This window comes from Parasteatoda tepidariorum, chromosome 8 (genome assembly GCF_982258835.1).
Source record: "Parasteatoda tepidariorum strain Cologne lab strain chromosome 8, Ptep-v5.0, whole genome shotgun sequence".
Taxonomy (NCBI): Eukaryota; Metazoa; Arthropoda; class Arachnida; order Araneae; family Theridiidae; genus Parasteatoda; species Parasteatoda tepidariorum.
In genome coordinates this window covers 51,782,498-51,839,328 of record NC_141762.1, presented here as the reverse complement: position 1 = coordinate 51,839,328, position 56,831 = coordinate 51,782,498, and the positions used below count along the sequence as shown (strand labels likewise).

Here is a 56,831-nt window from a genome sequence, read left to right as displayed (position 1 = left end):
GGCAATAATTAATTTCAAATATAATACCTAAATGCTTTGCCTATATAGAGAGAAGAAAGTATATGTATTATGGACTAAAATTTATATTTTTCAGGGATGAGATTAGCCAAAAGGCAAAAAAGCTGAATTTCCATGATCATAAATTTCACGCAAGCGCAACCCTTTGATAATAAATTCCAGACAGTTTAAGGTAATAAATAATGTGTTGACATACAATTTTGTACTAATCTATTATTATATAAATGATTACATTGCTACTTAACATTTAGTGAAAATAAAAATTACCAATTGAAAAAATAAAGCTGGAAATTATAATTTTCCTCAGTTCACATAAGAGACAATTAATACTTGAAAAACTACCTGGTTTAGCAAATTAAAACTACTGAGAATATACATTAATATTTCATTTCTTTTAATAAATACTGTTATGTGATTTATAGCAAATATATCAGTAATATTACTTTTTAAATTATATTGGGAAAAAAAACTTTAACAATGGACCGAATCATTATGTTAATATTATAGTCTAATCTAACTAGAGCCCTTTGAAACATATCAATAACAGTGAAGTAGAAATATATAGTAACTCCTTAACATACAAAAATTGCTATTTTAGTTTGAAAAATTACATGACAATCAGTAACTATTTAGATAATTGTTTTTTATTTGATAAGAATTTTGCCTTTTATAGCATAAATAACAGCAATTATAAATAAAATTTTGATGATGAGTTAATTAACTCTTTTTCCAAAAAAAAAAAAATTAAATTAAATCCCTTTTTAAGTGATTGCTTTTGTTTGCTATATCTTTTATGTTTGCTATATTTAGTCGTTAGTCCATCTTCAAACATCTTGTGACAAATCCTATTTTTTCTTCTTTGCAAGCACAGAATGTAAGTTTTGAATATATTCCCTTCCAGTTTCTCTGATGTTGTAACACTTACATATACTAATAATCGTCGTTAGAAAAACAGTCACCTTTATAGTAACTAATTTAAAAAAATAATTTACTTCTTACAAGAATCGCGATAGTTGATTTTAAAATAGCGTGAATATGAATAACAATTATGGATTTTGAAATCACATGAATATGAAACTAGATATACGATTTTGAAAATGAGGAAATACAAACTGGGATATAGAATTTTTAAAATGCGTAAATACAAATCACGATTCATTCTTTTTAGATTGCGTAAATACGAATCATGATGCGTAATTTTTAGATTGCATAAATAAGAGTTATGATGCATAATTTTCAGAATGCGTGAATGCGAATCCCAATGCCTTATTTTAAAATCATGTATAAATACGAAAATCAATGTTTGATATTATAAACCGCATGAGCAAATCAAGACATTAATTTTAAACTTGCGTGAATACGAATCGCTATATAGGTTTTTAAAAAGGCGTAAATACGAATCACAATATCGGATTTTTAAATCTCGTAAATAAGAATCGCAACATACAATATTCAAATCGCGTGAATAAGAATCGTAACACGCAAATATGAAAAGCTATGTTTGATATTAAAATCGTGTGAATAAGAATGGAGATATTAGCAGATTCCAGCTTTGGGACCTCTAAAAGGCTTGTCAGAAGCAGCGTCGCTTGTACTACAAAAATCGGATCTATCGGGAGGGCGGGTAAAAAATTCGGAAAATCTTATCAGCTGCTGTAGTAAAAGGGGAGAAAATAGCTATAATAAGTAAAAATGAGAAAGGATTGCTAGCTATGTAGTTTGAATTTTCTGTTTCTCTTTGAAAATCGGTGAATTTTCTGAAAAAGCGGAATACTTATAAAAAAAGTGAAATTTTTAGAAAAATCTGAATTTTTGATAAAAAAAAAACTGAAATTCAAGAGATAAAAGTGAAAAAAGCGGAAATCCGCTAAAAAGCGGAAAAATCTCATCCCTGATTTTTTTAAAAACAACCCTACTGGTTTTACATATTAATTCACAAAATCATTTTCAGCACAATCTATAACTAATGGTAATGAGGTGTTAATGGTGAAATCCTTTAATCCTGTGTATTTCCATGTGAAGGCTGCATGAAAGACAGAGTTAAATCTTAGGTATTCCATATTCCGTGACTATTCCATAACCCCCTCCTCTCCTCTATTAAGCATCGTTTCTGAAATTATTCATCCATAATTTACACAACCTTCTCTAAATGTTATGCAGCAACAATTCTTTCTGAAAATAAAAATTAGAAGGAACATATCCCATTTTCACCATGGTTAAAAGCATTATTCGTTATGTGTGATCCACAACTGCCAATGAATATGAGCTGGTGGGAATATTTCTCTTTTAATTCACACTGAAGCTTCTAATAGAATTTCCAAGTGACATAGGGTCCATCCATGGATAATTGAAGCATTTTAGAGAGCTTTTAACCATCATCCATGCATTTGTAAAGAGAGGACAAAATATTTTCTGCAGTTCCATGACCTATAAATTGGGAGGTAAGATACTTAGTGCAAACTTTATTATCAATTCCTTACCATAATGTCCATCTGCTTAGATTGTAGAGACTGACTTAACGTCTCATCAAAGAGTACAGTGTAGCAATCAACATTCTTCAGCTCATTTATAAGAATCCCTTTGAAGTATAGTGCCAGTCCAAAGGAGCCCAAATAGGCTCACTTTGTGGCACTACAAAAAAATTGTCTCGCTATACAGCTATCAGCAAACATTTTGGAGAACAATTTACTAATCCCTTCACAGGAGTTACATGAATAATTACTAGTGATGCACTTCAGACTCCAGAGAATTTCAGCATCAAGCACATTCCTTTTGACCAGATAAGAAGACAATGTTACCTCGGCCACTAAAGTTTCTGTTTCACATGGGGCACACGATGTCGAAGGAGTATTTACACCAGATGAATTAGATGTTGATGTCTTTGGAAAAAGAGAACTCAGGGCATGAGACTGCTTTTTTGTTTTACCTTTCTTTGATGTGTGATTTCAGAGCAGATTCTTTCATTTTCGCGATATCGATCTCCTTCATGCATAATCGGCACTTGGCTCTGAACTTCTTTTCGGGCATCGATAAAATCCATTCTTTATAAGCTTGATTATCCATCCATTGGGGATTAAAATAGCACTTCCCAGGCATAACTAGTCTAAACTACATAACACAAATACGAAGCCGTGCCTTTGCGAATACGCTTTACAATAAAGTTTTGAAATGACGCAAACGTAAGGACAAGTGCGGATGGTAAAACGGCAAATTTATTGAAAACTACAAGGTACATATTGTTACGAAATTCGAGAGTATTCCAGTTTCGTTAAGAAAAAAGAAGATCTAAGCATATGTGACAGAAGATGAAGTGGAGTGTCGCCCCGAACGCATTGATTGTCTGCTGTGCTCCGCGTGCTTGGCAGACACCAAGACGCTAGGCCCGGTTAGAAACGGTGGCGTTAAAAACCAGGTGAGAGAGTTCGGGAACAAAACAGAAAGAACGAGAAAGATCCGCGGGTGTTTTATAAAAAGGGCCGCCAGCAGTATTGGACAAATTCAAGGACCTATCAAGTTTTTCATGGACCTAAGACGTTTTTCAAGCACCTTCAAGGACCTAAATTTAGCAAAAAAATATTCAAGGACTTTCAAGGACTCTCAAGGACCGTGGGAACCCTGTAAGTAAAGTTGTAATGACAGGGAAAAAAATATTTATTTAGAATAGACTGTGTGCTTTGGAAAAAGAAAAAAATTTGAAAATTGCTGGTCTAATTAATGCATTCGCAAATTTCAGTGGAAGTCGCAGAAGCCTTTCACAAGAAGCATTAAGGTCAGTGGCGTGCCAGCCGGGGGGGGGCAGAGGGGGCAGTCGCCCCCTCTGAAATTTTAGTGAGGGGGCAAACAATATATATCGCCCCTCCTGAAATTTTAACATTCGAAAAAATAAAATCAAGTAAAATTCCGATTAAAAAATAGTCAAAAAGTAAAATTTTAGAAAAAAGTAACTTTTTAATTGAACTTTGTAGCTATTTTCCTAGTAAAAAACCTAATTTTGCTCTGAAATTAAAGTAAGAGGTTATAATAAATATAAAGGCAAGAAATAAAGCCAGGTAAAATTGGTAATTTTAGGAAAAAACAATCTTTTTTCTTTTCAATTTTGAAGCTATTTTTCAAACAGAAAACCGTATTGTCTTCTGAAATTTAATAAAACGGCCTATATTGCGTTTCGCCCCTTCTGAAATTTAGACATTCACAAAAATAAAGTCAATTTAAATTAGTAAACTTAAAAGAAGAAAAAAAACTTTTTTCAACTTTGAAGCGATTTTCTAAGAAAAAAACTTTATTTTATTCTGAAATTTAAATGAAGAGTGAATAATGTACTTCGCCCCTCTTGAAATTTTGAAATTCGTGATAATAATGTCAAGTTAAATTGATAACTTTAGAAAAAAATAACCATTTCTTTTTCAACTTTAAGGTTATTTTCGAAATCAAAAACTTTATTTTACTGTGAATTTAAATTGAGGGGGCGAATAACGTGCTTCGCCCCTTCTGAAATTTAGCCATTCTTGAAAACATAGTTAAGTTAAATTGGTAATTTTAGAAGAAAAAAAAGAACTTTTTCTCAGCTTTGAAGTTTTTATAAAAAAAAATGTAAGAAAAAAAAATTTTTTTCTTCTGAAATTCAATTGAGGGGGCGAATAGTGTGCTTCGCCCCTTCTAAAATTTAGCCATTCGTGAAAATAAAATTAAGTTGGTAATTTGTAAAAAAAAAAAAACTTTTTTTCAACTTTAAAGTTTTTTTTTTTAATAAAAAAAAAACATTATTTTTGTCTTAAATTTAATTGAAGAGGCGAATAGTGTACTTAGCCCGTTATAAAATTTAGATATTCGTGAGAATGAAGTCAAGTTCAATTGGTAACTTTAGAAAAAAATAGCCATTTCTTTTCCTACTTTAAAAATATTTTCAAAATCAAAAACTTTATTTTACTGTGAATTTAAGTTGAGGGGGCAAATAATGTGCTTTACCCCTTCTGAAGTTTAGCCATTCGTGAAAATAGAGTTAAGTTAAATTAGTAGTTTGAGAAAAAAAGAACTCTTTTTCATCTTTAAAGTTTCTTTTTTCTTTTTAAAAAAACATTATTTTCTTCTGAAATTCAATTGAGGGGGCGAATAATGTGCTTAGCCCCTTCTGATATTTAGACATTCATGAGAATGAAGCCAAGTTAAATTCGTAATTTTAGAAAAAACACACATTTTTTTCTACTTTAAAGCTATTTTCGAAATTAAGAACTTTATTAACCTCTGAAATTTAATTGAAGGGTGAAAAATGTGCTTCGCCCCTTCTGAAATTTAGAAATTCGTGAAAATAATGTCAAGTTAAATTGATAACTTTAGAAAAAAAGCCCTATTTTTTTCTACTTTAAAGTTATTTTCGAAATCAAAAACTTTATTTTACTGGGAATTTAAATTGAGGGAGTGAAAAATGTGCTTCGCCCCTTCTGAAGTTTAGCCACTCGTGAAAATAAAGCTAAATTGGTAATTTTAGAAGAAAAAAAAATGTCAACGTTAAAGTTTTTTTTTAAATTTCTTTTCTTCTGAAATTTAATTGAGGGGGCGAATAGTGTTCTCAGCCACTTCTGAAATTCGGAAATTCGAGAGAATGAAGTCAAGTTAAATTGGTAACGTTTGAAAAAAAGTACTGTTTTTTTTCTACTTTAAAGCTATTTTTGAAATTAAAACTTTTATTTTCCTCTGAAATTTAATTGAAAGGCGAATAATTTGCTTTGCCCTTATTGAAATTTAAACATTCGTGAAAATAAAATTAAGTTAAATTGGTAATTTTAGAAGAAAAAAAAACTGTCTAAAAAATTTTCGTAAGACAAAGACTTTTCTTTTACATATAACTTTCTATATAATTAAAAGAAAATCTCATCCCAACGTCATCTCTTTTACCTTTCCCTGGTGGAAAGAGTAATAAAATGCAACCTTCACTGATAAAAATTGGTTTCAAAGCCACCCCTGACCTTCAAAAATTTCCTTTCCACCCACTTTGGCATATAATTCTGGTGGCCAAGCCACCCACAAAGACAGTTATTTGACTCCTCAAAAACAGCCACCTCATGTTACACACTATGGGTAAAAGTACTTTTGCTTCTTAAATTTTCATTTTTATGGCCTTTTACTCCTTTGTCCTCTTTTTAAAATGTCTGATATCCACAGAAACATATCTTATTTGGATATCTCTTCGTAAATCGTCTCAAACAAGCAATTATCTAGATTTTCTGAGAAAACAGGTGTTTTAAGCTTTTAAGGGATCTAAACTGGGGAGGACTTGTTGACATTTTCTCTGGTCTAGTCTTTTTGTGATGAGACATTTCTTAGACTAACATAAATAAACGCTCTCTGTTAAATTTTCTTTTTAGCTCTTTTAATTACATAATTTAAGTTATCAATTTCAAAAGAAAGCATATTTTTTTATTTTGTTTAATTGTTTTAAATTACTTGGTTTTTTTTTTTTGTCGTTATTTTTTTTACATCAGTTTGATAAATTAAATAACAAGGAAACGTAAAATAGATATCGAAGGAGGTAAGCAAATGTTTTCATTTCATTAAATTATTTAATGATTTAATAATTATGCATTTATGTACTATTTCAATTGTTTTAGATAGTTGTTCGTATAATAAATGTTTTTATTATGCTCGTATATCAAATACATTTAAATAGTACATTAGTTCATGATTTTACCGTTTGTTGTTGGTGTATGGATTAGTTTATATTACGAATTTAATTTTTTTTAATTGTAAAATAATATTTTGAATTCTTTTTGTTTTTAAACAACTTTGTTTTTATACAAAAATGAAATTCAACCTTTAATTTTTTAAGAAAATCCTAGTCAATAAAAAAATAGTAAATGAAGTACGTCGTTGAAATAAATTTTTTTTTTTCGTATTTTCGATTATTCTTTCGACTTTTAGGAGGTACATTTTAATATCGGTTCTTTAAGATCATCAATGTCTTTATTTTATTGAAATTAATTTTCTTTTGCTCTTTTGGCACAAAAGTGATATTTATTGTAGTTTAATATACTAAAAATAAATAAATAAAAATGACCGAAAAACTATTGATTCTAAAAACAGGAAAATAACACGATTGAGAATGCATCATATCAGCTCTGAAAGGTGTTTTTCTTTTTCCTTTTTCTGATTTTTTAAATTTACCATTTTATTTTTATCTTATATGATAACTATTATTATATTATGTATATTATATGATTACGTAGAGCAGAACTCTAACACCAAATCTGTTACACATTTACTCTCTCTCTCTCTCATGTGAAATAAACCATTTAAAAAAAAAACATTATACACCAACAATAATTTGTATAAATAATGATGATTCGTTTAAATAATGATAATTTTTTTTTTAATACAAACAAATTAACTCCCATTTTTATTTTCAGCAAATTATTTATTTAACAATTCAACAATTTATTTATTTAAAAAATTATTCTTAAAAAAAGGTTCACTGAAAATTTCCATAATATTTTATTATTCTCAGTAATAAAAACCTTAATTAAACAAGAAACTTATTTTTAAGAATGGGGCAATATTGGAGGGAAAAACACATTCCGTAACATTGGAGGGAAAAAATTTTCTGCATAATTTTTGTAGTCTTTTTTTTTTAATCATAATTTCATAGGATGCTAAAAGTGTGTTAATTAACTTTGTGAAAGCTTTTTTCATGAATATTTTTCTGAATTTAAAGTATTAATTTTCAAAAATTTTAATGCTGAAATTATAAATGTTGTTGATAGAGATTAAAAAATTAATGCGATCAATACTATTGTAATTCATCATTTCTTAAAAATTTGAATATTTCTTTTTATCAATTGAATATTTTTATTTCCCCGTTTTAAACATGACAATTACGACTAAAATCCAGATCAATTAATTAAACTGGAACAAGATGAGAAAAATACTACACATAAAACTACTTAAATTTTATTTATTTTTCCGCATTTTGTATTTTATTTTATTTTTCTTTTTAAAAATCAGAAGCAAATAAAATTCATTGTCAAGACAAGCCATTAAAAAGAATTTTTTATTTAGGAAAAAAACTGTATAACCTTTTTCTTTGGTATTATATTTGCTTTGGAATTTCAAATAAATAAATAGTCCCCCGTCATGATTGTTTACTCATATATGACGTCGCGAATATATATATATTTACATGCCATTCTGATCAGAAGTTTCAATAGGCAAATTATTCAAAAAAGAATCTTCTTTAAAATATAGCCATATTTTTAGGTCCCTGTACACACTGGAGTAACGTAACTTTATTTTTAGCTCGATGTTAATTATATAACTGATGATTTTTTTTTTTATAGTGGCTTTTTAAAAGAAGAGCATATGTGATACATAAAATCGTAAAATTCCATCCAATTTCTATAACACGTGTTGAAAATTTTCAATTCTAAACATATAAGTGATTTCATTTTTTATAACTATATATTAAACAGATTCAAGAAGTTTTATAAAATTGACACTTCATGACTTGCATTATAATTAGCTTGTTGACTAGTGATACTTTATTTAAGACTTTTTATGATTACTTTAATTATTTAATTTTAAGTTAGACGCTTCCATTGCCAATAAGTGATACATGCGCCAGTTTTATGAACTTTAAAATCAATACAACAATGCAGATATTTACTAAAATTGTCTGAAAAATTAAGTTTAAAAATAATAATAAAGTGATAACTTAATGAATTAAATTAGCTCCAAATGTTATTATTCTTTTTTTTAATTTTACAATATCATTTAATTTAATACGTCATATTTTAACCATATTATATATAGACAGAGCTATACTTTCATCAAAGTTTACATATTATATTAAATCCATTTTTTGATTTTATAAAACCTTCCAAATACAATTTTCAGTGTCTGACCTGATAATTCCATCATACCTGTCTTTCTGTATACTGGATAATAATAATAATCTGAATCAAAATATTTTGGTTTTATTTGATGGCCTGTAGCCTTAATAGCTTCGTTTAAAAAAATTTTTCTTTGATAGACAATATCAATTAAACTTTGGTGTTAAAATTGTTGTTTCATCAATTAATATAAATAACGCACGTCGCATGTCGTTTTTATCATCAGTTCTCAAATTCATTACATCCAATTTTAAAAGTTCTATAACTAATTTGTTTTTCTTTTAGTTTGCGTAACATAGTAAAACTATAACTTATAGTTCAATTAAAAATTAATTTCAGAAAATTTCTTAGAATTTTAAAATTCATGTATAAAAAAAAAGTTTTTTCTTATAAAATAATTTCAGAAAGCTAAAAATATGCAAAAATGAATATAGAAGTATGCATCAAAGAAAAAAATGGGATAATTTATTTTAAGATTTCGTCTGAAAGAGAAAAAAGAAGTCCCTGGGCAAAGTAGAAATCGGGAGCCAACACCGATTTTATAGTTAATACATTCAATGTCAATTTCTCTTCTACTAATCAATTTTCAGGATCTCTTAAAACGAAAATCCTCGCTTTAAGTTCCAATTGTTCATGCGATTTCCTGACAATTTTGAGGAATCTCAACTAAAATTATAAATTGTAGCATTTAGAAGAAGCAAACAAATATTCAACTTCGACATTGACACCCAAATCTTAAAAAAAAGTTTAAAACATTGCTCAATTTTATAAAGAATTATTAAAATAATAGAATATCCAATTAGTAGTAAATTATATTTCGTTTTTTTTTTGCATCACATTATTTTTACTAGTAGAAAAGCGATAAAAACAAAGATAAAAGAAAGCTATTGCCTTTTCGTATTCTAATTGGCCAGTTAAATGTGAAAATTTACGGAACACGTACAGAAACGGCTAAACCGTGCAAACGCAAACTATTATTTTGTTCAAATTTAAAAATTATTTCGTTACTCGAGTGGTGAGGTTTAGCACTTTCTTGTAATATCTCGCATGCTCACGCACTTTTAATTTGTGATTTTGCGCAGTGCAGGTACTTCAAATAATAATTATTTATGTACTACGTGTAATAATTATTTATGTACGTGAACTAGCAAGAGGCTAAAGCTTTCTATTTTGTAGCAAAATCAAACAATGTATTGAGCGTAAATGAATAAATAAACAAAGCGAGCATTCTTAGATCAAACAATCGCATTTTCATAGGACTCAATTCGGATAGTTCGGGAGCCTGACTTTAAATATGCGAAATAATTAGTGTAAGTGTAGACGATTTTAAGAGTCAAGAAATTTCCCCCACGAAAACGTATTTGCTTTGAATAAACTTTTTCATTCAACGTATGCAGATTCTTGACCCATAAAATAATGGGATAGCCGTAATGTGGAAAAAAAAAAAAAAAACAGTCCGACAATTTAGTCAGAGCAGTTAGAGCTTTCTTATGTTTGCGATTTGAATATTTTTGTTATACACAGGACTGTCGATTCTAAGGTTGTTCAGTGATGATCAGTAATCTTTTAATTTATTCCTTTTTTTTTTTTTTTGTGCGTCAGACAGAGTTTAATGCATTTTTTGCCAGTATACCTGGCTCAGTAATTACGATTTTTGTCTGACTTTATTTACTTTCTATATTTGGTCATGTATTATTGAAATGCTTTTTACGAACATTTTAATTTTCTAACTTCGTAGTTTACTTTGATTATTTGTTAGTTATTTTTCAAAATATTTTTTTTTTTCGGATTTTTATTTTCTCTATAATAATTTCTATTCCTCTGTCCTTGTTATTTTTCAAACATTTTTATGCTAAATGAGAATTTTTGTGATTAATTTTGTAACCAGTAACTCTTAATTCTCATTATTAAAATAATAAATATTAATGAAAACTATGTTATAATACAGCAAATTTTTAATAAGTACAGCAAATTTTTCAGATTTAATTTTTGTTTAGTTGTAATAATTTTTTTTAGATTTCATTTTTATCGGATTTTTGATTTTACGTTTATGTTAATGATATTTTTGTTAATTGTTTTCTCTATATTTTGTTAGAATATTTTAAATTCTTTAAATATATTTCATTCAATTTATACTTCAAAATTTTTAAATATTTTAAAAGTATATAACATAATTTCCTAATATCATTTGGTTGATTCTTTTAAATTTCCATTAGAGTTTTTCGCTATCCAATTTTGTTTCGAATAACTATAATTCAAAAGATAATATTACATCGTTAAGTTAAAAAAGCATGTAGCCTCCAATATACAATAAAATTTTGGTTATAATTTTGCAAGTAATAATGTGTTTAGATTATACTTCTGTAAATAAGAAACATATTTAAATATGACGCGTTGGAAATTAATTCCTTCATTTGTTTTAATTTCTTCATCATGAAAACTTAATATGATAAAGTTAATTCTACTTCATTGAATTACTGCATATTTATATGCTTAAAATTGTATTTTTTTTCTTTGTTTATATTTTAAGCTTTACCTTGGAATAAACCAGACAAATCAGAAGACTTGTTAAAATTCAAAGTTATTTTAAAATAAGATTTAATTTTAGAAATCAATCTCTTTTACTCCTTCATTTATTTTAAGGTTTTTATACCTTGTGCTTATCATTAAAATTAAGATATAGTTAATTTTCCATTTTTTTGTAAACTGAAAATTTATATTCATAATTAAATTCAAATCAATGCTAGAATCAAAATGTAAATAACAAGTTATTTTTAATTCAATATGTTTTTGAGGAGCGAAAAACCATTCTATGTCATTATGATTAAAATGTATCTATAAAATGTATTGCTCAGCATTAACAAATTTAAAGGAGTAAAATTACAAAATTCATTAATTAAATTTTTTAAATTTTAATACACTTTTTTTCTTTTTAATTAGTTTCGGATTGATAAATAATTTTTTGTTAACTAAATTGGTGTGGATGTAATAGTTAAATCATCGTCGTCATAAACAACGGAAATAGTTTAGATAATTACAATTAGACAAATTACAATATTAAAATAACACAACTAACTTTAAAATATTAAATCAAGCAAAGCTTATGACTTTGCATTGGCTCGCCCCCCCCAGTGAAAAAAAAGTTGGCACGCCACTGATTAAGGTTGAATCCTCTACCCACAATAAAGCTACATTGTTAATAAAGCTAAATGTTATTTAATGCACAATTTTTTTTAAAAACTTTCTAGAACTTTTCTAAAATTTAAATAAGATTTCTGAATTTTTTACAGGAGTTTAGCATAAGTACAGACATTATTTAAATGCATAAAATTTTGCGCAATAATGCTAAGAACTTTAATAAATTCTGTCTACAGCAAAAATTTGAAGAGAAAAATAAGATACTATGATGTCTTGTACATACAATAGAGGTTATCGACATATAATGAATTTAAGCAACATGCTATATTTAAACCAATTACAAATTTTTAAGTTCATGGGTTTGTGAGAAGTTAAGTAATCTTGCAAAGCCAGATGAGAATTCAGAAAAACATACCTAAGATTAAGATAATTTCAAACAAAATACCTTAAATAATGAATACAATTGTTTTGTAATTATACATTTTTCAAAAAATATCAGCTAAAAATTACTATGTTAATAAAAAGAGACAATTTTATATTTTCATAAATTGCTTGTGCCAGATATTTAAAAAAATGACAAGCATATTGTTATTTTTCAAAGATTAAGCAAAAAAAGTTCACAAAAAAGCTAATGTACTTTGTAGCAATAATTCTTCTTGCAAAAGACTCTGACTGCTTCTGAAGTGAATCCCAATATTAACTCCCGAGAAAAAAAAACCTAGCAATTTTCAAACTTTCCTTTTCAGAAAGCTGAGTATATTCCTAGGAATAAACAAGTTTTTTTCATAACCCATTCCATTGTAACTGAAATGATTCCCTAATCTTCCGGGAGATTTTCCGCATTTGAGTTTTCAAGCAACTATTGCAACATTGGAAACGTCTGAAGCATATTTCTGAGGCTCTAGATTCTATGACACTGACCCCACATTACCTTCACACTCAACTGTACAGCAGGATATGAAATTAAACACCCCCAATAAAAGGGTAATAATGAGTATTTACCTGAAAAAAATTAGCATAAGCTAAATTTTCACCCAGAATTTACTGAAAGGACTTTCAAAACAAAAATTGCAGATTATTGACTGTATATCCCAATCATACACTTTATATCGTTCTCCCTTTTAGTCAGAGACTCAAATTATAAATGTCCCGCAGTGGACTGATCGTTAAGACACGGTTTCCAGCAGATCACCGAAGTCAAGCATCACTGGCTGCTGTCAGTGTGCGGGTGGGTGACCACTTGGATCAGTCTGCGTAGGGACCGAGGGTGTGCGGTATTGGTCCTCGCTAAACTGTGCTACCGTAAAGTGCTCGACTTCGCGCGCAGGTCGTCGGGCTACCGAAGCGGGGGTGCCATCCCCTCTGCAGAGGATCAAAATTGAGATGGCATGTCTTCGGATCATCCTCCGGGATGTTTCCCAGACCGTCGCCAATAGCCCATTGTGCAGCTCTAGTGCGACGTAAATTAACAACAACAAATTATAAATAACTTCAATGCATATAAAATGTGGAAATTTGTCCACTACAGACATAAGAGAGAGAAAGAACAAAATCATGACGAATAACTCAAATCAGGAAAAATAAATATATAAAAAACATGAGAAACTATTTTGCACAAAAAGAAAACATTTTAATTGCTTTTATACTTAAAGTTCATGTATATGTTATATATAAGTCTGTGTGTGTGTACGTTCGCTGTCCAACAAAGTTGTAAACTTTGCATGTAAATTAACTTCAAATTTAACTCTAGCCTTAGAATCTTATAGCCAATTTATTAACTTTCACTTTCTGTTTTGAAAACTATTTTTTAACTTTACACTTTTATCAACTTAATTTTTACTTTGTGACAGCAAAGTTTTAGGATTATATTTAACTGTACAATTCTTACTCTGAACATTTTCACTTATATAAAAAAATAAATGCTTTATATGTGGATAAACAGTTTCATTTTGAGACAATTTATTTAAACTTCTAGTCAATCGATCTAACCTGTTTTCCTCTGTAATCAGCATACATGGCAACGTTACTTTTAAAAAGTAACGAGTAAAAGTACAAGTATTTTTAAAAAAAGTAACGAGTAAAAAGTAAAAAGTTCTTATTTTAAAAAGTAACGAGTAAAAAGTAGAAGTAAAAGTACAAGTACTGAACAAAAAAAGTAACGATTTAAAAGTACATTTCCAGGAAATGGAAAATTCAAAGTAACCTAAACTGTTATTGAATAATATTATGTTCTTTAATGTTTTTCCAAAATTGTTGCTATTTATTTATTTATTTTTAATTTTGAAAGTTATGGATATTAATTTATTTTTAAATTCGGAAGAATATTATAATATAATTTTATAATATAATCGTATAATATAATTTTATATTCAAATATAATTTTAATATCAAACTTTTTATGGATTTGCACGAAAAAGAAATTTTATCTATTGATTTTAATTTTTAGTTTATTATTTTTATTTATTTAAATTACCATTGATTTAAAATTTGTTTTACTTTTTAGAAACACGTTTTAAAAACACAAACGTAAACAAAGCAAACACGGGGTTTCAGATAGCTTTGTGATCTTTGAGCTAGTAAAAAATAATTTAATGTGCAGTATAAGTTGAAACAGAAGGTATTTAAACACGAAATTAGCCGTGAATGCATATATATTGCACATTAATTTTATAAATTAAAAAAAAAAACATAAGTATTTTTTTTTAATTGATTTTGTTTTTTAAAGCTTACCGAGTTTTAGAAAAAAGTAACGATTTCTTTCGATATTTCCGTTACAAATACTTGTACTTTTTCCCTAAAAAAGTAACGAAAGTACAAGTAAAAGTACTAAACTTAAAAAGTAACGAAGTACAAGTAAAAGTACGTACTTTTTACTTGTACCGGCGGTACAAGTAACGAAAGTAAAAGTACTGCCATATATGGTAATCAGTTCCTTTTCAATCTTGTCCAGGGTAAAATCACAATCTGGCTATCTTTAGATTATTTATACTACACCAAGGTATTCTTATAGAAAAGATCTAATACCTTGGAAATTATCTTGTCTTTTAATAAGATCTGTCTTTTAGTGAATGTTAAGCATCTTTCAATTGAGCAAAGTCATTATTTTAGCGATAAATGCAGATATTGCATCTAGTCCCGAGACAAAATTTAAGATGAAAAATTTATCAAATAATAAAATGATACTATGAATGATTTAGGGTCAAATATATTTTAAAAACTTTTAACACTGTAGACCATGTTCATGACTTCACGATATTACCGCTCCTCACTTTGTAAATAACAAAGTAAAAATAGGATATATCTTTTCTTGCTATAAAATAGTTTTTTTTAAAAATTTATTGCTATTATTTAAAAGGTGAGCCGAAATGACTCAGTGGTTAAGACACAAAACGTCAGTGTGAAGAACTGAGGTTCTATCCCCAGTGGTGGCTTGAAGTTCACCCAGCATCGATTGGTATCAGCTTATCTTAACCTCCATGAGCTCCTGGCCCACAATGAGCTATTGTGAGAATGCTTTAATTTTAGCTGAAAAAAGTATTTCTTGTATGTCCACTAGTTGCATTATGACTTTTGATGTTGTTGTTGTTACTTTAAGTCGCACTAGAGCTGCACAATGGGCTATTGGCGACGGTCTGGGAAACATCCCGGAGGATGATCCGAAGACATGCCATCACAATTTTGATCCTCTGCGGAAGGGATGGCACCCCCGCTTCGGTAGCCCGACGACCTGCGCGAAGTCGAGCACTTTACGATAGCACAGTTTAACGAGGACCAATACAGCACACCCTCGGTCCCTACGCAGACTGATCCAAGTGGTCACCCACCCGCACACTGACCGTAGCCAGTGATGCTTGACTTCGGTGATCTGCTGGGAACCGTGTCTTAACGATCAGTCCACTGCGGGACTGACTTTTGATGTAAAAACTTTATTTTACTCAGATTTCATATTTTACGTTTTTCATTCTGAAAAAAATAAATGAATCGAATTCAAGAAAAAAATAAATGAATCGAATTCAAGAAAAAAATAAATATCTTTTATTCAACTATTTACAAAACAAGGAAATCTTTACAAACTGAACAAAAACATTTACAAACTAATATATTTAAGATAATATTAGAAAATATATAATGTTAAATTAAAGTTAATATTATAGAAGGAGAAAGTGAAATAACATCTTAAAAAAAGTATCTTTTCCATCGTTTATAATAAGACTGGGAGTCAATTTATGTATCTAATGCATGCAAGATCTCTGATTTCGAAGTAAACAAATGAGGATTTACTTTTACGCTTGTTCAATTTTTAAATCTAAAATATGATACTGAAAAATATCTTTAGGAATTATTTCTCATAATAATAAATAACATGATTAGCAATTGTAAGCTTATGGAAAAATTAATTTCTGTTACTTCTTATTCTTCTGAGGATTATTAACACAAATTGTGTGTAGGGTGTTTTAACAAATGCTTGATAAAATCAAGTTGAATTATCTTAAAACTCAATTACTACTTGTTCAGTTTTGAAGAATAAATATTTTTAAACAGTTTAAACAATTCATAAATGAGAATAACTAAGGGAAAAAAAGAACTTGAAAAACTTGCTAGGAATTACTAGGTATGTATTCTACATAATTCAAGCTCGAATATCCCTTAAGATATTTGTTAATTGTAAAATATCAGAAAAGAACATTAGAATCTTATAAATGAAAACATATAAATGTAACCATTATTAATCTGTCAAAATTTCACTAACATTAACACATATTATTGACAAAGAAATATATTAAGGCCAAATAAGGATATGATAAAGTTATTTTGCATGAATAAGCATTGGTTGAGTAAATACAAACCATTTTTATTAAGAAAGAAGTATTTTTATATTCTAAGAATGGGAATTTATTTTATTTTCCCTACTTTTGAGCCCTAATATCTATTATGGAAAAACTTTCAGGGACGTTTAACCTTATGGTTGGTATAACAAGTGTACCAGAATGACAGGCTTCATAATGCTACGTGCCGTACATAATAAGTTAATCGATATTTTTGATTTACATGCCGCCTGGGCAGCACAGAATATAGCTAGACGAATTATAGGAAAGAAATTTGAATATTCAAGGTTCTATGGTACATTTTAATTTGCAGATATTGTGATAATTAAGACACATTTACAATTTCAATTTATAATGTGTACGGAATGACCCAAGTCAAAAATAAAAATAAATTTGAAATCAAAATGTAACATGTTGTACTTTTAAGCAAATATTTAATAAATATTACATAATAAATTGCTTTGATTTGGAAAGAGAATCATAAAACTGACAGAACCTGACAGCATCAAATCAAAATCTAACTCATGCTACAACCAAGAAATTACATTGTGCATTCCAATCAAATAATTTGTTTTTTACTTCGCAGCAAAAGCTTTTCCTCCTGATTTTAGAAACTTCTTAAATAATTCTTATAGAATTACTTTATACATGATATATATTTATCTTAGTAATTGATTGGATTATTACACCTTAAAAGATCAAAAAAGAGGAGTTATACAGAAATTTAACACAATTCTTGAAGATCTCGATTTTGCTGCAGACATAGTACTTTTAGCATCCAAATATACAAACCTTCAGCATAAAACTGACATTTTCAAGAGATTTTCTCATAGCGTAGGTTTATATATAAACAAAAAGAAAACTAAAGAAATAAGAATAAGTCAAAAGAAAAATTTAAAATCAAGAGATAAACAAAGTAGAATTGTCTAACTATTTAAGTTCAGTAGTTGATAAAAAAAAAAAAAAGGCGGCAATGGTGAAGATATAAGGCAGAGAATAATTAAAGCAAGAACTTGCCTTAAAAAACTGCATACATTTTTCAGAGAACCAAATATTGAAATAAAAGCAAAAATAGTTGTTTCCAAAGCAATTGTCAGAACAGTTTTACTTTATGGTACAGAAACATGGAAACACAAAAAAAAAAAAAAAAAAATAGAAATCTTTCAGAACAAATGTTTGAGATTTATTTTTAAACTTTTCTGCCCATACAAGATAACAAAGGCAAATCTTTTGAAAAAAGCCAAAAGAAAGAGAATAGCAGAGGAAATTTTTTCAAGGAGATGGAACTGGCTGAGTCATGTACTTAGACCACTTTACAATGTATGATATTAAATGAGTTTAAGATCTTAGACATTTCTGGATTAGGAACAGGCGAGGTTTATTGCTGAGAACAGGATTAGATGGAGAGATATGCTAACAGCCTTATGTGCTCTAAGAGGATAAGTAAAGTTACAATGCATGGTTCCATGCTGGTCAATTTGTATAAGCCATAAGTAAAAGGTCAAAAAAGTTTCTATCTGTTTTGCTACAGTAGAAATAAAGATTGAAAAGGATAATTTTAATAATTTAAGAGCACTTATTACAAAAAACCTATAACAATAGTGATGCGCTACTTTGGTAGCAAATTCTTCTGATTTCTGTACAATAATAGTAAAAAATAAACTGCAATTAAAAACAGAGAGTAAGATAGAAACTATAACCCATATAAAATATTAGATATATGCATCATAAAAATATACTTATAAATTTTGATAAATATTGAACATTGAATGAAACATTGAAATTCAAAATTTTTAAACAAAACAAAGATTTATACTTATAGCACTATTTAATTTAATTTGTCTCAGTTATTCAACTACCTAATTATGTTATATTATAATATTTAGAAATTTTGTTAACTCTAATATTATAAATTATTTATATTTTTTTCAAAGAAAATTAGCAAATTACAAGCAAGCAAAATTACATTATACATAATTATTTTTTACAAAAATTTTAAGATATCGTTTAAACAGACAAAAAATTTTTCAAACTATCAAAACAGACAGTTATATTAAAGACAATCTATTCATAAATTTATATTTAGACTCAAATGAGTACCAGTTGAAATAAATTGACAAATAACAAAAATAATATAAGCAGGTTGCTTAAAAACTGTATTAATTGCCTATTTAGAATTTTGTAATTTTTTTATAAGATCCATTAACTTTTTCTGCGATTCAGTATTTTTTATACCAATTTCATACAGGTCAGATGGTGTAAGATGAAGAAAAGTTTCCATATCAATCTATAAAAAACAAAATTAAACATACATTAGCAATTCTGCATATTAAAATGATATCAGAACTGGAATAATAAATAAAACAATATAACCAACAATTATTGCTAATATTAGGAGGATCCAATATTTAAATCCCAATCAGCAGTTTAAAAATAAAATACAGTAAAACTTTGATAACTTGAAGCAGCATGGATAGCCAAAAAATAAGAGTTTAAGTGATCCAATTCAACTAATTGAATTAATAATTTTTTTATTATGCAATAATAGGTACATTATTGATGTTTGCATGGTTTACAGTTAAAAGATACCCCTCAGTTCCCAAATAAATATAATTTTTGATAACTCAAATTTCCAATACTTAAAATTTTTTCTTCCCTCCTTCAAGTCTGAGACAAAGAGGTTTGATTATTTTCACTAACAGAAGTAATGTTTTAAAAATGTTTTCTAAAATACAAATTTCATAAATATTTAAAAATAAAATAAGTCACAATGTTAGTTTTGGACTGAGTACTTTTGAAATGACAACATATGAATGATAACAATGATCAATTAGTAATTCAACTCCTGTAAATGAAAAAAAAATTTAAGACTCTTGCATATAAGCAATTATTAATCCCATACAATTATTATTAGTACATAATTATCATTAGTTATCCTAATTATCATTAGTACAAAACTGGCAGAATGATGATGAATTAAGGTTAAGTAACATAGTTAAAGTAACAAGAGTTCTCTATAACTTAATTTTGAAGAAAACTTTCCTGAATTTTTTTTCAATCATTCAGATGTAGAAAATTATATGGTGAAGGGCTCTAACTTGTATCATGTAAACATCAAAATAGTAAACTTTTTAACATTTTTTATGTTAAAATAGCTTTCTATTATTCTCATACTTTCAATTATTCTGCATGGTATTTCATAAATTGCAAAATTGTAATTTCTAAATATTACAAAAAGATATACACATAGTTTTTTACTATTTATAAAAAAATATTTTTTGAAAGTTAAATTCAATAGCAAAAAAAAATTAGTGAGCAAAATCAAGATTAATTTTAAAGAAATATTTAGTTTTTAAAAAAGGGGAAAGGTAATGCAAGGACTAAAAGTAATAATTCAATGTCAATTTTTTTAAAAACTTTTTTTCTTATTTAAAATTGTTTTGTTACTTTAGTTTCAAGCAAGTAAAACAACTCAAATATTATAGATAATTTTTTTAAAAAATATTCTACTCACTTCTTGATTTCTAAATGTTTCTGTATATTTCTGTAGAGATTCTTCATTTAGAAACAGTGCTAAATCCCCTAAAAATAACAGATTTATGATATTTAGTAAATACTGTGGAGTCCCGCAATAAAGAAACTGGGATATAGTAAACCTTAAGTTGCAGTGAAGTTTTTTTTTTTATTCCTTCTGAACTTCCATTTAACTAACATTATTTCATATTTTATAGTTTACTCTAATTTCATTTCTTCAGTTTTCTTTCTTCTGTCATGTCTTTAATTTTAAATTTGAGAGAGTTTTAATTCCAAATTGAGGCAATTCTTTACACTATGTCAAATTTTACTATAACATGTTCTTCAAAAAAGTTGTGAAGCAACACATCCCTCTTCTTACCCCCCTCCCTCCTTCATATTGAGGAAGAACAAGAAAATTTGCCAATTTACCTCTGAAGTGAAGAAAAAAAATTATAACAGAAATAGGGACTAGAACACACTGGATTCTTTAGTAATTATCGATACAAAAATTGGTAAATTCTGCTTAAAATCGAATTGTAGTCAATCGAAAATCATTTTTCCACGGAATGTAAAATTTTTTTTATTATTCTTAATCTTTAATTAATCAGATGAAAATTTATTTAAAAAAATTATGAGCTATTGTAATTACTATTTTTATCACTACTATTTTTATGTGCTAAAAAACAATTTTTCAAAACTTTGGAAATAATGATCTACTGATTATAGTGAACTTATAACTGAGTTCATGGACAGCTCACTATGATCAAATTCGGCTGTAAATAATTTTTATTTTATTTTCCCAACATGATTATATTTATACAAATATAGTAAAATCTCTATTTTCAGATGAAATTAGGCTTGAACCTACTACCCAAAATTGAAATATTCATATTTTAATGGCGTTACATAGTATTTAAATTAAATATTTTTTTCATATAGGTATTGAGATACAATGAAATCTCTCAGGTCTGACCATTCTCAATTCCACTGTGAAGTGGTCGATAATGGAGGTCGGTCATTCTTAGGGGATACCTCCATTGACTTAAAAATGTTATCAAAGGTGCATGATTTTTAGCAAATGACTTTAATTTCAGTCAGTGTCATTTTCTTGGTGTGGAAATGCCACTTCTTTTGGCGTCATGAAAACCGTATTGATAAATGAAATTTAGCATCAATAAAAATGATCCCTACTGATATATTTATGAGTGATAGAATTATTTTAAATAAATAAAAAAAATTGTTTTGTGTTTAAGTTTGCATTTAGTTTTATATCGTAAAAACTAGTTAGCTTTAAGAAATGAGAAGCGGTTTGTTTGTTTTAGATGCTTAGTTTTTTTAAAGTAACATTTTTTTCTAATTTAACTTTTAACTCTAAAAATAAATCATTGAATAACATCATCTTTAGTGCACTCTGACTGCAACATGAGGTTGTAGACCTCTTTTAGAGATCGTCAGACAGAGCTCTCTAAATAAGAACTTCGCACAAATATCTTAATTACATTTTAATCAGCTATTTGTTTTGTTAATATTTCTTCATGTTTCCTTATTTTCTCTTTTTCACATTTGGAGTAGAAGTCAGCTTTGTCATTGGGAGCGATTTTGACGATCCATCTTCAACAGAACTCTATGAAAAAAAATTCTTTGATTCCAAAAAGTGGTTGTAAATAGAGGAGGTAGCTACATAGATAAGGTTCCTCACTGTATTTTATTATAAAGATATTCAAAATTAAAGTTCTGTTTTTATTTGACTTGCATTATTTAAAAAATTTCAAATAACTACTTAAGATTTTGCAATGGTACAGGGAAGACAGGATTTAAAATGAGAGAAATTTATAAAGTGAACATTTTTTAAAAAGTATTTGGATAACAAAACTAAATCGAATTTTATAATATCGTCATAATATAGCATTTGGAATAGTATTATAGTGAACAAGATGATATAACAAAAACTTTTTTTTAGAATAACAAAAGCATAATTCTTTCAGTTACCTGCACTAAGTTTATTATCAATCAATAAAGTTTCAGTTTGCTGAAAAATAAAAAGAGATATAAAAGACAACAAAATATTCCATAAAAAAACATAGTTTAAATTGAAATTAGGTAAAAGTACTTTGCAATACCTCAACTACAGTGTTTGAAGATAAAGTCAGATTTTCACATTGACTATTTAGACTAGAACATGTTTCATTTTCTTTTGTTAATGACCTAAAATATAATAGCAGATACAAAAATTGCTAAATTGTATAAAAATAACTTGCAATTCTAAAATTTAAAGTGAAAGAAGATTAAGACTCCAAGATGAGCAAAAATGTCATCATAAGCATTAAAAAGTTAAAGAATAAGAAAAGTAAACTGTGTATAAATATAGTTCACCCATGCAAACATAGTACACTTATAAAACTACTATAGTAGGAAGTAAGAATACAATGATTTGGACCAGTGTAACCATAATACATTCATTAAAAAAATTAAAGCAATAACAATAATAAAAAAAAATAAGACATAGATCACTGGATGCCAATTTTTTACAGACTTTATTTAAAACACATAATGTTACTAATTGATGTTTAAAAGTTTTCAAGGTAAGAAATAATGGCACAATTAACCTAGATGTCAGGTTGATATTATGCCCAAGAAATTTTATTTATTTATTGCTGCCTCAGACACTTAATCAGAAATTTCGAAACGTGGAAAAATATCAGTATTTTGAAGAATAATAATGATTCTCATATTTTTCTTTAATTTGACATTTTAAATATGCTAAATTAATTGGTTTCTACACATTTTAAAAAAAAGATTAATGAATGTAAAAAAAATCTTTTGTTTTAAATAATGATATTTTTTTAAAACACATAATGTTACTAATTGATGTTTAAAAGTTTTCAAGGTAAGAAATAATGGCACAATTAACCTAGATGTCAGGTTGATATTATGCCCAAGAAATTTTATTTATTTATTGCTGCCTCAGACACTTAATCAGAAATTTCGAAACGTGGAAAAATATCAGTATTTTGAAGAATAATAATGATTCTCATATTTTTCTTTAATTTGACATTTTAAATATGCTAAATTAATTGGTTTCTACACATTTTAAAAAAAAGATTAATGAATGTAAAAAAAATCTTTTGTTTTAAATAATGATATTTTTAACTTTAACTGTTATTATAGCATTCAATAATAGTTAAAAATTCTCATAATTTAAATCACTGACATTAAGTATTATTTACGATTCATTATTACAGTATTTACACTGATAAAACTGTATTAATGGAACATTTTATATTGAAATGAAATATATTATTCATTCTTAAATTATAACTTTGATTTTCTTAAAATTTAACTTTAAGGTTGATACAAAATTTTGTTTATGAAATACATTTATAATAATATGCAAATCAATTTTTTAAAGAAATAATGATGCTTATGTCTTTGATAAAATAAAGCTTTAAAAAATATATGCTTTAATAAAATGCACACCAACTCTTTTTTTAATATATATACATATACATAAATGAATAATAATTTTTTCCCTAAGTGATTGATTATTGATCACGTGTACTTCCTTAGCTGAAAAATTTAAGTATAATAATAAAAAATAACTTGTGTATTGATGTTTCTTCAAACTCCACCAACAAACTTAAGTTTCAGATTTCCAGTTAACTTTTGTTTATATTTTTGTCCAACCTAGGTTTAATGAGCAAATTGTCTCAGCCCTTATTCAGAACAATTTTACTTGTACTAGTCTTTTCTCCACTTTAAAATCTTCAAAAAATATGAGAAACAAAAAAATAATAAATAAATAAAAGGAAATTACTTCTCATGTGGAGTAATGACTTTTTCATTTGTTTCTACATTGCAACCAACTAAAAAATAAAATTATGTTAAGCAGAAAAAATTATTTAACACTCCAACATACATTAATGTAAGAATTACAATTGAATGTTATTTTTATTAATAAAAATTTTAAGCAAACAACAAAGTGCCAATGGTAGAAAAAAAATAGAATTATTCATAAATTTACAGTTTTGATAGCATGTACAGTGCAAAAATGAAAAGTGAACATCCTAAATAATGTTTGATTAGATTTTCAGGTACTAAGACTCTATTCTGCACATTTTGTGTTTTCTAAAAAATAAAATTTTGAAACATGTGTGGGAGGGTTTGTGTCTTCATCCAATCATGGGCGAAAGGTGTTACTTACAGAGACAAAATTTAGCAAGAAGATTAGATGTTGAATCGAATTTTATTGCGTTTAATTGTTGAATGTTATCGTTTAACACATGAAAACCTTAATGTTTTTATTCATTACTATCATCCTTAGTGTCTAAACATCAAAATGTTAATTTGCTGTTTAGATATTGAGGAGAGTTCTTGTTTAGAGAACAAAATCTATAGCTTGTCCATTTCTGTACTCTATTTACAATGTTTTTCACTTTATTCAATATTTTGATGCTTTTCCCATTTTGGCATTTTTTTAAATCTTATTTTAAAACTTATCTAAAAATTATTTCATCTTAGTCATGCATTTATTTACTGTTCTGCTACTTTACACTGTTATAAGTTAAGCCCAAATACAGTCAAATTTGCATGAAAATAGAGTGAAAATTAAAGAAATTATAGTGATGTGAGTATTAAAGACATTACTTTAAGAAAAAAACTTTTAAAATGTGCAAAATACACTTTATCCATACACATGTTAATTTCCAACAATATATATTTAATTAAGCATTTTTTTTTTTTTGATTATATAAAATTATAACTCTTACTGTATTTTTCCCTTTTTTCCTGTCTGCTAAAAGGTTAAAAAATAGAAAAAAAAATTTCAATATATAAACAGTTTAAAAATAGAACAACAAAATAAATCACAAGGATTCAGAAATGATGACAGCAAATGTTAGCTAATTTTATATTTTGTGTCAAAAATCTCATATTTAAAATTAAAATAATTTAATAAACAGTTTGACATACCTTTTTAAACTTTCAGAGTTATGCAAATTATCAGGTAAAAAACATTTGCAAATATAAGTATTTATTACAATTTAAATTACAAACTTAAAATAGTTGACTAAGCTCATAGCATAAATTTTTTGTGATCTGAGTTAGTGCCTTGAAAAATTATGGTTAATTCTATCAAATTTTTGTAACTTTAATTCTTGTTCATACATAAACAAATGACTGGCCCATAAAAAAACCCACTTAAGTAAATTAAGAATGTTAAAAATAAGGATGTAGAAAAAAATTTATTTACAAAATTTTTCATTAAATAACTATCTAAATATCTGTAATATATCAGAACCAATGAATACTAAATATAATTAATCTACTTTAATATACATATATCTATAAAAAGATATTAAAGTAGCAATTTAATTATTTACAATAGAACACGGAAAAAATAATCTTTTTAATGATGACATATGAAATGAAATAAAATCAATATATACACAAACGAACAATTTTTTTCTCAAATTATATTGATTTATACATTACTAATTGAATAGAAAATATATATTTGTCAGTATACTTATATTAATAGCAGCATATATTTACTTTTCAGCTAAAATATATTAAAATAAATAGCTTAACTATAAGTATAAAATTAGATGTGTTAAACTTTTTAAATTTTTTATAATTGATGAAACAATACATAAATAATAATATACAATGTAACAATTCATACCAGATTGTTTCTTTCGATAATAACTTTTCAAAAGGTTAGGGACTCGAAGGGAATTTTTTTGATGCTGAAAGTAAAAATTTTATTATTTTATTACATTTAAAATACAAATGGATGAAATTAAACAATTTATCTAATTGACATTAAGCTAAGGTTAATATTTATACATTATAATTATGCATAAAAAATTTAAAAGCTATTTTTAGTTTAAAATTACTGAATACACACTCATAGTAATGAGTAACTTTTCTTTAACTGTAGGCATATCTTGATTGTAAAGATGCAACGAATTATGTTTTGAATAGTCTTTTGAACTTAATTAATGTTTGGGCAGTTGAGTGTAAGCTTTTCTTATAATTCAATTATTGCATTCTCTCATTACTATTTAACAGTTGTTAGAAAAAAGTGGTATTAATACACTGTGCCAGAAATATTTAGCTTACAACTCTCACATATAATTTTGCAATACTGCATATGATTGAAAAAATTTGCTAGTACATAATTAAATGCTAAAATCTAAAAAGAAGCTGTAACTGCCATACTTTTTTGTTATAGTTTTTACAACAAAAAAGTGTGATACAAAATTTTTAACCAGTGCAAAGAAATAAGACTAAAGGCTTACTGACAAGGTTTCTATGGTTTTTACAAATTGCACTTACATTATCTTTAGCATTATTCTAACAAATTTTAATTTTATTTTTCTTTGAAATTCAAAGTTTGATACTTACAGCTTCCTATCTAGCTTTGAATGATAAATAAAACTAGTTTATTTTATTCGCATAAATTTTTTTTTTAATTGTCTCGAAGTAAAATATTATTTGGATTGCTTTTTCATTAATATTCTCTTAACATTCAAGAAAGAATAGTTTAAGTTTATTTTTCATAACTATGCCAACTGGATCGCTCTCTGTTATATTTGAGGATTGTGGAGTTTTGGCAAATTAAAAAAGTGAAAAATTTGTTCTTGCAAGTTGTTACACAGAGAAGATATATCATACTGTGAAAAAACCCGTCCTTTTCGCACAAATTTTTTTTTCACGAATCAGCTTTTATGGACATAAAAAGTTCTTCTCCTGCAATCTTTAATAACAAAATGTTAATTCAATTTGGATTCTATCTGGTGCCATGTAATTTAATAGTCGGTCATAAGATACAATTATATCTTATTCATTATGCTGCAAAAAAAAATTTTTAAAAAGAGATAGTTTTGCATCTAAATTGCTAAAACTAATTTTTTCTAAAAATTGCTAAAACTAATTTTTTCTAAAAATTGCTAAAACTAATTTTTTCTAAAAATTGCTAAAACTTCACTTTTTAACAAAACTTTACCATTTTTTACAAAAGTATTTTACAATGAAGAAAATAAAAGAATTTATCAAAGGATACATATGCAAAGACCCAAAAAGTTTTGAGAAATTCTATAAAAAAAAGACCACAAATATTTTTGAAATATCACCATAAAGACCACAAATATTTTTCTACATTTATAACATATTACATACATCTCTATATGTTAGCGCTCACACCACATAATTTGCCTAATGAAAAAGTGTTCAGAATAGAAAAAGTTTAAGAAGAAGATCAAGATGATGAATTTAGATTGATTAGATTCATCAAATGATTTATTCGTATAATAAGGTCTAATCTGATAGTATTAGTTCAAGCAACAATAAAATGGGTTAGTTCTATAAACCAAAACTAGGAAAGCATTTTTTCAATAACTTTTTCAAAATGTACAAATTTAACTCACAATTTCCACATGACATGATAATTCGTTAATTGGTGCTAATTTAGTTTTCAAACGTTAAAATAAATCTATAACCAAAGAAACAATCATCAGTCAAGATCAAAAACTTTACATCATTTTTAGAAACATAAGGATCTTGCACCTGATTCAACTGGACTGATCAAATAGTACCATCAGATTCTCAATTTTTTATAGCATATTTCAAATGAATTTAATTTTGAATTAAAATAAATATTTTTCATAAAAAATATTTGTTATTAAAACATTTGTTAACTCTAAATTAATTATTTACACAAAGAGAATAATGTGTAAACACTCATTTGTGTTTAAACCAATTTAACTTCTTATATGCAGCAGCGGCTTTGAGAATTCTGAGCTTGTTCCACTATCTCAGAGTTGTAGAACCCAACATTCTTTCAAAAATTATGTGCTATTTACGTGTCATAATACAGAACATTATTAATTTAACATGCATAAGTATTAGTAACTAACATAAATCAAAATTAGAACAACTGAAATATTACTTGAGTTTCGATAGTGAAAGCTTTAGAATACAAACAACACAATGCATTTTAGAATATTAATGGTGAATAGTTCAAAACTTACTTTTTTATTTTTATCTGACGATCTTTTATAGCTTTCTTTCATTGACATAACAAAATCAGTTGATATAGGCGGAAAAGGAGGGATGATTGCTTCAACTTTGTGCTCTTTTAAAACATCTGCTAAATACTAAAAAATATTTGCAAAAGTAATATAAAACGGTTTTAAATTTCCTCATTACTTCAATAGTTTTTAAATAATAAGTTCTCTTAAACAAACCAAAAATTTGTAAAAAAATCAAGATAGAAATTTAAAATAAATAAACAACTCCACATAGAAAATATACTTAACAGACCACAAACACTTAATAGCTTCTCAAAGCTTTAAACTTCCAATTATTTAATATTACTACAATTCCTAACTTATTTAAAGCATAAAAAAATAATTAATTAAAAATAATAATAAATTGATCAATAATAATGCAATAATATCTCCCAAAAAAAGGGGGAAATGAAAAAAAAAAAAAAAACAGAATTATTCTTAAGTCATAAAAAGTTTTTCCAGCAATTTAATACATTAATAAACAGTTTGACTTGTTATTCACCAAAAAAAAGTATTTTTGTGACATTTTGTTTAAAGTATTTTGTATAAAACTGAAATAAAAATCTTTTGTTAAAAATCTTCTACGAATTATAATAAAAATATTTCAAGCCAGATACAGAGAATTGACTTTTACCACATCAGGAGATAGTATAATTGAAGAATTCGAAGTTTCTTTATCCAATTCTTCAGGTTGAGAAGTTTGTTCAAGAAAGACTTCATTTGAGGATTCATCACTGGTAGTTATATTTGTACTTGATGCATTCTCGGAATATTTAGGAGAGCGTAAAGTAAGCATTTTGTTTTGCAAATGCTGGGCCATGCCTCCAATCCATTCCTAAAACAAATATGAATTTAAAAAAGTGTAGGAATGAACATTACACGAATACAAAGGAGAGATTTTCAGCTTTTATGTTACTAGCTATCCAGAAAAAAAGGGAACATTACATAAGTTTAAATATTTTTTGTATTAAAAAAAATCATATAAACAAAAGAAATTTTTTTATTACAATTTAAATTATATAGGTGTTTAATTTTAATATCAAGATGTATAGATTTAATTAAATGACAGTCCTCTATTGATATTTCTTGGAGGCAGCCAACAGTGCATTAATAGTATCACAGTGAAGGTTTCGATACTGCTATAAAATTTGAGGGGAGCGGAAAAAATCAAACTGCTTTGGTGCTGTAACTTCCAGCCACTAAAGGACCCTTAGGTTCTCTAGTGGGGTTAAGAAATACAAAGTTTGTACAAAGTGCAATGCTACTCCACACCATCTACTCAGTTGTGTAGCATTGACACACAACTAACCCATGTACTTTTCAACTCCTGTATATAATGATCTATCCTAGAAGAATATTTATTGTAGCAAATAAATTTGTATTTTTACCAATTCAGCATATAAAAATAAACCAAGCAAATAATGAATTTTAGAAAAAAGTTTTAGAAAAAAGTTTAAGAAACAAAGATACAAACCTTCATTCGAGTTTGAGAGAGATTTCGTTTCGATGATGATCTATAAAAGTTTAGAGTGAGAGTAAATTTATCAAATGGCAAGTCTTGTAATTAATTTTTTTTTATTTCATAAAATTTTAAACAGATATTAAAAATTTAGAAGCATAATTACCTTTCTGAAGCAGATGATCTCCCTCTTTTAGTAATTTCTGGAGTTAGCAATGTACTTTTCATCTCGAGCATATATTTAGCTGACAACATGTCAATAATAGTGGAAGGACAACTAACTGAAAGCAACTGCTTTTTGAAAAAGGTTTAAAAAAAAGTATACACGTTTAAAAGTAAAAATCACTTACATTCCTATTCAATACAATCAGAAAAAGTTGACATGAAAAAGGAGATTAAATTAGCTAGACTTTAATTTAAAAGAAACAAAGTTTTAAAAATTTGAAAACAGGAGCATTTAAGAAGCTTCCTTGTTAGCTATATATCAGTACTGTAAAGACCAAAATAATTATGGAACTAAAGATATCTCACACTCAGTTAACTCCTATTGCACATAATCTCACACTGGTTTTGATTTCATTTCAGAAAAAGTTAATTCATTTTACATAGTCAGAATCTCTAAATAAAAAGAAACACCGAGCTATGCAATTCTGAATGACTTCATTGTAATTATAATATAGTATTTTTTAAAGTTATTGCAGAGTTTAGAAGCATATTTGATTTTTTAAATGATAGTTTCTTTTGAGTGTAATCTTAGGATAAAAAAAAAACAATAGGTTAAATAAAAACAAACCATTCTGTTTAGCCAAATCTAATGCAGTACAGCCATTTGTTGCACATATATTAACATTTGCTCCAGCATCTAATAACAATTTCACAATTTCGAAATGCCTGAAAATGAAGATATTTCCATAACTACACTTCTTTCTGTCTTTTAAAGTATAGTAAATTATATTGCATAGTAAATGGTATAGCAAAGTATAATAAATACTAATAATAAACATTAAAAGAACAATTAGATAAAAAGGAAGATTTTCTGATAAATATGTACAAAACAATCAAAAGTAAAAAACACATTAAAACTCAAAAACATATTATATTAAAACAGTTAAAATAGCAAACAAATTGAAATGCTACACATGAGCATCATCATCAGTGCACTATATTATAAAGAAAAAAAGTGGCTTGAAATATTACAAATATAATAGTAATAAATAAATAAAACTGATTTAGACAGTAAGAAATTGTAAATTAAAAGACATAAATTACACCAGTGATTCCACTTTTTGACCAAAAAAAAAAAAAAAAAAAAAACAGTGTAACAGAAGTAGGAAAGATGCCTTAGTATTTCAAAACCTTAACTAAGCAGAAAGCAGAGGTATCTACATCTGTCGGAGTAGTAAAAACATTAAAATGCTTCCATATGCTTGAAAAAATGGTTTGGCAGAAGGGTTGTTTACCAAAAAATATTGTTTTTGATTGAATGAGAGATCTCCCTTAAATCAAAGTCTATGGAAGAAAAACCTTTTTAAATAATGGTAAACACATAACTATTGTATCTCAAATGCACTGTTTCTGAAAATATGATGAACCTTCCAAAAATCTAAGTCAGTGAAAGAAACCTATTTCTGAATAATAGAAACACAGTTGATTAAAAAACTTTATAGGCTTCAAAGAATATGAAAATGGCAATAAGAATCCACAGCTTTCAAGTGTTAAAAATAGGCTTTAGATTTCCTCATTCAAGTCTGGAAAGTTTGTATTTCACTTTTTCTTTATTGTATTATGCACTTAAGATGATAACGAAAGTGTAGCATTGTAACTAATAAGATACTTTAACTATTCTAATATACTAATACATTTTTCAGTTTTATTATTGTTTCTATCTTTTACTATTGTCATCAGAAACTGTTTATTTTTTATAATCATGCATAGAAATTTACCCATTGAAAACAGCATGCGTCAAAGCAGTCCAACCTTTTTCAGTATCTTGGATATGTAGGGAAGCTCCATGAGATATTAAAATGTTAGCTACATCATATAAACCAAGCACTGAAGCTACCATCAAGGGAGTAATTCCAGATGGTGACTGAGAAGAATTTACTAAAGGTGGATCCCGTTCCAAGACAGATTTAATTTTTAAAACATCTCCTAAAAATTATAGCTCAAAATAAACAGTAATTTAAAATAAATAAACAAATATAAGATTCCAATTTTCGTCTTTAGAAAAATAAGTTCATAAGACAAAATGGTTATTCAAATCAGTATCCAGATATAAAAAATTTAGGAAGAAATAATAATAAATTTACATTTTATGTTAAAAACACATAAAAAAAAACTACGTTGATTATAATCAATATCTTATTCAGCTGAATTAAAAGAAAACAGTTATCAGCATCTTTATTACATAAAAAATAAATAAGTCAATTCTTACAATCTGAAATACATATTTTCTAAGTAGAATATGCATAATGAGTACTTAAATGAAATTATATTAAAACAACATACCATCTTTTATAACTTTAAACACATCAATTTTATTCGAAAAGCCTAAATAGGAAATAAGAAGATGATAATTAAACAAAATTCAATCCTTATAACAAGACAGTAAGCATAAAAAATAATTAAGACGGTTCTTACTGCTAGGTTTAGAAGTTATTTGATTCTCTAAACTTATTCTAATTTCTAATTGATTAAAAATGTGGGCATAATCTAAGGCAGTTCTTCCACAGATATCCATAGCATTAAAATCTGCACCATTTTCAACCAGAAAGTGTGCAATTTTATTATGACCAGCACAAACAGCTAGCATCAAGGGAGTTAGACCTAAATATGCAGAATACATGATTAATGCACTTTATCATACAATTATGTAAACATTGTTTGAAAGTTAACAGTAAATTAAAAGGAAGGTTAAAAACTCAACTCAAAAAGCTATACACAAATAGCAGAAGGAATATTAAAGCTTACAATTTTATCACTAAGCATATTATTATAACAGCTTGTAAAAAACACTTATTTGAATTAAAGTTAGTTAAATTTTAAACAAACATATATCAAGAAAATAAGTCGATGTAGTCTTCTTTTTTTTTTTTTTTTCTATATGACTCTTAGACACATTTACTTAATTATTTAATAGAGAAAGCAATAAAAAATGTGAGTTGCCAGAGCCTTCATCACTAAATCCAAAAATGATGCAAAATGTCAATATGAAAAAAAAAGCAGAAAAAGTTTTGTGAAAATGAAAAGTTTCTATCTTTTAAAAACTGTGATCGATTTTTCAAGTTTTTTAAAAAATAGCTTCAATTCTGCATCGCCTGAGCCATAATAACAAAATATGAAATTAACAGTAAAGAAATAGTAAAAGAAATGGAAAAACAGAATGAACTATGATTGAGGTATACCTGTAACAGGAGAAGAATGATGAATGATTCCCCCATTTTGTACTAAATACTTTAAAACAGGACTATACCCAAAAAATGAAACTGCCATCACTGTTGATAAATCACTCTCATTTGTCTCATTCCCAGCAGACATGTGTTGGACCATAGCACCAGCTTCAATAAGCAATTTCACGGTAGCTAGATTTCCACTGTATGCAGCTGCAAGGACAGCACTGATGCCTAAAAACCAATGCAATATTTGATTAATAAATAATTTTCATCATTAAAAATTATTAATGCATGTAAAACTCAGGAAAATCATATTTAATGAAATTTAATAACTTCACTTCCTATTTATGCATTTCAAGGCAAAAATTAGAAGGGAAAAGATAACTCTCACTTTAAAATAATAAACATTTTTTTAAACATAAAAATATCCATATTATTACCTATAAAATTCTATAAAAAAAAAGGGATGGTTAAAAATTTAATGCTTTTAAATAATGGGTAATATGATGAGCATAATCCAAAACACCACGTAAAAAAAAATTGGAGATGTAAATGACTTGAATTAAATAAATAGAATTACATGACATCCGTTCAGCCTTATGTGTAGAGTGCAAAAAAAAAAAAGACCATTCTGAATAACTTTTAATCTAATAATCAGATCTTCACGTTCTAGGACTTAATCTTAATGGCTCGAGCAAGTGATCTCAAATATGCTAATTAATAAATGTAGACAATATTTTAAGTTACAAGAATTCAACATTTTTTTACCATTATTAAATAAAATAATAAATATTTACTAAAATTTATTTTTTACATGGAGTTATCTTTAGATAAATTAATTTTATAATTGTGGGCATAATTTTTTTCAATTTGAGGCTTAAGATTGATTCATAGAATGTGAAGATATGATCATTAGATCAAAAGTTATTCAGGGTGGTCCTTTTTTTGAGCAGCATAGATAAATTTGTTCTAGTATGTTCCTATTTGTGATTCGTTTTTATATTTTACTTGAATTTTTGTGATTTTTACCTGATAAAACTTTATTTCCAAATCGGTTTTTTCCTCCTTTGGTGTTCTTCACACTATATTGATATATATTGCTAGAATATTAATACAGTATATGAAAGCATTATTATTTTTCCTAATTTTGGTTGATTTTTAATTTTTTTTTTTACTTTTTTATTTATTTCCCTGTTGCTTTCACATTTTTATCAGCTATATATATTATTATATTACATTTGCACTCTTTAGTATTGAATGAATTTTGATATCGAAAAGTATTTAATTTTAATTTTATGCAAATGTATTACTAAGATGACTGATAAAAAGCATTTAAAGTCTAGTTAATTTACCATAGTTGCTGTCTACAAGTTTATAAATTTAGGCTTGCAGCACTTCATTAGTCAACCTGCTAAGTGGTCTTATTCTTAGACAAGGTCATATGTTTATATATGGTAATGCATATTTAACTAAAAAGATAACCATTCTAAGAATATAGATTTATAGCACTATGAGACAAAGATAAAATGGTGAGAGAGCCTAAAACAGACTTTAATGTGCAATAAGAAGAAATAACTTATGTATAGATAAAAAGTGTCTTTAAATACTGCATAACTTCAATCTTACATTTCTAAGCATGTCTATACATTTTCATACATCTATACACATGTTGTTTATTGTTATTCTTATATAAACAGGTAGAAATGTTATTGAAGGAGACATTTTTGTTTGAGGCAAATTAACAATATATGATTAGTAAGAAGAATATGGAAAGGGAAAAGAGAAAATTTGGTTAAATAATACAATTGCAAATATCAATTTTCCAATTGACTAAAATTTTATTACTTTTAGCAATTAAATATTAAAAATGTTTGATACAATTACATGTAATAAATATTTAGTGAACAGTTTATGAAATCTTATAAGTAAAAATTACACATTTGGTAAAAATGAATTCTTCATACTCGCCAAATTCATTAATGCCATTGAAACTGTGTTTTAATCAACATTCAAGCCAATTTAATTAGTTACAAAGTTAATCGTCATAAAAAATTACTACTGATATTTACAGCAACCAAATTAAAAACAATGAATTAAGATAGAATTTAAAATCAACTGGATTGTCAGATAAAAATAAAATAAAAGTTCAAAAGTAGAATAGGATTGAATCCTAGAGCTCAAACTTTAAACTGAGATAATTTAAAAAAGGAAAAGTATACAACAAGTACTTAAACAACTAATTTAATACTATAAGCATAGTCTATCTTTACCTAATTTGTTAGTAATGTTAACCTTAGCTTTTGATTTAATCAAATGAGCTACAACTGATGTATGACCATATTTAGCAGCATGCATTAAAGGTGTCCACCCATAGTTGTTAGGAAGATCAACAGATGCTCCAGAGTTAAGAAGTAAAGTCACCAAATCCAAGTATCCATTTGCTGCAGCCACTTGCAATGGTGATTCTCCCTCATTGTTTTGGAAATTCGAGTTTACACCTATAAAAGAATTATATGATTAATAATGAAAAAATTGAAGAAATTATAGGAGAGAGGAAGTTAAGAGGCTATTGTCAATGCTCATATACCTTCATCTAAACATTTCTTGACTGCAATCAAGTTTCCTTTTTCACAAAATTCCAAGAAATTAACTTCCATTTAGATTGTAAAACAATGTTTCTCTAAATACGGTTGCATCAAACAAAGACTTGAGCTGTAAATTTACTTTATTGAAACGGGGTTTAATTTATTAAATTGTTTTTTGAATTATTTACTAACATACGACATTTGACAGACACAATGTTTATTTTGAAATGCTTGCAGTGTGACAAAAAATGAATATTCAGATTATTCCAGTTATACCGATTGAACTGCTGATATGGATTGAATTTTATCAATCACACTGAAATAAATGATAGTGCTAGTGTTTACGAACAAAAACGTTTTATCTGAATCCTTTCAGATAGTTTAAGAATTTTGAGGATCAAATAAGAGTTTTGCAGTGCAGCTCGTCGCTTTGCTTAACTCAATTATAAATAAAAACAGAAATCATTTGTTTTGGGTGTTGATGAGGACAAATTCAATTTTTTAGTTTGTCTTATAAAAGCTTCTGTTTTATTCTCTATGTATTCATACTTTTATTGAAAATTCAGTTTTCATATTCAAAAGGAAATTTTCAAAAAAAATTTAATTATTACTTTGTTTTAGAAATTATTTATTCTATATGGCTGTTGCAGTTGCTGTGATCAGTAAAGAGGTAACTTTTTATGCTGAGTACACTTAATTTATGAAAAAATAAAAAAAGAACAGTCCTTGCAAAGTTTTTTTAAAAAATCAAGTGGGGAGATTTTCATATAGTAGTATGTACCGCCAACTGCGATCGACAATGCGACGAATGGATTTTAAGCTCTCAAATTTTTTTTAAGGAAAAAAAAAAACATGTAGAGGCTGCTACGAACTATACCCTTCGAGTTGGTCCCCTTCTGTGATATTTTTTGGCATGGATCACGAGAGACTGAAATCTTCCCATGCTTAACCATTTTTTACTGCCAAAGTGTAAATATAGCATCTTAAAGTTCAATTGATTCCTATTCAAAGTCTAATATTATCTCACTAAAAATTTGAGATATGTTAAAAAGTAAGAATATAAAAGTAATAGCACTGTATTTATGTAATTTCATTTCACTGATATACATGTTACTCTAGAACACATAACTTCACTTGTTTCTTAAGAAAACATAATCCTTGATTTACTTTTATTCATTTCATTTCTTTATTCCATTTCAATTTTGATAATAGATAGGTTAACTCCTTTTTGTTATTTAATTGAAACAATGTCAATTGGAATGTTTGGTTGTACTGTTCATTTCTATATATGTATTAAAATTTCCTTTCTTTATTTTTCAATTCCCCAAGAGTATAACTTTAAAAACAGATGTTGAATATTTTTGCTCTTTAATATTAAAATGCTCCCATTTTAATGCAATTGGTCATCAGCAAAGAAAGAAAAGATTTCTGTACCGGTAGCAGCATCAAAAATTTACTTTGTGCTCCCAAGAAATTAAAAAATATTACAAAAAAGGACACAACTCATAGGACATAACTTAAAGTCACCCTTAGGCAAACCACTGCATAGCTTTTTCTTAAAACTTTGAGCGCACAGAAATTTTTTGGTGATGGTAGTTGGCACAAACAGGTACAGGTATGAAAGTACAGTTAAACCTCTTGTTACGGACACTCTCCTTATTAGGAATGCCTATCATTAGAAAAGCCTCTCAGTAGCAATGCCTCTCATTACGAATATTTTAAACTATGCCTGAAATTTCTATGAAAAAACCCAATATGTACCTTCACTTTAAAGTGGACACTCTTGTAACTGTATACAGACAGTCATTTATGTTCTTAAAACATTATTTTCTATCTCTTTAAACCAAACACCAATTTATCTAATTTTGTAAAAAAGGATCTTTTACCTATTTTCTAAGACATGTAAATTTTTTGCTGCACACTACTATAGAATCAATCATTCTCCTGTCACCTTTTATCTTAGTAAAGAAAGGAGAGAAAATATACTGCTCATATGAAATATAAAAATGATACTGCATATATGAACATCATCTCTTGATAATTTCATCTGAATGACGCAGCTTGTGAGATCCCAGATGTTGAAATGATGCACTAAATGCTTATGATTCGCCTTTGCTACTGAAAATTTATTTCTTCTTCTGATTAATTTGACCCCTATTCTTAATCCTTGTCCTGATAGTTATAAGAAGATATTGCTTCATAGTGTTGGAATAAACATGAAGTCTCGTTATGCATTCATTGAGTTTTAAAAGATTTAATCCTAATGTTAAATTTATTTGGTAGTTTTCAAATTAAAAGGTATGGTTTTCACATTCTTTTGAATCTTTATTAGAATTCTCGGTTTTTTATCACATTATTAAAATGAAAGTGTAATCTCATGGCCAATTATTTTTCACATTTAATTTATTATTATAAATGGTATTCGAATTTATATTTACTTAAAAAAAAACATGTTGCTTTATCCTCAATTCTGCAGTTTCACAATTCTTTCTGCCATGTAGCTAGTTTTGTATAGTAGTCTGGTGTTTGTTAGTTATGAAAATGTACTTTGAATATTATATTTGGTGCTTACAATAAAGCATGTCATAATATAATGTCCAATTTTGATAATATGATAAGGGTTGCTTTATTCAGTGATTACTACATTGCAGGTTTAAACGAATCTTGAATGTTGGGTCATTATCATGCCCAAAAAAATTCTCACGTTAGATTTTGTTTTTAATGACCTTCATATACTCCATTAGTTACTGACTTAAAATTTAAAAAATGCTTCGATTCTTGTCTACTTTTATTGCATAGAAATAACTGTAGTTTTAATTTTTCTTTTTTTAAATTTTAAAGTTAAATATTGTTTTATATGGATCAAAACATCTTTTTTAAAAGATAAATGTTTTTGATTAATAGGTACACTTATTATTTTTTTCATAATTCAAATTTGTAAAAAAAAAATTCATGTTGAAAAGTTAGCAACTTTATTACAAAATTCACTGATTTGTTTTTTCATCTTAGAGCTTTACTTTTCTTTTAGTATTTTATTAATATGGGTTTATTAAAACAAATCAGTTGCAACTTTCAGATGAAAAAATCTTTATTCTGAGATATAATTCATTTATTCCTAGAAAAGCAGTGAGAGAAAGGTAGCATTACTGAACTGAGATCTGGCTGATTTATCTCAAAATTTCTTACTAATAATTATATGTGTTTTGATGAAAAATAAAAAATAACATTAATTTTTTCAATTTCAGAACTACCCTCTTTATGTAAAGACAGCTTCGCCGGGAAATGATTTGAAGTTTCTCTACACAATACATACTTCCCTTGATGTGATTGAAGAAAAAGTGCTATCTGGCAATAAGGCTCTTTCTGATTTGAGAGAGTTATATTTAGGATTACTTTATCCGACAGAAGACTATAAAGTGTAAAGTTAAATTTTTATTTTATTCTAAAAATTCATTTAGCATAAAATAAACTAATTACTTTAATCAAATTCAACCATACCAATAAATTTTTTTTTACCATAATTACCATCAATAACCATACATTTTTTTTTTTACATTATGAAATATCTAAGACTATCGGGTATTTGTGACAGTGGTGCATGGGTAGTGTTGTTCACCTCCATGACCCAGGGTTCACAGGTGCCCATTGGATATCATTAAATGAGCAACATTTCTGACATCTTCCCTGGTGAGGAACGAAAAGTTCAGTACCTGCCATTAGAGAAAAAAAAATTTCTTTTAGTTTTCAATTTAGATGAAAGCTGTGTAATTTTCAGCCCGAGGGTCAGATTCCACCCACGAATTGTCAATGAGAAGCCAAGAAATTTTTTTTGAAGAAATTGCATAGTTTTAGACTAATTAGAATGTATTAAAATAATAATAATAAGCTAAAATACACTAGTAGCTAAAATCAAATATTTTTCCCTTGGACTAAGGTCTACTTTTAAAAATTGTATTCCTAAATAAATTAGTAAATGTGAGTAAGTATTCCTTCATTATATTCCATCCTTATTAGCATTTCTTCATTATAGCTTAATATAAGTTTTAATGAATTTTATTCTAAAATGTTGGAGTTTTATAATGCTATTTTTCATTTATTGGCATTTCACTTTTGAATGCATTGCAATTTTTCAAAAAAGTATAGAAAAAAATTCTTTAAAAAAAGGGGGAAAAATAAAATATTTCAAATATTAATTAATATTAAAAATTGCAAATGCAACTGGTATGAAAACAAAAATCGAGGTTCAAGTTATAATTTTTTGTTAGTAAAATGAACTGTGGATAACTTGTTACTGTAAAACTTATATTGTGTGATATATAAATCAATAAACAATACATAATGCTTTCATTATAACAGAGCTTTTATTATTTTTTTAATAGATATGGATATGTAACGAACACGAAGATTAAATTTGTTGTGGTTGTGGAGTCATCTCACACTACATTAAGAGACAATGAAATCCGTCAGGTAAAGCGATCAAAGTATTTTGTTCTAGTTTTGTTAAAAAATATAAAATGTTTCACTATGAATCCAGTTTACATAGAATGCAAGCTAGAAAATGATTTGTATTAAATTGATTCATGAATATTCTATAGTAAAAGAAAAGCTAAATTAATAATAATTATTGTTCATTATTATTAAACTAAATTATAATTTTTTGTCAATATTTTTTATTTATTACAAATTTAATTTTTTTTCTTTGACCCTACAACTAGTTGTTATGAAATAATCTTACAAATTCGGATTCAATACCTTTACTTCAATTGTTTGCAAAGTTAGATGAAAGTAGTAGTTAATAACTACTACTTGATGATGAAATAAAACATACAATGATGAAATAAAACATAACTACTAGTTATGTTTTATTTCATCGTTGTTTTCAACTCTCTTTAATTTTGTAGATCCCTTATATCTGTTCCATCTCCTGAAAACCTTCATATTTCTTTTTTTCCTGTATGAAATCTATAGATTTTTCAAAAAACGAATTAAAGTGGGAAAGAAAAACTATAAAATAAAGCAATTTTAGTAAAGTTTGTGCATATGTTATTAATTTTAAAAAAGTGAATTCCGTAATGATATAATCCCCTTATTTATAAGCAGTTTTCTCTTTAAAAAGAATTTAAGATTTTTTAAAAGGATTTTACACCATTACATTTAGAAATTATATTAAAAAACAAAAACTTTTCTTATAAAATTAAACAATTTCTTAAAAATATTTTGATAATTTGCATACATTTTATTTCAAAATATAAACTGAAAAGATTTTTGTTTCATTTTTAATCCTTTGTTTAGTTCATTTTTTCCCTATAATATTAAGTATTAATTTGAAATGTTAATGACTATATTCTTTAGTTTTTTAGTTTAACGACCTAACTCAATCATTTTAAATTGAAGCATTGTGCTTCTGTAAAGGTGTTAACGAACTTTATTATGCTTGTTTTGCAGTGACTTTTTTTCCTAAGGATGTTATACGAAAGACTCTTTTCTTATATGAAATGACGCCCTTTAACGAATAATAAGCTAATTTTCTACCTGTAGATGGTAATTGTTATTTATAGCTTGTCAATTATGCTTTATGCATGTATAGCCAAAACCTTCATTATTGATTATGAAAGTGGCACAAAACGTAGGATCTGTAGTTGTCTCAATATTCCCGATGAAAAGTATTTTGTCCTCATTTTTAACTTTCTATCCTAATTTTTCTAAGTGATCAGAACATCCAATTTTCAAATTTTAAAAAATCGATTTGAAGAATCAAAATATTTACATTTTTGATCTAACATCTTCTTTATTTTAATTATTTAACTTTATTTAAATTGCGACAGTTTGATTGTTCAAACTGTGTTCACTTTCAATAAATTATGCAAATTTTCTTAACATCATTTATTCAAGCATTTCCTAACATCGATTCTCCTGTATGAAAAGAAAATCCAAAAAATGTTTGTAAATTATAATATCTTTTATTTTTATTTTTGCATGCAAGTATTTGTGACGATTTTCACAAAATAAAAGGAATTCGTGTCCATTACAAATTTTGTCCATCTTTAATGTGTCTTATTATATCTTAAAATTTCTACCTTAATATTCGAAATCATTCTGAATAAAAAATTTAATTTCAATTATTATCACTAATATTTTTTATTTAAATTGTCGGTTAAAAAATGTATATGGTTTCACATAAAAGTAACTAAGTATATCTCTAAATATTCTTTTTAAGATTTTATTAACAAAATTTTGAATTAAAATCAAAATATATTTTATAGATGTTTCGTAGAATTCATTCCGCATATGCTGATATGGTATGCAACCCATTTTATTTACCAGGAGAAACTATTTCTTCCAAGTAAGCATAATAATCTGTTTTTGAATTTAAGAATTATTAATATCAAATAATTATTAGAATGTAAAATGTAGCAACATTTTAAAGCAAATCGTCTTTTTGTTGCTAAAATATTAATTATTACCATTAATTATTAATAAATAATATTAAGAATGAGTAAATGATGAATTGTTTTTAATTATTAAATATATAGTATAGCCCTTATATATAGTATAACCTGGTGTATAAGTCGACCCCCTACTTTTGATTTGTCTGATGCATTAGCCAACTGCTGGAAAAAAAACAAGTATGAGCAATTCTATTTTGTGTAAAAATTTTTAAAAAGTTTGGAATTTTAAATTCTTTGGATGAGGGTAAAGACAGTTTTTTGTGGGACTTAACATGTTGGGATAAAGTAGAATCCAATGCACCCTTTTTGCAGTTAAATCCAATGCAGCTTGTAGCTTTATGGTATGTTTTAAAAGTTTTCATTGCATTGTTTTTTTAAATATCTTAAATAAACTATGTTAATTTTTCTTATTCTTAACTTTTATTAAGTATTATTTCTATAAAAAAACCTTACACATGTAAAGAAAATATCAGAGAAAATGCAAAATTAAATGTACATAAGTAGTAATTGAAAATTTGAAAGGGATCAACTGATACACAGTTTACATCAAAATGCACCAATATCTCATGATCAACAAAAATATCGGACTTTATTACCAGTGTATAAGTCTACCCTCTGACTTTCAGAACATTTTGGGAGTTTGTTAAGTCAACCTATACACAAATATATATGTTAGTAATTAAATAAAAAAATATGTCTCCAGTTTTTTTTCTTTTTTTGTTTTCTTAGTGTGACTATCTTATATTATAATTTACATTTTAATTTTAGGTCTTTTGAAGCTGTAATAAAAAGTATAATGTCTCCAGAATAAATGTTAGCTGTTACAATAATGTAAGAAAAAAATGTGTAATTTAATGTTTTGTACATTCTTTGTTAATAAAATATTTGTAGCTTAAGAGATGGTACTTTAAAAAGAGAAGGCTTTACTAAGGAAATCTACATCAACTAAATCAGAATTACATGCTGTTTTGTACAAATGGTTCACCTCCCCCCCCCCAAAAAAAAAAGTGAGTAAATAGTATCACAGGGCTGCGACGATAGTATCACAGGACTCCAAAAAGAAAAGGGGGGAAAATCACTTTAGTTGCTGCAGGCACGAAACATAGTTTCCCACCTCTAACATATTCTTACAATATTTATACTTTAAAAAATATAAAGTAATCCAAGTAATGTATTTTCTTTTAGACATTATATATACAATAATAATAATTAAATTTTAAATTCATAAAATATAAAAGTCTTAAACTCAATCTGTTGAAGATGCTTAGATATCATGTTATGTAGATGTTTTCAGAAATTCTCAAGGAAATATACACAAAGGAAAAATTTCCACAATATATGCTTTGCTATATTAAGAACCCTCCAATTATTTAATTGGAAATTAGTGTTTTAACTAAACTCAATGTTTAAAAAATGCACGGACACTATACTAATATTTTATAAACTCAGTTTAATGCACAAATGAAAAATAAATAATAAAATATTGAATCAGAATTTTGTCAAGCATTATCATTTAAAAAAAATCTAAATTTTCAGAGTTTACTGATGGAAATAGATTTTTTTAAAAATTACCCCTTTAATACAAGCTGGTCCGAATCCTAAATAAAATAGATAAGGGAATTCCACAGCTGAATTTTAATAATTTTACAATATTGGACTCAAGGGTAGGAATAAATGTATTAATTGGTATTTTAAATTATTTAATATTTCTATAATTTTTAGCTATATTTTTTTAATAATGCAGATACAAAACATATCATTATACACCTGAATTAGAATTTGTACACATCTAATAATGTAATCAATCATAATATAAGTTTCAAAATTTTTTATTAGGAAACACTTTTGAAAACACAAATACATAGTTTATACAGAAGATATGTATCAAATAGTATCACAACATAGTAAAATAATCATGATTAAACAAATAAATTTTTGTCAAAATATTTAGTCACACATGCAAGCTCTAAGACAAATTTATATTGTCCTCTAATTCATTTAAAAAAAAAAGCTAAGAAATGTTTCGAATAATTATATTACGCTACAGTTTTTAAATTAATATTTCTCTTTAAGAACAACCAATCACAAAATAATACATTAAAATCAACAATAATTTACTTTACCAAGGGATACATAGGAAAGCTTTGTTTCGAGATCATGCCAACCAATAGGCCCAATTTCACAATCAGCGCAAATAAGATATTTAACACCTTCAACAGTCTTACTAAAACCAACATTTTCAAAGGCATACATATTATCAACACACCAATATTTGTATTTGTTTGTAGAGGCATCAACTTCCTTTGTTTCATCTTCCTTAGTTGGTGCTTCAGGTAATTTGAACTGTAATTACAAAGACAACTGTTAAATTTCTAAATACGAAAAAATCTCTTCAAAATCAAGCAAAATTGAACGAAAATGAGAAAATAATTAGAATGTAATAAATTACTTAAATTGAGAGAAATATTAATTAAATTAAATTAATTAATATAATAACAAAGTATTAATTGAAAAACTATTTTTTGACAATTTTTTTTTGGGGGGGGGGGGGATTTAATAAAGAATAATCCAAAATATTATTTTTTACAATACATTTATTAGAAATACTTATATTTGTTAATTCAAGTTCTGGAAAATACTTGAAAAGTGAAATCTGAAGAACTGAAATTAGATTACTTTGTACTGAACTATAACTTTTGTAATGCTGTTTTTCTTCTTCTTTTTTTTTTTTTTTTTAATTAGGCAATTTTACATTCAGGCAAGTCAATTTCATCGTTTTTCCAACATTTTATGTTTTGAAAATTAAGAATTTTTTTTCTCTTCACTTTTGCTTGTTTTTCTGTTTTAACTAAAGCGAAGCATGTTAACGGAGCATTTCAAATAGACTCAATTCTTTTAAAAAAATTTTACCTTTACACCAGAACAATAACACAGCTAAGTTTTCATTATTGATCAATAATGACTAAACTTAATTCAATATTTAATAGTTAATTTACTAATCTGTTTCAAAATTAATTATTAATAATTAATTCTTAAATTAAGTTTGTCATATCTTCTTTCCAAGGTATAAAAGTTACTTATCGAAAAAAACTAATTGAGAATTTTGACTCCTTTAGAAGAAATAAACAAATTAATCTATGAAAAACTTTGCTTCATTAAAAATTTCTGGTTTCAATAATTAGTTGACTACTAATCTGTTTTAAAATTACTTATAATTGCTAACTGTTAATTAAAATGAAAGAGTATAATTTACTTTTAATAGGATTAACACAAGAGTAGATGCACTCTTAATTGAAAAATTATTGTTACAGAAAAATAGATATGTTATTTAAGATATTAGATAATTACTATTATTTTCCAAAATTTCACACAAATATAAACATTAACTCTGCATTGTGACTCATTTATACATTGAAATTTTACCTCATGCTCAACTAAAGTTGCTGTCCCAGGAATTAAAATTGTAGATGGGCATCGCTGACATTTAATTTGCTTTCCATTTTTGCCATTTTCAATAATTTCATTTTCTAAATTAGATTTTTCATCAGAATTTTTGCTTCCCTCCTTTGATGACACCAATTCAGCTGAGTTTTGTGTCCTGTCAGCCATTACTGCAACAAAATCAATATTTTAGACATTTGATTTTAAGCTGCCCTTTATATTAATCTACAATTCAATTTTTACAAAAATAGACAGTAGTACATCACCTAATCATAACCAAGTATTTAGTTCTGTTTTCCAAGGCTTATCTTTTAACAGCCTTAGAAGGAATTTAAATACTACATAATACACTGCTGTTAGACAATATGAACAGTGTCTAAGCTTGTACCTTTCTCTTCAAACTTAGAGAACATACAAGTTAATGGTTTTCAGTCGCAGCAAATTTAACACATACCTACCTTGTCGCATGCATTTTTTTTTTTTTTAAATTATCTTGTTATATGTTTTGTTTCTTTCATTCATGCTTTTGTTAGCTAGATATTTTTTAATATTTTTAGACTTTATAATGTAGATAAAATTATTAAAATAAAGAAATGGCAATGAGTTTTGTTAAACATTTTTAGTGACAGTAATAAAAGTATAATTTTTAGTGTGCATAATCTATAAGTAAATCACTTGATGCATAAAAATAAAGAATTTATAATTTTGTCAAAAGTGAGACAATTCTTAATTATTTAATTACAGTCTACACATGATAACTCGAATTTAATAGGTAAGAAGGGAAATTATGACTATCAGTAGTTTGAATTAACAACAGTTTCATTCTTCAAAGAAAAATTATCAGAAAAAACACAAATTTCCCTCTTTAAACTGCCAGTTGATTTGTATCATTTTAAGATTTTTCTTTATTACCTGCTAACAATAAAAGGCTGTTTAATGAATGCTATTCATTAAATGCTTTATCAAAATTTCCCCAATGTTGAATTTCTTTGCACATTGCTAAAAGGAGCAAAAGAAGATTTTTAAGTTGTACTTAGGCACCCTTAGGCAGAATCTAAGTGACACGGTGACATTGTCCAGAACGTTACAGAATTTTTGCAGAAAGATTTTTCTCCTAAAAAATGAAAAAAAAACTTTTCTTTTCTACAGAAATTTACATGCAATATTTGATCTGTGCATTTAGATAATCACTTTTAAACACGCTTAATTTACACTGATAATATCATAAATTGATGTTGTTTCAATTGTATTTTCAGCAGTTATTGATATTGATTTTCACATGGATTTTAAATATCCTGATATATTTCAAACAATATGTAAAATTCTAATCCTGCATTTGAGTTTTTACTTTTTAAGGCAATAATTCTATCAAATTTTTGGCAGTTATTGCTATTGATACCTGCATAGTTTTTAAATTCAATATCTTTTATACAATATTATTTATAACAATAATATAATTTCGAGATGAAACACGCAGTTGAGGTGCCTGATTTGCGCAATTTCACTGTCGATCTTCTTATCGGCAATTACTACTACGGATTTTATGATATTTAATTATTTTTTTATTGTGATGATTATTTACAAAATGTGATGAAGGAAATAATTTGTGCCCCCCCCCCAACGAAATGCAAGAATATCACCCATAACATTAGAATAAAAATACATTATATGTTCAACTAAATAATATATATGGGTCATTCTCACGAAAACTGTCATTTTTCAGTTCATAAAATCCCAAAAAAGTAAAGTGAATATAGAGCTCTGAAACTTTTTATATTAATAGGAATATGTAATGGCATTATAAAGAAAGTATATATCCTATAAATTATACTTAATATTTAAATTAATTAATTTTTTAAATAATTAATTTATAATTAATTAATTTATAATAATTAATAATTAATTAATTAATTTAATAAATGAATAAATTAATTTAATAAATTAATTTATTAATTTTTCAATTTATTTTTCAAATTAATTAATAAGTAAATTAATTATTTTCACTATTTAAAAAGTGAGGGCATGACACTAATAGTGAGGGAATGATATTTTATTTTAATACATGTTTTTATCTAAGTTACATCTACCTAAAGTTTGAAAATGATAACATACTAAGTATATCTAATACTTATTATAATTTAGTCTTATATATTTAATACTTTTTACAGGTTTGGGAAATAAAATTGGCTGGCACGATTGAACAAAAAAAAATTTGATAATAACTCATCTTGAATCATTCCCTCACTTTATACACTAGTGAGGGAATGACGAATTCAATGAAATTTAAAAATAACAGTTAGGCCTAATTAATTTCTGAAGTCAATCACATACAATTATATTCATACAAGAAAGCAACATATAATTATCCACTTTCTCGATGAAGTTGTATTTTATTTTACTCTAAAAAATGACATGAGGGAATGACAAATGTAAAAAATTTTACCTGGTTTGATTCCTTCAAATTTATTCCACAGCAAAGCTTCTTTAAGTTGAAGATGGAAACATACTGCAATTTTGTTCTATGATGCCAGTTGTTAACTTCTGAAGTTTTTATTAAAATATTTTTATTCTAAGAAGATTGCAGGTGATAAGAACATTGTTGTGAGGGAATGACGCGAAACACTGGGGACAAAGTTTAAAATAGTGCTGTGTTAATATTTTTATCAGAAATTAATTATAAAATTGATTTTCTGAATTCTATATTTCAGTATTCTGAAATAAAAAACACGAATTTGTAAAAAAAAAAATTTTATTTCAGAAACAATTTTTTTCTTTTTTTAAATCAGCAGTGGGGACAAGTGAGGGAATGACATATTGGTATATTTTAATTACCTAAAATAAATAAAAAATAAAAATTGATAATTTTATTTTTATTCTTTTGTTAGCTTGCATTCCGAAGGACACTTTCCCTGAAATTTTTTTTTTCGTAAGCTGTAAAACAAACATAAAATATACTGGGGACATGAAAATGACTGTTTTTGTGAGAATGACCCATATATAGTTTTTTTGTAAACTATATATATATTATTTAGTTATTATTTTAAATCCCTTTGTCCTTTTTTAAAATCTCTTTATCCCTTTGTTATTTTAAATTAGTAACATATATTTTTGTAACTATTATATTAAAAGTATCCGGCAGAAAAATATTAGTGCAAGAGTCGCAGATAGCTCGAAAATATTCTGACACAGGGCTTAGACATTTTTAATGATAATTCATGGATCATTTGAGGAGAAATCAAAGACTCTTCATAAAATACTTTATGTTAACTGATCTTTGGCTAAATATTTTATCATGCAAACTACATCTGTACGCAAAATTTTTCTTTTGAAAAGAAGTTTATGAAAGTTATATATTTATCATTTTACAACTACTATTCCTTGAAAGACAAAATCATATGGAAAAATAAAACTGGAATAACTGGTAAACGTACAGCATCATACATTTCAAAATTTTAATATAATGCATTTTAGTACTTATAATAAAAATGCATTCTAGAAATTAAATACAAACCAATTATTAGATAGCTTTAGGTGCATTTCATGTTTAACTTTGAAAACTTATCTATCTATAAAAATCCTAATACCTTGTTAAGTGCTATGAACCAAAAGTCTAAATAATTATAAATGACAAAATGCTTTAAATTTAATTTACAAAAAACTTTAAAGTATATTAGAGTTTAAAAAATTAATAAACTAAGTTATAACGCTAAGCATTATTTAATAGTTATTGGAAATTTTAAATAATTTGTTTCTTCTTTTTAATGGAAGTGTTGCATTGCTGTGCTTGAGTAATTCCAGTTTTATTATATTTGTTAGTCTAGTTAATATTTGAATATAGAAAGAGTAAAATAGAATTGTGATTAGCGTTAAAATACAAAACAAGAGAATCTAACTCATTAAATTTTTTAATGCAAATTCAGTGCAGAAGAATTCTAAAAATCTTCTTATAGTACACAATACAGCTTAAAACAAGACTTGTGTATTCTACTACCTACATAACTAACGAAATACAATTCGCAAATTTAAGTAATTTCGGGTTATGTTAAGAAAATTTTATGATAAATATGACATCTTTACACAGAGTATTCATAAACTGAGTATGCTTAATTTTACTAAATAAGGATGTATATATATCTTGAAAGTGCAATATGGTTTGGTTTTAAATTAGAACGAAAGAATTATAAATTATGTCATATTTTACATTTTCGAAAAATTTATTAAATAACACACATTGTTTAATATAAATAATTTATAATTAACTTACTTAATTACAGCTAATTTCTGATGAAGTTAAATAATTGAAGTATATTTATAGACTCAAAAAAGTTCACTGATCGTCTTCATAATCAGAATTCACTGATGCGTTAGCTACTTTACGATTCACTGATATCGTTGTTCGAAGAAATCATTTCTTGCTTCACGGATAATACTACTGTTAAAAATAAAAGACAACAGAAACTAACCCACAAAATCAAAACAAAGCTAAGGCTAGTGAGTCGTCACAGACACAGTTATAACTTATTGTATCGATATAGTTATGGAATTCTTATATTGAAGTCCTTGAACTTTGCAGAAATAAGCAGATCGACTCTTGTTCAAAAATTTAATTTAACTTACTGTTGTGTGAACACGTTTTGAAGAATTTAATAAAGATTTATTAAGAAATATATAGTATTTTTATTTCTTGAAATCATGCTGCTAATGTATTACTTGAATGAAAGTGGAGAAAGAGTTTATACTCTTAATGTAAGTGTCCTTTTTGAATATGTTTGGAGTTCGCATGTGCTCTCTTCTGTTTATTTTAAAATCTTCAGTTTTACGTTTTGCTAATTATTTATTGTATGTCACTCTTGTATGATTTTTTTGAGTAGATTTCCGTATCTGTGGTAGAATAATTGCCAACTTCCGAGCAGCGGCCCGCAAAAAACTAAAAAAAAAAAATCTTCCCAGAAGATTATAATTCGTAGTTTAGAAAATATTTCTGCTCTCTGCGCCAGCTACAATCTCCGAAATTCCAAATAAGTTTTAATTTTGCAATTTTGTTTTAAAAAAAACCTGTAGAAGTTTGATCACTTGTCACTTCGAGTTGGTCACCTTCTATAAATTTTTCTTTTAAATTCGTTAGGCGGCTTGACGATTGTCGTTTTGGGAACATTTGCATATCTTGATCTTTCGCGTCAATTGCAATCTCCAAGTAGATTTTAAACTTGGAATTTGTAGATGTTTGCCCTGGGGTGGCACCGGGTTATACCTTTGGAGATGATCCCTTCCTGTGATTTTTTTTTTTTTTTCTTTTCTAATAGGCCGCTACGCGGGAATGCCCAAGTCTTGGCGATTATTCTGCCACAGATCACAATACAGGAATGTTCCCATATTAGCATATCAGACACTCCAAGAATAGCTAATACCCCTCCTTCAAGTTCAGCCAAGCGCATGTTTTTTTTTTTTTTATTATTATTAAGATTCTCGCGGAAAAAAATGAGGCCAGACAGGTTTGTCATAGAAAAAATTCTGACTTAGGGTAAAGCTATATTACTAAGGAATCGAAAAAGTCAACTCAGATTGTTCATGTGAGATTTATTGTTAAAAGCTTAAATTAATTATATTTATATACATTTTAATAAGACAGGATTTGGGGCTATTTTATAGTCCAACAATCCACAAAATCCAGCTGCTAGAGATTGGCTCTTTAACAAAATTCAAATTAATAATAATGGCAACTTCACTGAGTTTCTCTTCATAAACATGCAGTTTTTGGGAACTAAGAACAGGTTTGAGTGTGAACTTGCACTTCCCCAGATTTAATGAAATCAAATATCGTTGTTCATATTGAGATTTAATATTGCTGAATTTAATTTCATGTAGATTTAAAATTCCAATATCAAGAGGCAATCACAAATTTCAAAATCACACATCACATTTTGTATCTGTGTATGTCTTTGCATCTTGATTTCTGTTCAGACCATTTAAAAATCCGTCTTCTATCAACTATTTTAAGTTACTGCATTTTAAGTTTACCAAATTCAGTATCTGAAAATGTAAGTACTTGTGTTAGTACATTTGTTTGCTATTCATACATGAAAATCTGGTTAAACAAAATAATAGGTCAATAGAATGTATAACTTGCAAATGCGCTGTTTTCTAGTCTGTTCAATTTTGTTTTTAGATCATGCTGTTTGTTTTTCAATGTTTTTGCAATTTATCTCCTTTTTTTTGTATTTGGCTAATTTACTGAATTGGAATCCTTAGCACGGGCCCTGCATTATGTAAATAAAATAGTAATATGTGTATTTTGTAGTATCTTGTTTTAACCTTTCTTTTTTCTTCACTTTCTAGAAAGTGGACCCTAATGGAAAGCCTACCCTATCTGCTCATCCAGGTATAGGATTCTTTATTTATGTTTATCTTTATATTTGTATTTATCATTTTATATATTATGTTTATCATTATCATCTTTTCTGTTTATCAATAGTTATCTGAAGTACATAATAACTAAAATATGACAGTGAAAAAATTGGCCTTGTTAACCTTTTGGCTTAAGGTACCATGCATGTTGATAAGATCTGTTTTTCTAGCTCAGCAGTACTAGACGTAAAAAAATTGTTAAAATGCTAGAGTTAAAAAAAAATTTAATAAATTAGGTAGTATTCATACGTTCATTTAATAAATTGTTCTTTTCAGTAAACGTGATTTTAATGCCTTAATAAAAATAAACATGAATACTTTACTTCTGGAAGGGTCAAAAATGTTTCTCAAATTCTTAAATATAAGGAAAATATAAGCAATCTACACTTTCTTAATCACTTTCCGATGGTGGGCCACAAGATCTAAAAGAAATCATGCTGAAGACCAGCATTAAAATAACAATGTAATTTTTAAAGAATCATAAATGACTTTTTCCTTTGTGTGCAGACAATAACAGTATTTAATAGAAAAACTTCAACCCAAATTAGTGTGCGAAATTTATAGGTATACAAAAGAATTTACGATTTTTATTTAACAATAATGCTTACTTTAAGAGTCAAAACATAACATTGGTCACTGAAGCGGTGTCAGATTAATGTGATAATAGTCATAGAACTGAGTTATCAGTTCTTTTTTTTTTATAGTTATAGCAAAATTTTCTTTTATAGTTTATTTGTACAAGCTTAAAACTAATTACTAGATCAACCTACTTTCTTTTGGCTTGAATCTCTGACTTTTGTTCTCAAGACACTAAAGTATTTTTTCATAATTATCAGCAGAACCATTGTGCACTTTAGCACACAGCATGAAACCATTTTCTCCAAATTAACAATTTTGCATATCAAGATTTTCTTTATTTGTAATTCCTTTTTAAAACCTAGTTGTGAAGTGTCTGATGAAGCAAAAAATATAAATGACTCGGACGCTACTTTTAACCATGTATTAAGTTGATTTTAAAAATTCTTTGGCAGAAAATTTGAGATCAGAAAGAAAGAAAAATTGCAAAATGCTAAAATAATGTGAAGTCATTAGCTTCACTACTTAGTCACGAGGTTTCTTGAAACTATCAAAATTCAATATTTTTACCCTTAATTTTATCATTTTTAGTGAAATGTTTATGATCGATTTCTCTTTCCAAAGTGATATTTCAATTGTTTATTTTTCCGTTGTTTATTTTTCAAAATGTTTTGTAAATTGTTTGTGTTTTTTAAATTTAATGCAAGTTTTTTTTTTCTTAATATTTTGGAGAAAATGATGCTTTTTGAGACAAATCTATAGTCCATTCCACCTTAAGTTGGCACTGGAGAGAAAGGTAGGTAGACCGGATTACAAGGAAACTGGGTTACTCTTTAAGTCAGTACGGGGATGAGGTAGCAACAAAGGGAGAGAAAGTGGCCAGTATTGGCGTTTAAGAAAGCAAAACGCCGATTTTTATTTTTTTAAAACCAAGAATCGTATTAAAATTTTGTACAGAATACGGAAAAGAGCACGATTTTTTAGAGCATTTCTCATAATTATTATTTTAAGATACTAGTTGTAAGCTGATTTCTTAATTAGTATTTAAAGAGCAGATTTTCTTATTATGATTTTTTAACTAAACGAAACTAATTTTAAACAGAAAAAAAAATATATATTTAAAAATATTCTTTTTTGCTGAAATCTAAGTAAAAAAAAAGAAATACATAGATGCGCAAAAATACTTTGTTTTAAATATTTATTTTTATATTCTTATTCTTATTTTTTGTAGATTAATGTACATTAATTTATCCCACATTGGTGATTTGTTGGGGAAGGAAAAGTCAGCATAGGCTGGAAATTATTGATCATGAGAAAGATCATACTTATGTTTTATAATACTTACTGTTTTTTTTTTCTTATTATAATTTTTTAATTAAACGAAACTAATTTTAATTAAAGAAAAATATATTTAAAAAGATTCTTTTTTGATGAAATCTAAGTAAAAAAAAAAAAAAAACGAAATGCATAGATGCGCATAAATACTTTGTTTTAAATATTTATTTTTATATACTTATTTTTTGCAGATTAATGTACATTAATTTATCCCTCATTGGTATTTTGTTGGGGAAGAAAAAGTCAACATAGGCAGGAAATCATTGATCATGAAAAATATCATACCTATGTTTTTTTAATATTTACTGTTCTTTTTTTTTTTTATAAATAAAAAATTAAAAAAAAAATTTCAGAAAAGTTTTTTTTTTTACTACAAAAATTTTTTTTTCTGAAATATATTTTTGCTTCTAAGAGACAAAAGAACTTACCTGAAAAAAAAAATTAGTATTATCCATATGGGGGGCGTACTGTTTGTTCGCCCCCCCCCCATGTTTTCAGCTGCCATATCCCACCCTCTTAGACTCAACAGGAACTCTTTGAATAACATGATAACCACCTATCCTGGTGGTTATCATGTTATTCGTTTAATATTTTAACAGTTGACAGTTCCTTCTGCAAACTCTTTGTGGGGTAGCCCTGAATTGAATTCAATCCACAATTTCTCATCAGACGAAATTCTACTTGGATGGGTAGGCGCATTTCTTCAAAAGAAAATACATATTTTGAAATATCAGAACTTTCCTTTACTTTTCAGGATCTTTGCAGGTGAAAGGAGGCTTAAGAGAAAAATCCCCATAATTTGTTATTTAAGTACAGTAGAATTAGTTAGTCTCGAAATATTTTGTCAGATGCTGAAATATCTTAATATTTTCTACATAAGAGAAAGGATTTCTCAGCTTTTTGGGCTTTGTATTTCAAAAGTAATTATTAAAATATTGATTGGTTTAAATTAACCTTTCGTTGTTTAAAAAAAATTAATGATTCAAATTTTGCGTCTTTTTTGAAATTATTTCAATTCCTATACATTTTATTAGTTTATAACTAACGGATTAACACTTCTATTATGGAAATTGTATTTCAGATAACATTTAAAAGTCCCTTTAATTGAACAAACTAAAAATCTTAAATTTTTACATTATTTAAGTTCCTATAAAAAGCGAATTGTACTTCAGAACTAAACATGGCGCAAAAGACGCAAGATTTGAATCTTTACAGAGATCGAATAAAGCGAAAACAATTTTTTCTTTTGTCGTAAAAAAATAATAATAAAATCACATGTTGAATTTGCTGCGTTGTTCACACAACACAGCAAATATGCTCAACTGTCATCAGTTTAATAATATTCACCTGTCTATTGGGGTGTTTTTTTTTTTTCATTTATTCTGAGGGGAAAAATTTTTTCATTAAATATTGTACAGATGAGGTTAATATTTAGAAAATTAAATAATCAAATACAAAAAAAAAAAAAAAAAAAAAGAACTGCACAAGAGATAAGACACTTAAGCAAAGCCAAGGCGAATGGAAAAGCTGACTGACCAGTGTAGAAACATAGCCAATGAGCCAATTCCTTGTCCTTGAAAGCTAATTCAGCGCCAAACTAAAGCACCTCCTTCTTCTTTGCACATTCGCTTTACTGAGAAGGTATTTATAAGTTAAATACATTTAAACATGAAAAACTTCTAATGAATGTTTCAAGATATACTTTTCTAACTATGCAACATTTATTTATATTTGTACGCGCATTTAAACTGCAATTAATTCCAAAATAGCGAAGAACTACTTTTCAAAGGCGGAGCATTACATTTCCTACCTTTCTCTCCAGTGCCAACTTAAGGTGGAATGGACTATAGTATATTTTACTAAAACAGATCGTCAATATAATTTTGTTTTAAAAAGTATCTTGTATTGGTTCAGGTTTTCACTTTCATCTTTAACTGATGAGAGAATTTAATTACTGTCAAATTATAAAGTGAGACATTGATCAATTAAAAAATAAGAATGAATAATTAACAAAGAAATAAAGGCCAGTAATTTTCAATGTGCAAATTTTTTTTAACTTGTTTATTTTATTTTTCAGCTCGATTTTCACCTGCAGATCCATACAGCAAATACAGAGTTTTGATCAAGAGGAGATTTGGGCTATTACCAACACAAAAGCTAAAGCAAGCCTGTTAATCTTTAAAATCTATTCACATTTGTAAATACAAGATGATTTGTTTTTTAAGTTGTACTTTTTTTATATTAAAGAATAAAAATAACATCTTCTGTTTTATTTATTTTCTAGTTTCAAACAATGTGAGCCTCTATTTTTGCACTTTATTCTCAAGTTTTTTTTTTAATCACTTCAGAAAACGTTAGCATATGTGAAAGGGATAATAACCAGGTGCTGCACTTACCTTGAATTTGTCCTCCCACTCCCTATGCAATATTTTTACTTGGGACTGTCCACCAATTGTGTAAAATTTTAGTAAACTTTTATTGTACTTCATTATGTTTTTTTTAAATTTGCTTATTACTTTTTATAAATTATTATATTATTTTAAGTTTTTCAGTATTCTTAAGTTGTTTTATGAGAAAAATCAAGCCAAGATTTAAAAAAAGTATGAAATGAGGGACTTTTAATATTTTATATGCAACAAAAAATCTTATGTATAATAATGGTCAATGATTTTATTTAAAAACAATTTAAATAGAAAAGTTCAATTATCCCAGATTTATTAAATATTAAAAATGTGGGGTAAAA

General features: G+C 26.8%; 4 protein-coding genes across 7 annotated transcripts; 2 read left to right on the top strand and 2 right to left on the bottom strand.

Moving 5' to 3' along the window:
- Window positions 1–19,000: 19,000 nt before the first annotated feature.
- Window positions 19,001–36,329, bottom strand: LOC107450226 (uncharacterized). 3 transcript variants are annotated; one of them, XR_011636854.2, is made up of 18 exons: window positions 35,885–36,299; window positions 35,568–35,795; window positions 33,310–33,528; window positions 32,546–32,731; window positions 32,414–32,455; window positions 31,849–32,056; window positions 30,699–30,796; window positions 30,072–30,186; window positions 29,921–29,960; window positions 29,081–29,281; window positions 28,408–28,533; window positions 26,058–26,121; window positions 25,144–25,169; window positions 24,192–24,240; window positions 22,498–22,582; window positions 22,367–22,406; window positions 20,376–20,443; window positions 19,001–19,148 (listed from the first exon to the last, which is right to left on the bottom strand). XR_011636854.2 is itself a non-coding variant. In XM_016065976.4 (17 exons), exons 1-17 carry the CDS (start codon window positions 35,952–35,954, stop codon window positions 19,029–19,031), a joined length of 1,959 nt encoding a protein of 652 aa, XP_015921462.3. In that variant the 5' UTR covers window positions 35,955–36,329; the 3' UTR covers window positions 19,001–19,028. The 3 variants fall into 3 exon arrangements, 1 of the variants encoding a protein (XP_015921462.3); XM_016065976.4 differs by lacking the exon at window positions 25,144–25,169 and having other exon boundaries at window positions 35,885–36,329; XR_006226019.3 differs by lacking the exons at window positions 22,498–22,582; window positions 25,144–25,169.
- Window positions 35,654–43,227, top strand: LOC107450229 (trafficking protein particle complex subunit 2-like protein). Of its 2 annotated transcripts, none has more exons than XM_071181396.2 (5): window positions 35,654–35,756; window positions 39,128–39,300; window positions 40,262–40,349; window positions 42,146–42,225; window positions 43,100–43,227. In XM_071181396.2, the coding sequence occupies exons 1-5, from the start codon at window positions 35,754–35,756 to the stop codon at window positions 43,140–43,142; spliced, it is 387 nt and encodes a 128-aa protein (XP_071037497.1). In that variant the 5' UTR covers window positions 35,654–35,753; the 3' UTR covers window positions 43,143–43,227. The 2 variants fall into 2 exon arrangements, with proteins under 2 accessions (XP_071037497.1, XP_015921466.1); XM_016065980.4 differs by lacking the exon at window positions 35,654–35,756 and adding an exon at window positions 36,319–36,552.
- Window positions 43,228–44,144: 917 nt separating this feature from the next.
- Window positions 44,145–50,305, bottom strand: strat (RAB interacting factor STRAT). Its single transcript, XM_016065981.4, has 3 exons — window positions 50,037–50,305; window positions 45,755–45,942; window positions 44,145–44,674 (listed from the first exon to the last, which is right to left on the bottom strand). Exons 2-3 carry the CDS (start codon window positions 45,938–45,940, stop codon window positions 44,435–44,437), a joined length of 426 nt encoding a protein of 141 aa, XP_015921467.1. The 5' UTR covers window positions 45,941–45,942; window positions 50,037–50,305; the 3' UTR covers window positions 44,145–44,434.
- On the top strand, window positions 50,301–56,348 carry Nop10 (Nop10 ribonucleoprotein). Its single transcript, XM_043049897.3, has 3 exons — window positions 50,301–50,518; window positions 52,109–52,151; window positions 56,166–56,348. Exons 1-3 carry the CDS (start codon window positions 50,465–50,467, stop codon window positions 56,261–56,263), a joined length of 195 nt encoding a protein of 64 aa, XP_042905831.1. The 5' UTR covers window positions 50,301–50,464; the 3' UTR covers window positions 56,264–56,348.
- Window positions 56,349–56,831: the final 483 nt, after the last annotated feature.

Coding starts and splice junctions, on each gene's coding strand:
- LOC107450226 (XM_016065976.4), bottom strand. CDS start 35,954: ATGGAAGTTAATTTCTTGGAATTTTGTGAAAAAGGAAACTTGATTGCA. Junction 32,057..32,413: donor GTTTAAAGTTATAAAAGATG/GTATGTTGTTTT, acceptor TATAATTTTTAG/GAGATGTTTTAAAAATTAAA. Junction 24,241..26,057: donor TTATCGAAAGAAACAATCTG/GTATGAATTGTT, acceptor TTTATTTTTTAG/TTGGTTGCAATGTAGAAACA.
- LOC107450229 (XM_016065980.4), top strand. CDS start 36,520: ATGGCTGTTGCAGTTGCTGTGATCAGTAAAGAG. Junction 40,350..42,145: donor GAGACAATGAAATCCGTCAG/GTAAAGCGATCA, acceptor TATATTTTATAG/ATGTTTCGTAGAATTCATTC. Junction 42,226..43,099: donor GGAGAAACTATTTCTTCCAA/GTAAGCATAATA, acceptor TTTTAATTTTAG/GTCTTTTGAAGCTGTAATAA.
- strat (XM_016065981.4), bottom strand. CDS start 45,940: ATGGCTGACAGGACACAAAACTCAGCTGAATTGGTGTCATCAAAGGAG. Junction 44,675..45,754: donor CAACTTTAGTTGAGCATGAG/GTAAAATTTCAA, acceptor TTGTAATTACAG/TTCAAATTACCTGAAGCACC.
- Nop10 (XM_043049897.3), top strand. CDS start 50,465: ATGCTGCTAATGTATTACTTGAATGAAAGTGGAGAAAGAGTTTATACT. Junction 50,519..52,108: donor AAAGAGTTTATACTCTTAAT/GTAAGTGTCCTT, acceptor TTCACTTTCTAG/AAAGTGGACCCTAATGGAAA. Junction 52,152..56,165: donor TACCCTATCTGCTCATCCAG/GTATAGGATTCT, acceptor TTTATTTTTCAG/CTCGATTTTCACCTGCAGAT.